Source organism: Lytechinus pictus, chromosome 11, assembly GCF_037042905.1.
Source record: "Lytechinus pictus isolate F3 Inbred chromosome 11, Lp3.0, whole genome shotgun sequence".
Classification (NCBI taxonomy): domain Eukaryota; kingdom Metazoa; phylum Echinodermata; class Echinoidea; order Temnopleuroida; family Toxopneustidae; genus Lytechinus; species Lytechinus pictus.
This window is the reverse complement of record NC_087255.1, coordinates 33,801,536-33,873,624: the sequence shown is the minus strand read 5'-3', so window position 1 is coordinate 33,873,624 and position 72,089 is coordinate 33,801,536. Positions and strand designations below refer to the sequence as shown.

The following is a 72,089-nucleotide window of genomic DNA, read 5'->3' as shown; positions in this document are numbered from 1 at the left end:
TTGTAAAGTATTAAAAATATTATGTCTAGTGATAATATTCAAATCTGCCGGCAACTTTTTTTTCAAAAAATAACTTGTGTTTTCCCTGCCTGATAAATTGACACTGATTTAAACATAAAATATTTTCAAACTATTTTTCTTTGGTAGTGTAAGTAACATAATATATTTTCTTAATAACATAGTATTATTTCTACAAATGTATACATTGGTTTATATTTTTTTTTAATGGAAGTTTTCGGTCGCGGGCTGCGCGTTGAACGCGCAGTGCATGCGCTAGCCCAGCGCTAGCCATTCGTTCAACACGCTCGCAATACGTGATGCATTCGTTGGGAGGTTTTGTATATGCGCTCTGTGTACGGTCAATATGCGCCCAGTATACGCGCAGCGCGTTAGCAATATGTTATGTATTCGATGCAAGTTCGCTAACCTTTCAGAAATTCTGACAGGAGTTGAGCGCACAACGACGCACTGGTCCTATTTTCCAATTTTAAATGCGTGGGTCGTGCGTCGGGCTATATGTGACCGGGCCTTAAACACGGCATCAACACGGCAGCTTCACACGGATCTACACGGACCATGCCGGCAGAGCACGTCGTCAACACGGACCGACACGTCAGCAACACGGACCTACACGTCAGCTACACGGACCAACACGTCAGCAACACGGACCAACACGTCAGCAACACGGACCATTACGTCAGCTACACGGACCAACACGTCAGCAACACGGACCAACACGTCAGCTACAAGGACCAACACGGACCAACGCGTCAGCAACACGGACCATCACGTCAGCTACACGGACCAACACGTCAGCTACACGGACCAACACGTCAGCTCAAGGACCAACACGGCAGCTATATTGACCAGCACGGCAAATGAAAATCTGTTCATAATAATGAGCTGATATTTATTAAATTTTTTATTTATTTATTTATCTATTTATTTATTTTTTTCTCATCCTTGTCGCAACATTATATTATGTTGTTTTTAAAAAATATATCAAAACTCAAAACTTCCTTAACCAGTAAAAACGCTGCTTTTTTATACAACACAGTTTACTGTTTTAAAAGTAGTTGTTAAGTACTTTAAATCTTGAACGACAAATTTAATTTCGATTTGATTTGATATCACTTTATTGAAATCACAATAAAGGAAAGAAATTTACAAAGTCAATAGAAAACATAATAAAAATTAAGATAGGCCCAGGTCATGACGCATAACTGTCGATGCAGGGCAGTAGTATAAACTTAATGTACAATTTCGATGTAACAGGTACATTACATAAATTATATACATATAACATATTTTTTAAAAATAAAATGTGAAATAATAATAACAGACAAAGTTGGGGTAAATATTAGAAAAAAAAGAGAAAAAAAAAAATATTCATACATTTATGCACTAAGTTTACAAATATTAGGTTGGGGCCAATATCCAAAGCGTAAGAAAATATCCTGAATCATTCAATCATCCATTTAATCATAAATAAATTGAGCATGTTTGTGTCAACTGTTTAACAACTACTGAAAAGTTCATAAAGTAAATAGCGTTGTAAAGATTTGATGGGAAAAAAGAACACGGACTGCCAAGGATACTCCAGGCAGCCACACGGACTTACACGGCAGCTACACGGACCTACACGGCAGCCACACGGACCTACACGGCAGCTACACGGACCATCCCGGATGGCTTTGCCAACCCGGCAGTCCACGGATGACGCCGGATGTTTTTGACAGTCAAAAACTGCCGTCTTGGCCCCCCGGACGTTCAAGGACCAACACGGACCACCCCGGACCTCCAAGGATGCCCAAGGCGCCAACACGGATCTCTCCCCGGACCACCCCGGATCAGATCCGGGATGGTCCGGGGTGGTCCGGGGTCTATATGTGACTGGGGCTTAAACGAGTTATGTGTTTTGAAATAACATCGGAGCTATATAAAAGCATGTTTTCTAAACGCAATGACCGGTGATGAACGGTCATTGAGTAAAGTATAGTGAATGATCTAGCTTAAGATAGGGACGCTTTATCGATTAAGAGGGATCCATTATCGCCTCTTAATTTATAAAAAAAACATACAAATATCAGTTATTCTGACATTACAATAATTACCCACACATGTTACATTTGAAATAGTCCAAAAGCCCTCCGCTATGAAACGTCATGCTCCTGCATGTAATTCTTACTAATGCTCTTGAAGGTGTGTAATAATTTTGTACTCTTACCTTTTAAAAAAAATGCAGATTCATATACGCCAATTATATAACACGTCTCGAAACAGGAACATTTGTTGGTTTGACTGGTTTAGAGGATTTGTAAGTATTCACAAGATTTGTTGGGTTACAAATGCACTTGATGAGAGAGAGAGCATAAAGAGGTTGGAATATACTTTACTAAAAACGAATGATTGCAAAGTGTATCAGAAGTTATCTATGAAACATGAAAATTTCATGAATGAAAGACCTGGCGATCCAAAATATGCAGTGGTTTTAAATAAGGAAGGTCCGATAGGCATAAAAACACCTTCCATTTGGTTACGTTTACTCCTAAAACAAATTAGTCAAACTGACTAGATCGGTAGTCAACTGATATGTCAAGTCACATTTATGACATATATTCTATAGTCAGAAATAAATCTGTCCTTGTGAGATACGACAGCAAAATAGTCAAATATGAATAGAATAAAAGTTGCACCCAGCTGACCCGATTAACTAGTCATTTGACCAATTTGTTTTTGGGAGTGTTGCATAAAAGTGTTCCTGTGATCACCTGCCAAATAAACCTGTCTTCCACTATTCATTCTGTTATAAAACCAGGGCCCTCAAGGACAGCAGTTTGTGTAACTTACAGTATGAGGCCACCCTGATTAAATAAAACTGGAAAAAAATATAGTCAAAGCCGACAGATAACAAGATTTCCATTCGAAAAATTTATTTGAAATGCTGACTCCTGTTCTGATCAGAGAATAAATTATATTAATATTCTTATTTTCCAGAAACCTAAGCTTCAACCCCATCGAGGCCATTGAACTAGGAGCATTTGATAACCTTAAAAACCTACAACATTTGTAAGTAAATACCTCCGGTAATATGTGCAATATACATGTATCGCTAAAATAGTTATGTTATATCATAAAATCATATATTGAAATTGATATTTTTTACAATTTCAGACATCTGGTTGATTTAAAGCTATTAAACTTGCAGTATGGAACATTCAACAAGCTTAAGACATTGGAAAAACTGTGAGTATAACAAGTCTAGTTTATCCTTTATGTCCTGCCTGATGTCAGTAAAGCAACATCAATGTTTTATTATAAATTTGTATTACGATTAGATCCTGAACATTATTCCCTTACCAAGATATGGTTGTCTTTGATATTATAATATATAAGTTCATACATAATTATGACCATCACGTAATTACACCTTACTTGACTTGCTCTTTAGTTTATTAGGATTATCAAGAATTTATCCCTAGTATGAAATGTACTATAATCAAGACAGGTTGCGAATGGCATCCTTTCTGGTGACACGACATTTCTTCCTGCGACAATTGCTCCGGGCTTCATTTTGTCTAAGATATAGGGTTAGGGTAGTCCTTTACCAGGACTGTTCTGCTTTTGAGTTGATCAATAACACAATCCTCGACCTCTACGCCCGAAATGATCACTGGGGATGGCGCGCAGGGGAGAATGAAGAAAGGGGAGAGAAATAACAAGTACACCGACGTGCGTGAAAGAGGGGATAGCGCGATCGATCACTGGAGGGATGGCGCGCAGGGGAGAATGTAGTCTAGTTCTAGACGATTTTAAACGAATCTATTTGCACCACGATATAATACGTTCTATTCCGTGCGTACGCCCAGCCGAGTGTTAGAACGTATTATATCGTGGTGCAAATAGATTCGTTTAAAATCGTCTAGAACTAGACTAGGGAGAATGAAGAAAGGGGAGAGAAATAACAAGTATCTAGACTAGGGTTAGGGTTGCAATAGGGTTTTATTTCAGGTTTAGGATTAGGTTTAGGATAGGGTATATTGTTAAATCCAGGGTTGACGTTGGCAATTCCATTAGTGTTTGGAATTCACAGCGGAGCAATTGTCGCCGGAGCAAATGTCATCGAACCTAATTTCTTTGCGGGTAAGCCTGATTGAACAGTAAGTTGGATACGATTACGTGATATTAATGATCTTAGGCGCTTCTAAATAATCAGTTTCATGAATAAGTATTGGTCTCTCTCCCAGGTCTACTGACGATTACAGACTTTGCTGCCTGTTCAAAAACATAACGTCGTGTTCCATCATCAACCCAACTCCGCTTGACTCCTGTTCCCGTCTCATGCCGCACGACGCCCTCAGGTACGCCATGTGGGTCATTGGATTCGGATCATTATTTGGGAACAGCATGGTGATTTTCTTCCGACTTCGGAACTGGAAATTATGGAATAACAACGTTCAGAGACTTTTTATTTCAAACTTAGCCATAGCAGATTATCTGATGGGTATTTATATGCTAGTTATTGCATCCATGGATCTGTATTACGGTGAACTATACTATCTAACAGCATTGACTTGGCGAGAGTCTAACCTCTGTAAACTTATTGGTTTTGTGGCCCTCTTATCAAGCGAGGCTACAGTTTTTCTCCTCGCACTCATCACACTTGATCGGTTTCTTTGCATCACTTTCCCCTTTGGCACCATCAAGTTTCGCAATACATCCGGACGGGTCAGTTTGGTCCTGACTTGGCTATTGGCATTGATTCTTAGTTTTTCACCTATTCTCCTCGGCAACAGTGTCAAGGATTTCTACGGTTTCTCCGATGTCTGTGTGGGCCTACCTTTCAAGCGATATTCGACAAAGAGTGGCTACATCCAATATGATGCAACCGAATCTCTCTACATTTTCATCGAAAGCACAGAGACGGAGCACCGACCATATTGGACGTATTCCATTGCATTGTACCTAGGTGTCAACCTGGCGGTGTTCGTACTCATCTTTCTTTGTTACGTCATCATATTCCTCCAGGTCAGAAAGTCGGCTCAAACTGTAAAGTCGGAACGCCAGCAGCGCGAACGAAAGATGACTATTAAAATGGCGCTGATCGTCGGTACCGATTTTTGTTGTTGGATGCCAGTCATCACCATGGGGATCTTGTCTCAGACAGGAGTGATCGATTTACCGGTATCTCTGTATGCATGGGCAGTGGTTTTTATCTTACCAATTAATTCTACCTTGAACCCATATTTGTACACATTTGCTGCTCTCGGTACTTGCAAGAAGCAAACTAAATCACCACTATCTCGATCCATCGTAGCGATGGGTAACACAGTTGCTAAACGGATGCCATAGTGGCATATGCAGACCTTGATATTGCTCATGATTATCAATAACTGAGGTCATACATGATATTGTGCGATTTTTAACCTGAGGAGATAGTAAATTCAAGGTTTAGCATAAGGGTAAGATTTGCGGCAGGCGTGGGAATGCGGTGAGAGTTTATATTAGCGCGTTTTCGCCCAGCGTCGTACGACGTAGAACGTAAGGGTCGTGTGCAAAAATCGCCAACTTCCATGGAAACAGAGGCCCGAGCGTTCTTGAGCTCAAATCACGGACGGTTCTTCCGCAAATTAGCGGGCGTCCGCATTAGAACGTAGGATTTGTCAACAGCCGTCAACAGCCAATCAGATCGCTTGTAGAGCGAGCAAGCTGAGCCGATGTAAACACATTCGCCCATCGCGTGCATGCACATGTTGTACTCTACTCTGACTACACTGATAGCTGAAAGCTTCAAAACATGGACTCGAATGCGAGTTTTTCGGTGAGTACCATTTCAATTATACTAAAATCAAGCTAAGTATAATTTCAAAATGTTACAGTAGAAGTTTAAACGAGTATGATTATTGAAATATGATTGAAAAGCCGTTGCATGGCTCGGTCGACGACGCGACTGCAAGACACATGGCACTGCCAGTTGTGTGCACATAGTAGGAACATATACAATGCATATGTTGGCGTGTCAACATTACATGCCAGCCATATGCATTGGTCGATCCGGCCGCGTTCAGCGATTTGCGAAACTGCTTACAAGCGAGAGTTGAGCGCGACGGACGCACGAACCAAGAGATCGTTCTACGTCGTAGATAGCGTCGTACGACGCTGATCGAAAACGCGCTATTTTGGTTAAAGGACGGATTCCACTGCATGGGAACAATATAGCATAGGCCTACAATGTATGAATAAAAATCATGTTTTAACTTAATTTGATTTAATAGTCTTCGTACTGCTCCAATGTATTTGTCTTATATTCAATAAACCAACCTCAAACCTTGGATTGTCATTGAAAATTTATTATTCTTCGTATTTTTTTTTAGTATACTTTCTCTTTTCCTTGATTGAAATGCTCTTATCCGAACCAAACATTTATACGTTTAATGAAAATAAACCCTTTAATGATTTAGATGCAGATGAAACTGAGGAAACACCTGAAGTGATCATGATTGTGTATGATATAGGCCCATACATTATATGATCAGAGCCAATATCAGTATGCGAGATAAATCGTTTGAAGTATTCATTTATTTATTTATTTAAAAACGGGGAAGCCCATTCAACAATGTGTTGGTCTCCCATGGGGCCCTGTGACAGTGGACATAGCATAACATAACAGTTATAACAATTCATTTACATAGCAACATTATAACATAGGAGAGGCATAAATAAATTAGTAAATACATGGGAAGGAAATAAGGAAACATACAATTGACAATAAAAGTACAATTATTTAAAAAAGTATGAGGTAATGCTGTTCCAGTTTGAACAACATCAACATCTAAAATACATATTTGTTCACAATATTTTTCAGGCAGTTTTCTTTAAAATTTTGTGTGCTTCTCTTTGTCCTCAAAGGACACTGCAAATTTCCTAAAGAAAACAAATGTGACATTGATGGATTTTAATATACTCGAGGTTGATCGGACCAATCGTAATTCTTTGTAAGACGGGACCCGGAAATCGAATCGGAGCCTGGCATGATGGTGATATTAATATGCGGTATCAGTGGCGGACCGTGACCCGGAGGAGACAAAGCGTTGGAGGGGCACTGTATTGTTTGTGAACAATGCTGTCCCCCTCCAATGCTTTGTCTTCTCCGGGTCACGGTCCGCCACTGTGCGGTAAATCAACACTTCATTCCTCCACCATAATTCAATTCCATTTCAGGTGACCATAGACTTTAATCTTTTCTTGACTCTGTGCCAATCAGGTACGTATCCAGCATCAGATCCTTCGAAGCATTTCATGGACCTATTTGCTAATCGTCTGGGGACAATAGTGACTCTATTGTTCATGGGCCCATACATATCTTTTTCATAATTGATGCTGGATACGCTGGTGCAAATGACTTTGCAATTCACATACCCACTTAAAATGTTGGGCAACATACTGTCCACTGTGTTGGGTAATGTATGTAGGTGTATATATATATATATATATATATATATATTGTGGGCAATTATTGTCCAATTGAGCAAATTCATTACCCAGTTTGGACAGATTTTAACCAATAGTTGTCTGGACAGAATGTTGCCCAGTGATGGTTAAACATTTGACATTTTTTGCCCAACCATTTTAAGAGTATCTAACTAATCTTAGTATACATGAAACAAAAGAAATAGGCCTATATGATTGAGAAGATAGCAGCCACGTGAATACGATTTCATAAGATAACCATTCAACTGATTACGGTCCGATCCATAATGAAGATTGTTTACCTTCTTACGCCTCAGTCACATTTGCTCTACCGCGGCCGTACGGCAAGTCGAAAAACATCCGTTTTAACATATTTTGATTTGATTTTATTTTATTCAGACAGAAAAATAAAATATTTACATGTCTCGGGTTGCAAAACAAGGTTTAGGAAAACCCATACAAGTTGGCATCCCAGATATATAAAACGAAGTACAAAACATATCGATGACATTAACCGAGTAATACAAATACATAGTATAAAGGCATTCAACAAATTAAAAGGCATTATTAATAATTCTTCAAAATACTACGATTGCTTGAAATAAATAACTCAAATGTCTAATTGGAGATTTTTCAACAGGGACGATTTAAATGTACTGAGAGATGGTCTATTAACTACTATTTCAGGGAGTTGATTCCACTCATTGATTGTTTGGGGATAAAATGATTTCATATAATAGTCTGTTCTGGCATATGGAACACTCATCTTAAAAGTATTGTCATTTCTTCCTATTCTATTCGCTTGTGTGCACCTATTTATTTCAACTACATTAACAATCTTATTTGAAATTTTATAGTATAAAACAAGTCTATGGTATTTTCGTCTTTTTTCTAATGAATCCAGTTTAACCTTTTTTAACAATACGCTGTAGCTCGTAGACCAATCTTTGCACATCATCCTTACGTAGCGTTTTTTAATACGTTCAATCATGTCTTTGTGTGTGGCTCGATAAGGATCCCATGCCGTACAACAATACTCTAAACGTGAACGAATTAGTGTTTCAAAAAGACATTTCAAAATAGATTTTGGGCAATTAACAAAATTCCTTCTGATGATTCCCATAATCCTATTACATTTTGTATATAAATCCATGCAATGGTCGTTCCAGTTTAAAGAATCGTTTATTAAAAGACCTAAATATTTTTCACATTTTACATTTGATAATTCCTGTCCATTAATATAATACATATATGTTATATCGTGATGTTTTCGTGACATATTCATAATTTTACACTTAGATACATTAAAATCGAGCATCCACGCTTCAGACCATTTGCTTAAAACTTCTAAATCGTGTTGTAACGTCTTACAATCATTTATGTTAAAGATTGGGCGGTATAATATACAATCGTCCGCATATAATCGAATAGTTGATGAAATATTATTAGGCATATCATTTATAAAGCATAAAAACAATACCGGACCTAAGATTGTTCCTTGAGGAACACCTGATTTAACTTTGGACCATGAGGAACATTCGCCATTTATAACTACTCTTTGATATCGATTCTGTAAAAAATTCATGATCCATTCTAAATTGTGAGAAGTAACACCGTACATTTCAAGTTTTATTCTTAAAAGATCGTGAGGCACGCTGTCAAATGCCTTTGCAAACTCAAGAAAAGCAATATGGACGCTTGAACCAGACTCCATATTATAACTCCAATCATTAATTGCTTCTATAAGTTGTGTTTCACAACTTCTCTTTTGACGGAAACCATGTTGATTGTCACATAATATGTTATTTTCGTTAAAGTGTTCAATAAGATGTTTACAAATGATACGTTCTAAGATTTTGCATGTAACTGATGTAAGGAATATCGGGCGATAATTACTAGGGTCCTGTTTGTTACCCTTTTTATACAGTGGGCATATAGACAAATTCGACTTCACCTCACTGTAACTTATAGCGGCCATAACTGGGGGGCTTCCAAAGAGCAACAAAATCACTTTCAATGGAGTATGCAATGAGCCAGGTGTGTTACCATGTCAGTGAATACATTTTCTTTTGTTAGGCATACTTGAAGCCCCCCCCCCCCAGATAGAAATTACCATAAAAAACAGCACCCAAACCGAATTCGTCTATATTAGCCCTTTGCCAATCATCTGGCAATACACCTGATGACAAATACATGTTAAAGAGCTTGCAGAGAGTAGGTGCCAATTGTTCTGCACCTTCTTTCAACAAGCGTGGTGCTAATTCATCGGGTCCTTGCGCTTTTGATACATCTAAATTCTTTAACAGCTTTAGAACTTCTGCTTCGGTACACTGAACATCATCCATAATAGGAACATTACTCTTTAATTTCGGTTGGGGTTGACTTAAACGATTAATGAATATTTGATTAAATTGTTCATTAAAAACGTCAGCTTTTTGTTGGTCTTCTGTTATAATTGTGCCGTTTACATTTAAACAATCTATCGTACCACGATCACATTTTCTAGATTCAATAAAGTTCCAAAAACGTTTAGGACTATGTTTTAGATTACTACATATATCATTTCGCAAATAATTTACATAATTTACTTTCATTTTCTTCTTTACTTTCTCAAAAGTCTATATTTTTCCCAATGGGTTTTCTTATTTGTCCTTTTGGCTTTCTTGAAGGATATATTTCTTTTTCTCATTAATTTCCTGAAGTCTTTATCTACCCATGGAACATTAGATCTTCTTTTTAAATTACCATGAGGTACATTTGCATCACAGATCTTTTTTACAGTGGATTTGATAAACTGCCAATATTTTTTTACATCTCTGTTTTTCTCAGAAAATAGTATACTTTGCAAATCGTTTCTAAAATTATCAAAATTAGCTTTAGAATAAAAATATGTATGTTTCTTTTCTAATTCACCTTTCCTCATACAACAAATATCAAAAGTTATAGCCTCATGGTCACTTATATAGCCTCATGGTCACTTATACCAGGAATAACATCAACATTAGACACATCTGATGGATGAGAAGTAAATAATAAATCAAGTATGTTACAAGTCTTATCCGTAATCCTTGTCGGTTGGTTCACATGCTGATAAAGAAAATTATTTTCAATTATTGATATAAAACATTTTGTGAACTCAGAGTTTTCGGATGTAACATTATATCCGTTAACCCACTTCAAACTTGGTAAATTAAAGTCTGTTAAAATAACATTGCATATTTTCTTACAATTATGTGTTATTAAAGACATAGATTTATCAAGTTCATGTACAATTTCTATTTTAATGTTTAGGGGTCTATAATAAACTCTGAGAATAATAGATTTTGTATCTTTGAATAATATTTCGCACCAGATAATTTCACAGTTAGTCTCGAGGTCTTCTCTATGGACTATCGACAAGTTATCTTGGTACGCGATGAGAATCCCTCCACCATGTCTATTTCTATCTTTACGTATTACCTTAAAATTTTGGGGAAATATCTCAGAGGATGAAATTTCCGGGCATAAATGAGTTTCAGTGATACAAAAAACATTAGGTTTAACATGTTCAATAATTGTTCTTATTTCATCGATTTTGTTTGAAACACTCCTTGCATTTAACGATATACATTTCAGATTACTTTGATAATTATTATCATCTTGTTTAAAACGTAGAGTACTTGTTAAATAATTTGGTTCGTCAAGGTGCACAGGTGAGTGTCCATCATTGGCACTTTCTTCTTGGCCGACTTTTTAATAAGTGCAATACTTTTCTTTATGTCCCAGCTGATTACATCGGCGACATTGGGGCCGGATTCCGTGTCGACATGTGTCAGCCCTATGATTTGGTTCGCCGCACTATTCGCAACATCTTCCGTACATGGTGGGCGTGCCGCGGACTACTGATGTGTAGGCTCTGTTTCCATGGGAACCGAAACGCGTCACGGGAGGAGTCAATCGTTGTCTTGGTGTGAGGTTGTACGTTGATGGTTGGAATGAAGGGCGGGGTGGGTGGGTGTTCTGGAAAATCGGGGGTGGAAAAGGATGCGATGGCGCGTAGGCGTACTGATGAGGTTGTGGTGGATATGGAGAATTCGTGATCGATGGGCGTATAAAGGGAGGGAAGGCGTACCGGTAGAGCTCTGATGTGGCAGATTGCGAATATACAGGAGCTGGGGGAGTCCGAGGAAAAGATTGAGATTGTAGCCCAGGGGGTTGAGATGATAATGGTCCCTTATGTGGCCTTGGAGGATGAACTGGTAGGTCGGATGTCCCTGGGGGTGACGGCTGTGAATTTGGGTGGGTGTTTGAGGATGGAGGTCGTTGGGATGATGACGTGAGACTGTGAGATGATGGCCCGGATGATGGATGATGAGATGTTGGTGACGATGACTTCTCCTTTGACTGTGGGTTGTCAAGCATAGCGACGATAGCGTGCTTAACCTGCTTCATATCTATTGTCAGTTGCTCGATGCGCTGATTGATGCATTTGCACTTCATACAAATGTGCTCCGTGACGTCACACTTCAAGTTACATAACTTGCAGTTTCGTGAGAGATTACGATCTTCAATTGGAATACTTTCATCATTGTTAATGCTGGTAATAGAACTATTGACGTCATCGTTAGACATTGATGCAGTTGAGTGAGTCGGACGTTCATGTTCGTAAGTGATGACAAAATGGCGACATATTTCAATGTTCAGTTCTGGATAAATTTGTGATAGTTCGCCCTGGTAAAAGTCTGAAGTAAAAAGGATCTTTTTCAAGATAGGGCACGTTACGTACGTAACGTGATAAGGGTGTCAAAAACACAAAAATAATTTTAAAAAAAGGGTGTCTATTTCGCTAGGAAAGTTACGTGCTTTGGGTCAAATTTGTGGGGATGAATAAAACAAAATTCAAATGTTTTATAAAGGATGTCACTTTTGCCCAAACACTACTAGTTTAGAGTCCGATTTGCGCGAGGTGTGGAAGGTGGGGTCGTAAATAACCAAATGATGTGTAAACCGACGACCAAAGGACCCGTGACATGACAATAAAATATGGCTATACTTGTTTAGGGGTTAATTTATGGAATACTTGCCAAGAGTATCGTTTTGCTTCCAGTACTTGTTTAGGGTAGGGTTTTACACGCCAATACTTGTTAAGGGGTGCATTTTCAGTATATGGAAAATACGTGTTTAGGGTGCTTTTCGAGACCCCATGGTCGCGCATGGTATCCACTCGTGAATGGAAGTGCCCCCCCCCCCTCCGGGGGGTTAATCCGCCTGTAATTTCAGTGTATAAAAAGGAACCAATTATTGTGCGTACTCTGATTCCAAATTCAAGTTCTTCGGCTTTCCATGAATCTTCCCTCTTACGTAACTCTATCTTCACCACTCCCACAACTGCTCTGTTGATCAACCTATTTGATTTGATTTGATTTGAATTTATTTTTCTTCTACATAACAATATAATATAACATAAATGTAACAAACATACATTGACAATAAATCAGGTATAAATCATTTAGCATAAAATTAATAGCAGAAGATGGATTGCCATAGTAAGCAAAAAAATGCTTGAAAATTATGACAAACCGAAACATATTTTAACCATATAATCATATTATGAGCAGAATAGACAATAACAAATTATTAAAGTATCAATTAAGTATAATATAAAAAGAGAAGAACAAAATCTAACAAGCCAAAACTTGCTATAATATATATAATCAACGACTCTGACACTTTAACCACCTGTTCCCCATATAGTCCAGTAGGAATTTTTCATACCTGGAAAAGTTGTTAAGTACAAGGTTTTTTTGTTGATTTGTGTAATTCTAGATGGGTATTGAAGTAAATTCAGCTTGGTTGCCACCTAAGCAACCTTGAGCATTTTTTTAAAATTAGCCTAATTAGCATAATCATCTAATTAGCATATAATGATATGTAATATGCTACTTCTCTTAAACCAGAAAGATTGAAAACATAAATAATATCATTTTACTAAGAGGTCCTGTGACGAGGAATCGATTCATATCAATAATTTGAATATTTAAGTTATGCAATTATCGTAATCAGCCTAATTAGCATAATGAGCTAATTAGCATAAGTGTTATCTATACGTATTTGTGGATGTCTATCCAAAAAATGCCCAATACGTAAATAATGCATCCTTAGGGTTTTCTATAGCGAGGAATTCATTTATGACATTATTTTTCAATTTTAACCAATGTAATTAGCATAATAAGCATAATGCACTAATTAACATATAATACATGTGCATATAATAATATATATTCTTTGTCATTTCATATTGAGAAGGTCCGAAAACATGATTTATACAGCTATCCTATGTTTTTCTCTGGCGAGGAATTCATTTATGACATTATATTTCCCTTTTATGAAATTGTCATAATTAGCATAATACGCTAATTACCATACATGTATATGTGCAATATATACATTCCTTTGTAATTTTATATCGAAAATGCCCGAATACATGAATAATACAGCTATCCCATGGTTTTCTATGACGATGAATCAATTTCTGACATTATTTTTCCCCTTTTTGCCAATGTAATTGTCGTAATTAGTATAATTAGCATAATGCGCTAATTAACACATATGTGCAATACATATATTCCTTTGTCATTTTATGTAAAAAATGCCTAAATATACATGAATAATACAGCTATCCCATGGTTTTCTATGCCGAGGAATTAATTTCTGACATTAGACATTATTATTTCCCTTTTTACCAATGTAATTGTTGTAATTAGTATAATTACCATAATGCGCTAATTAACATATATGTACAATATATATATATATATATTCCTTTGCAATTTTGTACTAAGTGAGAATGCCCGAAAACAAATAATACAGCGTTCCTATAGTTTTTCGATGATGAGGAATTCTTTTGTTACATTATCTTTTTCCTTTTAACCAAGGTTATTGTTGTAATTAGCTTAATTAGCATAATGTGCTAATTAACATATTTGCAATAAATAGATTTCTATGTCAAAGTACTGTCTACATCGGCCTGAAAACATAAATAATGCTGCTCTTCCAATGTTTTCTGTGTTGATGAATTCATTTATGACAGTAGTTTTCCATTTTAACCAATGTCAATGCCTTAATAAGAATTACTGGCTCAATGTACTAATTAACTTCTATGTGCAATATATTAAGTATATATTCCTATGTTAGTTTATAATATCGAGACTGCCTGAAAATATGAAAAATGCAGCTATCCTAAGGTTAGTGTTAATTAAAATATAGGTGCAATACATATATTTCGTGGTCACTGTAGTTATTGTCGACTATAGGGCCACTTTTCCAATGGCGTCGGCGACGGCAGCGTCGTCAACACTGAAATCTTATAAACCAAGCAATGCCAATGTCATCATAACTTGGAAAGTATATGAACCTAGGTCATGAAACTGGGACATAAAGGTAATCAAGTATTACTGAACATCTTGCCTTAGTTTCAGGTCACATGACTAAGGTCAAAGGTCATTTAGGGCCAATGAACTAAGATCTTGTTGGGGGAATACATATCGAAATCTTAACCAAGGATAAGTTTTTGAAATGTCGTCATAACCTAGAAAGTGTATGAACCTAGTTTACGAAACTTAAACATAAGGGTAATCAAGTAATACTGAACATCCTGTCTGAGTTTCAGGTCACATGACCTAGGTCAAAGGTCACTTAGCGGCAATGAACTTTGGCCATGTTGGGGGTATTTGTGGAATTGTCATCATAACTTTAAAAGTTTATGGATCCACATGTAGTTCATGACACTTGGACATAAAGTGCAACCATGTACGCCTATCCCTGTATATCTTTTGCGCTTGTCAGGTCAAATGACCAAGATCAAAGGTAATGTAAGGTCAATGAACTTCGGCCATATTAGTGGTATTTTTTAAGTTGGCATCATAACTTAAAAAGTTTATGAATCTAGTTCATGAAACATAAACATATGGGCAATCAAGGATGAAGGAATGTTTTGCACTCGTGTTAGGTCACTTGACCATCGTCAAAGACCATTTTGGATCGATGGAAATCATATGAATTTCTCTTATGTGAATATTTTATGCAATAGCTGTTTTCAAAGTCGAAACTGCTATATCAAATCGTGTAATGCACGCAAGATTGCCAGAGGCGTTCCACTTTGATTAGCTCATTATACTAATTAAGCTAATTACAGCATTAACATAGTGTAACGTGAAATATGATATATTATAAATGAATTCCTCGTCATAGAAAACTATGAAATAGCTGTATTATTCATGTTTTCTGGCATTTTAAAAAATATAGAATGACAAAGGAATATATATTTATATGTTATTATATTGTTAATTATGTTAATTAGCGCAGTATACTGATTACGCTAATTACACAATAACATTTGTTAAATGGGGAAAATAATGTCACAAAAGAATTCTTCATCCTAGAAAACCATAGGATAGCTGTAATTATTTATGTTTTCAGGCTTTCTCAATATAAAATGACAAAGGAATATATATGTATTGCACATATTATGTTAATTAGCGCATTATGCTAATTACGCTAATTAAAACAATAACATTTGTTAAATGGAAAAATAATTTCACAAAATAATTCCTCATAGAATAATATCATAGGATAGCTGTATTATTTATGTTTTCAGGCTGTTGTAGTACTTCATATATATATATACATACATATTAATTAGTGCATTATATTAATTATGATAATTATGCTAATACAGCGACTGCATTGGTTAAAATGGATAGATAATGTCATAAATGAATTCCTCGCCATAGAAAACCATAGGATAGCTGTATTATTCATTTTTTGGGGCATTCTCGATATGAAATGACAAAGAAATATGTATTTTTATATATATGTTAATTAGCGCATTATGCTAATTATGATAATTACAGCAATTACATTGGTTTAAATTGAAAAAAATAATGTCATAAATGAATTCCTCGCTATAGAAAACCATAAATGGGTTGCATTATCTACGTATTGGGCATTTTCTGGATAGACATCCACAAATACATGCATGTATACAGTGTATTACACTTACGCTAATTGGCTCACTATGCTAATTAGGCTGATTGCGACAATTGCATAACTAAAATATTCAAAATATTGTTTTGCATGGATTCATAATCACAGGACCTCTCAGAAAAATGATATTATTTATTTTTTTAGTCTTTCTGGTTTAAGAGAAGTAGCATATTACATATCGTACATATGCTAATTAGATGATTATGCTAATTAGGCTAATTAGGCTAATTTAAAAAAATGCTCAAGGTTGCCAAGGTGGCAACCAAGCTGAATTTACTTCAATACCCATCTAGAACACGAATCAACAAAAAAACCTTGTACTTAACAACTTTTCCAGGTCTTGTACATGGCCTATGAGACCGTCTACTGGACTAATACGGAAAGCAGGGCTGAAGGAGAGCGTAGGCTTACGTCTCCTTATACCTTGGTCACATTTGTTCTACGGCGGCCGTACGGCGAGTCGAAAACAGCCGTTTTAACATTTGTTTGTACAAGCTACATACAGGTGGTTTTTGTAAAAATGAATAAAACGGCTGTTTGCGACTCGCCGTACGGCCGCCGTAGAACAAATGTGACCAAATGTGACAAATGTGACCAAGGTATTAATACTCACCATGAAGATAAAGATGTGTACTCACTGCTGCCACACTTGAAAAGGAAGAGCTATATGGAACAACTCCTTCGACAGCTCCGGGCTATTTGCTTTATTTTACTTCCAACATCACCTTTATCTATATTATATTCCGGATTTTAACAGTTCAAGAACTTTGCCTTGGTATTCTAGTATTCATTGGACCTAGTTTGGAAGGATATTACTTACTCATTTTCTGGCTTTTAGATGACATTAGAGAGTACAACATAAGGTAAAATGCCTCGCGACCTACGCTCGCAATCGAACCCTAAGACCAATGAGCGAAGCAACGCTTCTGGCCCCGGTGCTATTGAGACTTCAGGGTCTCACAACGTACCCGCACGCACAGCTATTGATAGTACATCGAATGCCAATTGGTCGCTTTCACTTTATGGATGTAAACAAAAGCATGGAATCATCGTTCTCAAAGGTTTTCGAAAAGCTGGACTATCTTACCGCTGATATTGCAGCTATCAAAACCAAAGTAAATGACATAGAAGGAGCTGTTGAGTTCAATTCGGGAAAAGTTATGGAGATCGAGAAGGATAGTATACCGAATATTACGGCCAACCTGGAGTCTCAAATAGATGACCTACAAAATCAGCTTACTTCATTGGAGATTTATAACCGCCGTTCCAATTTATTCTTCTACGGGCTACATGAGAATCCTGAGGAGAATATCTTCCAAGTTATCCGCAACTGCATCGTTGACCTCGGCATTGACGCGAACGAAGCAGCCAACATGGCGTTTGTAAACGCCCATCGTCTACCCCGACGCACAACTCATCAAGACGCAAGCTCTACTCAACCCACAGCGCCCAACCCAATAATCGTCAAATTTGTGTATATGACCGACCGAAACAAAGTTCTATCGGCCTTCGAGAATAGAGATCGACGACCACGAGTCAAGGCGCAACCCCTACCTGGTGGTCCTACTCCAAAACGTTTCTCGATCCGCACCGACCTCCCCCCTGCCCTCAAGGCCAGACGCAGTCATCTCGCAAAGGTTGCATGTGATATGAGAAAAAAAAATGGCGTGTCGACCAAGATATTTTTGAAGAACACCAAGGTTTGTCTTCAATGGAAACAAAAGGGAACATCTACTTGAAATGACTTCCAGCATCAAGATGAGTAAGCCATAATCATCTTCACGCCATATAGTTTTATCTTCAAGCCATATAATTTTGGATTTTTTTTTTGTTTGTTTGTTATTCAAGAATCCTCAAAATCTATCGATATTTAAAAAATAGTCTGCATTTGAACAGAAAGTACATATTTACTTAACTGTATATACATGAATACAGTTGAATCCGCCAGACGCTTTGACTATTTCAATCAATTTTAATTCAGCTTTTGTTTTAATACAATGCGGAAAAAAGTGTCTAAATACCAGAATTTTATTCCATACTGTCTCTTTTTATAAATTATTCATTAACATCTACACTATTGAATATATGGTGCTTATATTTCTCAAACCTGTTCGATAGAAATAATTTTATTTTTTTCTAACGATGTGTGTTTTGGATACATCGTTTCTGCGATTATTCATGTCAGTTGAATGATCTTATCATTAACATGTAGATGAATCATCTGACATTAGCAGAGTAAAATTCATTTTGTCATGTATCTTTTAGTAAAACAAATGGCCAAATATGCCTTCTATAAGTAAAGAGAAATTACGAATATAGACATTTTAGCAGAAAATAAATTTGATTTGTTAATACCTACATTCCACTAAAGTACATTATTTAATTGTACAAGACGGCATTTTTTTTCTTTCCATTTTTTAAATTTACCTGCAATTAGTGCTGAAAGATGAACAGTTATAAAACGTCAGGTATCCTACAGAATAATGTTTTGCTTAGCATGTTTACTTCGATTATTTCCTGAAACAAAATCGCTTTTGTCTACTCCAACGAAAGAAAAAAAGAAGAAACATGTACATCTTCTGGAATACTTCAAACTCTTTTTGATTATTCATTGGAGTCTACCTCGTTTATATCATCGAGAAATTGTCATGTTGTATCACTTAAACTCTCTCGATAAACATTTTTTAAAATATAGTTCAAATGCAATTACTGCTGAAATATAAACAGATATACAGTGTATGTCAGATGTAGTATTTTATATCATCGAGATACATGTCTTCTATCACTTAAACTTTCTCGATAAATATATTTTATCTCTTTCTGAACGATAAGTGTGTTAACACATTGTCTCTGCGATAATGACTGTTTACGACAGTCTCTGAAATATATAGAATATTTTATGCACACAAATCATCTGATAGAAGGAGGTGATCCTTTGTCTTCTTTTCCATAATTTTTCATTTTTTTTTCATTTTTAGAAATGCAAATTGCCAAAGATCCATACTTGGCACGTATACTTTGTGAATATAATGTAACAGAAAAATGACTTAAATTTGTTATATATTCAACATTTCAGCTGACTGTATTCTTTTTTTTTCGGTTCAACATTTGGTACTGTTCAAAGATGTAAATATGAATATCAGGTATTTTAAAGATAAAACTAGTATCTGAACCAGTTGGTTATTCCAAATACTCTTGAAAATTACATACTTAACTTTTTTGAACTCAACTGAAAACCCTACAGTATGTGAGAATCCCTTTCATACTTGTTGTTTTGATGTTTCACAGGCGTAAACCTTTTTGTAATATAAAAAAGATTTTTTCATATGCTGGCAAAATCGCTATCATTTTGTCTATACATCTTTGCATGACCATTTGTATATATGATGCAGGCCTATCATGGCTATAGGCCTACTATTTTTGGAGGGTTTTTGGTGATAATCTGACTGGTCCTATGTCAGCTTGGTCAGGCCTGGGGTTGCGAATATCTAATCATTGAACCAAATTTAAAGCCGAAACAGATAGGTATAGGAAACTTTTCTTCTGGACTATTGTGGTCTAGCTCATAACTGAAATTGAATTGTTTTTGTGGAAAAAAAATGCTTGCTCTGGCTTGACCAATATATATATTTTGTTCTAAGATGGGTATATTCTGATTCGCTTACTTTGCGATGTTTCAACAGATGTTATTTTCACGACTTAATAAATACAATTTTTTTGTAGCCAGTTTTAGAAGATTTAAGTTTCCTGTTAATTCCTCATATTTAGAAGTCTTTGCCACAGATGTCTACTATACTTGTTGGAATTTTCATATCTATATAATCTGTTTATTTGACTGTGTTCTGCTTGTATATTCGAATCCATATTGGTGTCTGCCCCTTTGACCAACATTTTTTAATAATCCTTCACAATTTTCACCTAAAGATGATATAGATCTATGGAAAACATAGAGCCAAATTTGAATATGCTTGAAAATTTGATTAATTCTAAAGATTTCAGAATCGTTTCAGTTTTTAAACCGAAATGAAAACCTCATAACATATTCATTTTAATCATATTTTCTGAATGTTTACTGTCTGCGAACACCCTCTTTTACAACCAAATTCCTCAGAATTGCTCAAATTTGGTAGATGTTAAAGAGTAATATTGTCATACTTAGACAGTTTATCTTTATCATTTTATTATAGTCATGAACAAGAGTTTCAACAGACAAGTACGACGGTTTTATATTAAATTAAAAAGCATAATGAAGTATGTCTTAAAATAAGATATAATAATAATAATAATAATAAAGGTTATTTATCTGCGTTATACACAAAAAGTATCACAGCACTTACAATCAGAAATAAAATATAAATGTTAAATAACAAAAACAAAAAAAAGTGTAGAATCATATACATTAAATTGCATCAACCATTATGCAAGCCTCCTTTTGAATACTCAGAAAATATGTAAATAAGAGCATTTTCAGATGTTATTTTGATAACATCTATCCCTTTGCTCTCTAATTGTACAAAGCTGCCTGTATTAATTGCCTGCATACTTAGTACGTTTGCCTTTATCACTCACCTTTTGTCACATTTGCTAAACAGTTGTTAATGACCATACATGTGGTTCCAACTAAAGGGACATTTACAATAGAAAGTCAGGTTACAATTTACAAAGATGTTAAATTGCATTTACTCCATATGCTTTGTTGGTCAGCTGCCTGTCTAGCTTTTCAAATCAAACGTTTATTTTTTTAAATCGCAGTAATTTACAGAACAGGTTAACAACCTGAACATAGATTATGAACCTATCGTGTCTCAAATACCTTTTCAAATGTGATGCTATTATCATCGTTGTTTGCAATTTGACTTTCTATATAGTCCACTTGTCCATAGGTATATTTTATTCTTTGCAGTTACGATCCGTTGCATTTATTGTATGAAACAGGTATGCTAATGTAGATATCCACCGTATTATGTCTGCTTAGATTACATTTTTTTGTTATACAAAATCTATCTACATAGACCTATGATTTCATTCACTTATACCCTTGCTCAATATACAAGGTTTATTAAAATAAATCCCTGGTGACCCCCCACCCCCTTTTTTTCCACTAAAAGCCCGGAGTCTGTTCGTCACATGTACGCGCTCATGACCGGACACACTCTTCCATTATGTACATACACCCTCACTTGCACCTGCACACACCTTTCACTCCAAGCTTTCAACACCGTATTGCAAACCCAAGTTTATACCCTTCATGAACCTGGATGACGTATTGGATAATGCAGTATTTACACCCCAGTGTATATACTATACTACCAACGAGTTTTTAATACAACGCAAATTAACAAACCAATCCACCTTAGCTTTATGCATATAAACATTAGAAGCTTGCAAAAGGACTTTGATACTTTCAGTGAGTTTTTTCTATATTGAATACTTTTCCCTTTTCTGTAATCGCAATGTCAGAAACATGGTTACACTCAACTTCACCAACCATTTTCAACATTGACAATTATACATTTAAACATAGTGATCGTAATCGTCGAACTGGAGGAGGTGTCGCTTTTTATATTCACAATGATCTAAATTTTAAAATAAGACATGATATTCAACTCCAAGGTATAGAATCCTTATTCATAGAAATTTTTGATGAAAAAAAGTAAAAATAAGATAGTCGGCGTAATTTACAGACCACCAAATAATATCGCCAACATATTAATGGATAAATTGGAATCTTGTCTCGAATGTATATCACACGAAAACAAGGAAACTTATCTCATGGGCGATTTCAATATAGATATATCTATGCCTCAAACTCCACTGGGCCAACAGTTTATTAACTTGTTTTCATCATTTTCATTTAAATCTCTCATTAACAGACCAACGCGGATTACAAGTACTACACACACAATCATTGATAATATATTTTCCAATGTAGGTCTATTAAATACTGATAATAACAATGGAATAATTTACTACGACATTTCAGACCATTTACCCATATTCACAATTTGTAAAGACAATAGACATTTACAAAAACAACAAAATTTAGAAAATATTACCCGACGAAAAGAGACTAAACGTAACATAGAAACTTTAACAAGTGGAATGCCTCTGGCCGTCTCACCTGCATCACGCGATTCAATATAGCAGCAGTGCTGATTTTGAAAACTACTATAACTCGCACAAGATGTTCAGTGATACTTGGTTACTCTTATTTCCACGTTTTATGAACTAGACCCATACACTTATAGAGATATGATGGTAATTCAACAAATACCCCCAACGTCGCCAAAGTTCATTGACCTTACATGACCTTTGACCTTGATCATGTGACCTGAAACTCGCACAGGATGTTCAGTGATACTTGATTACTCTTATGTCCAAGTTTCAAGAGTAAGATCCATCAACTTTCCAAGTTATGATGGTAATTCAACAGATACCCCCATTATGGCCAAAGTTCATTGACCTTTGACCTTGGTCATGTGACCTAAAATGCGCACAGGATGTTCAGTGATTCTTGATTACTCTTATGTCCAAGTTTCATGAATCAGATCCATAAACTTTCAAAGTTATGATGGTAATTCAACAGATAACCCCAATTCGGCCAAAGTTCATTGACCCTAAATGACCTTTGACCTTGGTCATGTGACGTGAAACTCATGCAGGATGTTTGGTGATACTTGATTAACCTTATGTATAAGTTTCATGAACTAGGTCTATATATTTTCTAAGTTATGATGACATTTCAAAAACTTAACCTTAGGTTAAGATTTTGATGTTGATTCCCCCAACATGGTCTAAGTTCATTGACCCTAAATGACCTTTGACCTTGGTCATGTGACATGAAACTCAAGCAGGATGTTCAGTAATACTTGATTAACCTTATGGCTAAGTTTCATGAACTAGGTCTATATACTTTCTAAGTTATGCTGTCATTTCAAAAACTTAGCCTCAGGTTAAGATTTGGTGTTGACGCCGCCGCCGCCATCGGAAAAGCGGCGCCTATAGTCTCACTCTGCTATGCAGGTGAGACAAAAACTGATTTGAGTGCAGAGAGTTGGGAAGATGTCTATAGAGAAGACAATGTTAATAAATCATATGATGTATTTTTAAATAAACTTATTCATTACTATGAAAAAAATGTACCCCTGATAAAAATTAAACTAAGTAAAAAGAAGAATAAACAACCATGGATCACTCAAGGCATAAATCAATACTCACTCGTAATAGATTATATAAAATATCACTAATATCACCTACTCAAGAACATAAAAACAAATACAAAAAATATCGGAATAAATTAACGTCAATAATCCGTTTGGCACGCAAATCGTACTTTTCGAACAAAATTGAAAACAAAGATAATAATCAAACATTATGGCACACAGTAAACGAAATGTTAGGTAAGAAAACGGATGATCTTAACAATGTTGATTTCCTTTTAAACGGACACACAACGACAAACCCTTCCGAAATTGATGAAGCATTCAATTCTTTTTTCGCCAATGTTGGTCCTAACCTTGCATCTAGCATTGTGACTTATACCAACAACTTTTCTACATATTTACATAACAATGCCGAACATTCTTTATTTTTTAATCCTACTAATCTTCATGAAATTTTAGAAATTGTCCGATCCTTGAAATCTACTCAATCTTGTGGCCATGATGGTATCAGTGTATATTTACTAAAACAAATTATTCATTTTGTGGCTTCTCCCCTTGTACATATTTTCAATTTATCTCTCTTAAAGGGAATTTTCCCGTATCAACTTAAACTTGCAAAAGTATCCCCATATACAAAAAAGAACACCCTTGCCAAATTGCTAACTACCGCCCTATTTCATTACTACCAAGCATATCCAAAATACTTGAAATTTTTTTTTATAAACGACTATATTCTTTTCTGGACACAAATCAATTATTAATTCCCAACCAATACGGCTTTAGGAAAAATCACTCACTGACTATGCAATCTTACAATTATATGATAAAATAACAGATTCACTTTCCAAAAAAGAGCACACTGTTGGGGTTTTCATGGATCTATCGAAGGCATTCGATACCATGAATCATCATATATTGTTATGTTAATTAAAGACATATGGAATTAGAGATATTGTATATTCTTGGTTTACAGACTATTTAAATAATAGACGTCAATTTGTTAATTTTAAATCCAAGTCATCCCATACATGTTCCGTTAAATGTGGAGTACCTCAGGTTTCATTAATTGGTCCCTTATTATTTTTCATCTATATGAATGATATTGTAAATGCATCACCTTTACTTACATATGATTTATTCGCAGACGACACTAACATATTTTATTCACATTAGAACTTAAACATTCTAAACGCAACTTTAAATCAAGAATTCAAAAAATTATCATTATGGTTTAAATCAAATAGACTATCCCTTAACATAAATAAAATAAATTTCATGTACTTTAAACATATTAATTCTAAACAAGTATTTCGCGATGTCATTTATATCAATGATATGCCCATTAACGAAAAACAGGAAACAAAATTTTTAGGTGTATTGATCGATTCTAACATAACATGGAGTAGTCATGTTTGTAATATTAGCATGATGATTGCAAGGGCCATAGGCATCTTGTACAAATTGAAATTATGAAGGACGCCACTTTCGACAACTTTCATACAGTTAGAGGTATAAATGAAATCAATGAGCGTGGACAGCAGTAGGCAGGACCCTAAAAAGTGGCCTCTTTCATCCAAGTGATATTCATTAGTTCATGCCAAGAGAAGTTTTGCATACTTAATTAGCCTGATGAGGACCAAAACACCTCTTTTCATTCGGTCATTGCTGCTCTAATTTTACATCAAATTTCATGATTTTGGTATCATTGTACAGGAGGAGAATCATTCTTTCAGGTCATGTGTTTGAATTTATTCAAGGATTTTGTAATGTTGGTGACACTTTTGATCCAAACTGTAATTTTTTTGAGGTGGGACTGCATCATCATAGTTTTGTGACGAGTTACGCAGGAATCGAATGATGTTTTCCGCGAATGTGATTTTTTTGTTTTCAATAATATTTTATTTTCTTCTTCTTTCAAATCAATACGTTTACAATCACAATTCATATAAATATTCTTTGCATGTATACAATGAATAAACAATCGAACTAATAAATATATCAATATCAATGAGATTAAAAATATTTTAGAATGATTACAAATGAAGTTAAACTGCCAAATTTATCTTATACCAAAAATATGGGTGGAAGAGCCCCTGTGGCGTACCTAGAATTTTCCACAGGAGGGGCAAACCGTTCGCCCAAAAATGTGACAAGCAAAAAAAAATGTTTTCAATCACAAATAAAGGATTTCGTACCAGAAAAAAATTGACAAGCAAAAAAAAGTCTTCAGGCTCGTCAGGGGGGCAAAAAAGGTCTTTCAAGCTCGTCAGGGGGGGGGGGGGCGGGGGTACGTCGTTTGCATGGGTTGTGGCTCGTCAGGGGGGCAGACTGCCCCCCCCCCCCACCGTAGGTACGATGGTGAGGAGCCCTCTTGCCCAAGTCAGGCGGCTTTCCATGCCTGCTCAGCAGGGCTGAAGGAGAGCGTAGGCTCATACCTTGGTCACATTTGTTCTACAGCGGCCGTACGGCGAGTCGAAAACAGCCGTTTTATTAATTTTTCAAACCACCTATATGTAGCTGGTGCAAAGAAAATGTTAAAACGGCTGTTTTCGACTTGCCGTACGGCCGCCGTAGAGTAAATATGACCAAGGTATTTCTCCTCAATACTCGCCATGAAGATAAAGATGTGTACTCACTGCCGTCACACTTGAAAAAGAAGGTTCCTATTCATTGGTTTGGGACCTTTTATATACAACTGGTTCTGTGTGGAATTTTGATTGCTTTCAATTCCATTGTGTGAATTTCACTGCCTAACACCTGGGAAATGTTATTTTCTGAAGACTTATACGAATAGAATGCATTTATTTTCGTGTATATAATTTTATTCATTTGTCCACTTTGAGTTAAAAAAGGTGTAATTAAAAATTGTGTTTTCCTCTACGGTGAGTCTATAAAAAATTATAAACTTTTGAAATGGCTGCCAAAGAAAAATCAAATCATTTATTTCCACAATATTATAAGAATACAAATATGTACAAAATAGGAAACAAACATAATTGAAAAAGGAAAGTGAACCGAGTTGTTCAAATATAATACAAAGAAATGTACATTACTGTGAGGGAGCCAGAGAACACAAAATAAGTCTTAAAATCAGCCACCCAACATAAAATAAACAGATAAGTGCTATCAAAATAGACATTTCTTAACAATATTATAGCATGTGAATATGGCTCTCATTCATAACTTTCAAAATAATAGTTAACAAAAATCAACACATTCATAAAAACAATCAAATAGCGTTACGTATTGGAAAAGAATTTCGAATGATAACCTAAAGATATATTACTTTGGGGAGAAAGACTTATGTGTATGAAAAGCTAATAAACTAAACTTTTAGGTTAAACACAACAAAGTGGAGAACTTTTCGTGCTTGAGGGAGCACTTCCTAATTAAAGAAAGGGTATGAAAATTGGACTGGGAAGGAATAAGCCTTCCAATTTCTTTCAGATTTTAACACGCAAGTACTTTGAAACTTGCAGAGTTAAGGGGGATGTGATGAATTACTGATTATTCGTGATATTTTAGTTGTTTGAGTGAATTTGATGAATTATGAACTAGTGAATGTTACGGTAGGCGTACCGCAAGGCTCAAATCTCGGGTCACTTTTATTTCTACTTTATATCAATGATCTGCAATATGTTAGTTATATTTTATCAATAATTTTGTTTGCTGATGATACCAGTTTATTTCTATCAGGTAATGATCCGGTGGCATTGAACAATTTATTTAATTTAGAATTTAGAAAAGATACAAACTTGGTTTACTGTCAATAAACTTTATATTAATCAAAATAAAACATGTTGCACGATCTTTAAAAGTAGGAATTGCAGAATACAAGATAGTGAAATAAATATAAAACTTAATATTATTTAAGAAATTGAAAATATTGAATATTTATGATATAAATAAAATACAACTAGCATCTTTTATGTTTTCTTACTCTAAACAATTGCTCCCCAAATATTTTAATGAATACTTTGAATATAGCAACATAAATAAATATTGCACAAGAAATGCCAATAAAATGTATGTACCTTTTTACCATTATAATTTTTCAAGAACAACTGTCAGTTTTAAAGGTCCACAGTCTTGGAATCTCTTGCCAGATGACCTCAAAGAAAGTCAAACTACTCGTTCTTTTAGGAGAAAATATAAATTGTATTTACTTAAGTTTGAATATGAATAATTTAATTTTTAATTTATTGCCTTATATGTTGTTTAATGTTGTTAGCTTTGTGTTTGTAATGTGTTTTTGAAGTGGGGTAAATTCGGGGATTTACCTTGACGGGCCAATGGCCTTTTGTTTATCCCCCACATCCTCCTCACTTCATCTTTACCATTTCTTTAATAATGTTATGTATAATGTATGCTGTATATTGTATTGATGTGTAAACTTGATCTTTTGATGTTTTTAAAGAGATGTGATTAAAATTGAATTGAATTGAAAATTAATTGCAATTTTTAGAGTAGCTTTTTAACTTTATCATATGGATCTCAGCAGTGTTCATGTGAGTCAGGAGAAAATGGGGGGGGGGGTAGTAAAGAGCAGGGACCTGAGAACGATATTTTGTTGATTGGGGTTGCCGATGCCAATTTGGTAAGCAAAAAAAAAGGTTTGACTACACAATAGAAATCATTTTCGTCCCGATAAAATTGACAAGCCCCCCCCCCCCAAAAAAAGGTTTCTGTAAAAAAAAAAGGTGGTAATTTTTGGGAGTTACATTTCTCCATTTTGTCCTACCGTCCAGAATTCATATTCAGCACCCCCGCTTCCCGGGGCCATGGTAAAGAAGGAGGGGTTAAATGTTTCGCTGATCTTTATCCCATCAGCTTACTTACATTTTAAGTCTTACCTTACTCCCTCTTCTCCTGTGCTGAATCACATGAACACAGTGCTAAGATCCACATGATAAAGTTAAAATGCTGCTCTAAAAATTGCAATTCACTCATGCATTTAATTTCAATGTTATGATTCATCAAATTCACTCAACCAAAATCGATAACAATCAATCGTTAATTTATCACAAAAGTTATATATTTCTTTTCTTTTGGCAATCTTTTTAAAAGGTGTACAGCTTTTTTGAGACGCACTGTATATACACCGAACTGGTGTTAAATTAACACCGGTATTTTTTGCAATGTAATTTTGGAATTATGGAAGGATATGTATTATCCATATTCTCAAACTATGTACCATAAAGTCAATAACCTCTCACTTCTGTATATGCCATGAATCATTCAAACAAAACACGATCAGCCTCACATTTACAGGTGCATGTCGATGATAATATTAATAACAATTATATCAAAGAAAATAATAATGTTAACGGGTATAGTTGAAAATAAATAAATTGAATACAACAGCATTATTCAAGCTTACACCTAAAATGATAAGTTGGGAAATGAACGTGGTTAAGATGGTTATGTTACAGGATATAAGAATTTGTCATCTTTCATTAAAAGCGCCATATCCTTGTTGAAAGGTGCGTAAAAGTCGTCCAAAAGTTTTTTGGTTTCTGGAAGAATCTGTTTCCTCCTTCTGTTCACGTTCTTCTTAGGAGCGTAGATGATTTCATTCTCTTCCTTTTCGCTCAGTTGTCCTGTCAAAATAACAATTACATAAAACATAACAAAATCTGTACAATAGATGAAACAGCATTTTATGCCAACGAACCCCTGAAAAAAAAATTCTGGCATATTTCTGCATAATTATTGATGGATAATTTCATTTGGGATTAATATGTTATTTCAATCACTTGTGCAGAAGGGGATAAAGATAAAGTGTTACTAAAATTGGCAAAGGAGGTTAAGTTGAAAAACACACATGTTGTAATGTCGATTTTGTTGATTTCCGATTCTACAGGGTACAAAAAACACATTTTCCGATGTATCCTTGCGGTAGGCCTATAGTGATTTTTAACGGTATTTTAAAAATTCAAATTCCCATTTCTAACGGCTTAGACTTACCCAAGTCGAGAAATTTAATGATTTTTCTATACGTAGAAAGAGGGTGTGACTCCAAATCCTCCAATCGAATGACGAGTACTCCATCACGTGAAAAAGCTTCCATCCAATCACGAGCGAACACCGAGTAGAGTCCACCCCTTAGTCCAGGAAATAAGCTAGGCTAAAAGGACGACGGGAAAATATATATATTAAATAATAATCATAGTCAGTTTTTTTTCCTTATGCTAATTTTATCCCCTGAAGATTAAAAATTTCATAGCTTCATTTCAACTCAACATCAGTTTAGGCCATTACACAATTGAACATGCGAAAACCTCAAATTAAAACAATTATTGTCAAAATTGTGATCAATGAAAACAATGATGGCCATCATTAGATTACACTGACGATTTTATTATAATAATGATTTTGAAGCATTTTGCATGGTTGGAAATTTGTAGATAAATAAATGAATAAATCTATATTTGGTTTCCATTCCGATAACATTAGCAGTAAATCAATGCAATACAAGTTAACAACAAAGCACAAAGGTAAATGCACTACATTATTACGGAACATAGCAAGATCCGTTAGACAAGATGGAAAAGAAACGTGATGACCTACTAAGAAGCTTAGCTTCTAGGTCATTGGCCGTCAGATTGTTATAAACTTACATAGTCATGATAGTCAAGGCAAACAAATATATGAAACTAATTGGAATAAATAACCGAAGTATATAATCATATTTACAAAGGATACACACAAAAAGGCCAACAAATTCTATTTGACCTAAAGTATAAGAATCTGAAATTAAAAAAGAAGAAAGAAAATAGGTTGAAGAGAAAAAAAATAAAGAGTAGTAGAGCTCTAATTTTGCATAATTATGGGAAAATATACCAGCAGGCATTCGTTTATCGATCCAAGTATTTCTTCAGTATATCTGTCTTCAACTTGTTTCGAAAACACTAAGGCTTACTGATTGCTACAACGAAGTAGGAAAGGAGTTCCATAATTTTGGCCCTGTATAAACAAATTGATTTAGCCGAAAACTAGTTTTGACCAACATGACCAATGGCAAGTGAAGAAAAGAAACTTGTCTTGTATAGTAAGGATGGATTTGGTCATTTCTAACACACAACGAAGCAAGGGCAAGTGGAAGTTCTCTTTTTTATTTATTTATTTAATTGGTACAGAATGCAACCGAGGATGAGATCAAATATGCCATGTAAATTAAGGAACTTGTTTTCATAAAACAAGATATTAGTATGAGATCCTGAACCTACTCCTCTTAAGATTACTCCTTTATTAAAGGGGAATCCAACCCAAATAAAACTTGTTTTTATAAGAAAAAGACAAATCAGACAAGCTGATAGGTGAAAGTGTGAACAATATTGGACTAACAACAAGAAAGTTGTGATTTTTTAAAAGTTGTCAATATTGGTAATCACTATACCCATGGAGACTTCAAATTGGCCGCATATGGGATGTCATAGTGATGTAAGGCAAGGACTACTCTTCCATGTACTCCAATACATATTATGACTAATATGTCATTTTTCCCAAAAGTTTTATTTCAAATTATATTTTTCTTTCATGAGGACATAAAACAATATACTACCTGGATTATATCTAGATTATTGCCCCAGGGGAATGGGTATTTAGGAGAAAACCACAAATCGCTGATAATAAAGTACATGGCCTATGGGAAAGTTGTCCTTGCCCTTGTCATAATTTACTTACCCAGTTGCCAATTTGAAATCTACATACTATTAGTGATCTCAACTTTAAAGCAGCTATAATTTTCTTATTGCTTGTCCGATTTCTTTCAAACTTTCACCATTCTGTTTAATTTATTTTTCTCCTTCCCAACACAACATGTTATGGCCAAGGCTGGATTCCCCTTTAAGTAGAGCGTTGTCTCTGGTTTGCAACATTAACATAATGCTAGCATTTTTTCCGCATTGTATACATGGGATGATTGTGATAAGTCCTTGGAACTTCATTTGTTAGTACGTTTTTCCTTGTCCATCTGTTCTGATTATTATCAAAGTAGTGCATGTCAAAAGCTTTAGTATGTTTGTTTTAGAGGGGCAGTTTACCCTGAAGAAAAATTTTAAAATGCTAAAAACAGCAGAAAATGATAAAAAATATTGGTGAAGGTTTGAGGGAAATCCGTTAAATATTAAAAAAAGTATTTGAATTTAAAGTTTTGGATTTGTGACGTCATAATTGAGCAGCTGCCCATTATGTTATGTAACATAAAATGCATGAATGTCATTTTTAATAGTTCCTGATGATTTATTTTTGTTGTATTATCATGATCGGATGTGAAATTATCTGAATATTGATATACAAAAGGTAGAGTAAAGACCATTTTCAATTCTGTGATGAAATGACATTTCATTGATATTTTAATAACCATTCGCTATGTAGGAATGCTGCTCGCATAAGACGTCACAAATCAAATAATTACAACACTAATAACTTTTTAATTCTTTGATGGATTTTTTTTCAAACCGTTGGCAATATTTTTAGATTTTTTTTTTCTGCTACATACAATAAACCTTTCCTCATGGTTAACTTCCCCTTTAAGGCTCTTTTACGTTTTTTTCCGATAGGCCTACCAAAAACTTAATTTATTTAGTCATTATTTGAATATCTTTATTCAATGATAAATTTGAGGTTGTTAGGTTTAAATCCTGGAAATGCACAGCCCTACTTAGGCTAAGGAAATTAAACTTAAAATAGATTTTAATTCGTCATGAGGACGAATCAGGTGATCTGTCTTTGATTTTCATGATCATGAATACAATCACCATGTTTATTGAGATCAATATGATCATCATGATCAGAACTGACATTTTATTACGAAAAGAACATGTTGAATACTCTTAAAAAGAGGGAAATTAGAAGTTTTGTGAAATAGGTGTAGGCGATACAAATGGTACATGTTATATCAAAAGAGATCTTAATCTCTTTTATTATGCAATATATAATATTAACTTAAATACTTTGTAATGGTCATAACGGACCATTTGTGAAAAAATCTCATGTTCCCCCTTGGTCTGGAACCATGGATCCTTGAGACGCAAGTCTGATGCCTTACCAATTGAGCTACACTATTTACCATAGACTTTACATATAAGCAAGTGAAGAGGATCTCAAATCCAACTTTGCAATTGAAATAGAGGCATGATCCCGTCATCTGATCGGAAAATGGAGATCACATTTGCAATAGCTTAGTATCTCAGCTATACCATACTTAAAGCTCAGGGAAAACCGACAAGAAATACTTCAAGTTTAATGTCTTTATTTCTATATCAGTAAAAAATCAAATCATATTTACAACACATAACATTATAAATGCATTTATAGTCATTAAATATTTACATACATAAAGAGAGCAGGAAAAAATGCATTTCATAATTCATGTACAATAGTATAGTAGATGAGGAAAAATAGTGGAGATATGGATCGCGAAATAGAGGAATGTAGTATCCAGTTTTGAGAAAAAGTCATTTCTCCTAGAGCTTGCACCCAAAATGAACAAAAATGACATGCCTCTATAAATTGACATTTTTAAGGATGATTCATTTTTTTTAAATGGGAAGCAAAGCAACACATCATAATGAGTATGTCCTCAGCTACAACATATAAAAAAATGAACGAAGCGATGACGATGACGTCATAAGAATCCAAATGGAAATTTTGAGTTCTGACGCCATTTTGATGATGTCATGATGAAATTCAGGGAATGTGACATGAAATCACAACTCCCATCCATACTCTATTCAAATATGAAACAAAAATCGGGGATCAACGGATTTCCTGAAGAGCTATAATGAATTTTGTATAGGCATGTTTTTGCACATATATTGTCTATGGTTAGCGCGCGTGCTGTAAACTTTGATGGAGGCTAATTCTGTTATTAATTTTTTTAGAAGGTTGATCAAGGTATAAAATTGCTCGGAATAAAAAAGAAAATTCGTACATGTACGAAATTAAGAGTTGATCTGTCGATTGACAGATAACCTAATGAATAAGAATAAAGAAAATTCGTACGAATTTAATGGTTGATCTGTCGATTGACCGATCACCTAATTATATTCGGTTACATTTTTATTTCCTGATTACTTTGAACGTCTTTTGGGAACTAGAAATTTAGCATGAAAAAGGATTTCTTCGAGAACGAACGTCTGAAATGAGGGGCTTATGAACGGGGGAGAATGGTGTTGGTAAATGATATCCTTTGGAACTACTGAAGGCGTGAAAAGGGATCGCATATACCCGTACTGTCATACGTGTGTGCCCCCCGTGGATTTGGAAGCATAACACAGGTAGAGTTAAAGGGACAGTGTATACCAACTAAACATGATATCCATTGGAACTACGTAAGGCGTGAAAAGGGATCGCATTTACCCGTACTGTCATACGTATGTGCCCCCCCCCCGTGGATTTGGAAGCATAACACAAGTAGAGTTGAAGGGACAGTGTATACCAACTAAACATACATCTAGGCAGTCCAAAGAGGGCCGTCTGCACCATCCCGAGTTTTCAAATTAGCGCGCTATTTCTGATCCGGCAAATAATCCCGATCTTAACAATCTCGAAATTATTTGCAATGGAGACGCGATTATCGCGCTAGTTTGTAGGATTAATATCTCGAAATTGCAATTCCAAAGGCGGTGCTGCACCATCCCGAGTTCAATCTCGAGATTTTAGCCCGATCGGCCCTCTTCGCGATTAATCTCGAGATTCAAGAAACCCCGTCTCCAGAGCGATTCCTGCTCGAGCAAGGCAACAGGCCCGATATTCCGAGCATGCGCACTTTCGGATCTTGGAGTTTCAACGGCCCGCGCTTTTGAATAACTTCCCGCGATATGCAGTCAATGTACTCCTTTCACTTGCACTTTCGCCGAATTCGACCGGTGTTATGCAACAATCCTCTCAGCTCAGCCGCGCTCAGCGAGTGAAGAAGTGATGTATTCTTCGTTAAATATGATGGCAGAGAAGGAGGCAACAACAGAGAGATTTATTTTTGTTGTATTATCATGATCGGATGTGAAATTATCTGAATATTGATATACAAAAGGTAGAGTAAAGACCATTTTCAATTCTGTGATGAAATGACATTTCATTGATATTTTAATAACCATTCGCTATGTAGGAATGCTGCTCGCATAAGACGTCACAAATCAAATAATTACAACACTAATAACTTTTTAATTCTTTGATGGATTTTTTTTCAAACCGTTGGCAATATTTTTAGATTTTTTTTTTCTGCTACATACAATAAACCTTTCCTCATGGTTAACTTCCCCTTTAAGGCTCTTTTACGTTTTTTTCCGATAGGCCTACCAAAAACTTAATTTATTTAGTCATTATTTGAATATCTTTATTCAATGATAAATTTGAGGTTGTTAGGTTTAAATCCTGGAAATGCACAGCCCTACTTAGGCTAAGGAAATTAAACTTAAAATAGATTTTAATTCGTCATGAGGACGAATCAGGTGATCTGTCTTTGATTTTCATGATCATGAATACAATCACCATGTTTATTGAGATCAATATGATCATCATGATCAGAACTGACATTTTATTACGAAAAGAACATGTTGAATACTCTTAAAAAGAGGGAAATTAGAAGTTTTGTGAAATAGGTGTAGGCGATACAAATGGTACATGTTATATCAAAAGAGATCTTAATCTCTTTTATTATGCAATATATAATATTAACTTAAATACTTTGTAATGGTCATAACGGACCATTTGTGAAAAAATCTCATGTTCCCCCTTGGTCTGGAACCATGGATCCTTGAGACGCAAGTCTGATGCCTTACCAATTGAGCTACACTATTTACCATAGACTTTACATATAAGCAAGTGAAGAGGATCTCAAATCCAACTTTGCAATTGAAATAGAGGCATGATGAGGCACAGGTAGAGTTAAAGGGACAGTGTATACCAACTAAACATGATATCCATTGGAACTACGTAAGGCGTGAAAAGGGATCGCATTTACCCGTACTGTCATACGTATGTGCCCCCCCCCCGTGGATTTGGAAGCATAACACAAGTAGAGTTGAAGGGACAGTGTATACCAACTAAACATACATCTAGGCAGTCCAAAGAGGGCCGTCTGCACCATCCCGAGTTTTCAAATTAGCGCGCTATTTCTGATCCGGCAAATAATCCCGATCTTAACAATCTCGAAATTATTTGCAATGGAGACGCGATTATCGCGCTAGTTTGTAGGATTAATATCTCGAAATTGCAATTCCAAAGGCGGTGCTGCACCATCCCGAGTTCAATCTCGAGATTTTAGCCCGATCGACCCTCTTCGCGATTAATCTCGAGATTCAAGAAACCCCGTCTCCAGAGCGATTCCTGCTCGAGCAAGGCAACAGGCCCGATATTCCGAGCATGCGCACTTTCGGATCTTGGAGTTTCAACGGCCCGCGCTTTTGAATAACTTCCCGCGATATGCAGTCAATGTACTCCTTTCACTTGCACTTTCGCCGAATTCGACCGGTGTTATGCAACAATCCTCTCAGCTCAGCCGCGCTCAGCGAGTGAAGAAGTGATGTATTCTTCGTTAAATATGATGGCAGAGAAGGAGGCAACAACAGAGAGAGAGAGGAGGAAAGAAATGCTATTTGCTCACATTTTGCGAAGGAATAAGACGACACTGCTGTCAGTGCTGTTATTGACTATGACCATCGTCGATAATAAGCGCCTCCCCCATCGGTCTGGTCTCTCCCAAAATCCATTCACTGGTAGGACACCATCGTTGCTGATTGGGGGGGAATTGAACGCTATTCGCGATATTCGCGTGTATAAAGTTGACTTTCGTACGTGTTCGGTACGATCGCGATGTGTTTATGTTTTAACCAAGGCGAAGTCGAACGCGAATTGCATTATGGACTGACGTCATGAATAAATTACCCCGAGTCCAATCTCGAGTGCGTCTGCACCTACGAATTAGCGGGATAATTCGTAAAATAGCGCGCTATTTTGCAAATAAACCCGAGTTGACTTGGGATTGCAATCTCGAGATTAATCCTACGAACTAGCGCGATAATTGCGTCTCCATTGCAAATATTCTCGAGATTTTTCAGATTGGGATAATTTGCCGGATCAGAAATAGCGCGCTAATTCGAAAACTCGGGATGGTGCAGACGGCCCTCAAGAGAACTTGGGATTATTTGCAAAATAGCACACTATTGTAGAATCACTCGGAATAAACAGATAATAAAAGGGTAGTAGTACGGTTTGTTGTGTGACTTTACTCCGTTTCACTGTGTATGTGTTAGTCTTCAATCAAGTCGTTATAATATTCCCACATCTCCCCCCAAGCTTATCAACAGTCCAGAGTTCCACAAAGTTCCAATTAATTTCAGAGTCCAAAATCTTAGTCCAAAATATTCCAAAGAAAGATCCGGCTATAGAGTTCACTGATAAGTTCCTTGAAAATGTTCTTTCAGTCTGAGTCCAGTTCTGTTTTAATTTCAATATTAACTATCCCAATATTACCGTCCAAAATCTTGTTTAGTTTAAAGAGACAGTCTGTATGGCGGTTTAACAAGTCGTCCGGATCTTGTTCGTGTTTCCGTCATACCTCTTGTTGGTGATGCACCTTGCTGACTCGGGTCAGTCTGCTGGGTAGGCTGCAGGGTATCTGGCTCACCATCAGGATCATCAGGGCTGCATGGTTGGCACGTCACTGGAAGGATCTGGCACTGTAGTCTTTGCCTGGTCCTGGATGGAAATCAGTGCCTTCCGATTGCGACGTATTGTACCATGATCTGTTTGGACATGGTAGGATCTTGGTTGTATTGCTTTCTGGATAACTCTCCCATAGCGAGACTGGTCATGGATCCAAACCAAATCTCCTGGCTGTAGCTCTGGAAGCTCATGTGAGTCATGACGTCTGTTGTAGGTCATCATCTGATCTGACCGGTACTTCTCCTCTTTCTCTCTCACAGATTTCAGGTCCTGCTGTTGTAGTTGTGGCAGGAGCGTGTGTGGTAACACAGGAACCTGAGTCTTCAATCTCCTGCCCATGAGAAGTTCTGATGGAGCTAGCCAATTTTGGAGTGGAGATACTCGATAGCTGAGAAGGGCTAGGTTGATGTCATGGTTCTTTTTAAGCAATGCCTTGACAGTGCGAACTCCTCGTTCTGCCTCACCATTTGCCTGCGGGTACCTTGGAGAACTGGTAGTATGGACAAATCCATACTCTTCAGCAAGCTTTCTGAAGTTCTCATTGGCAAATTGTGGGCCATTGTCTGATACTACAAGGTCTGGAATCCCATGTGTTGCAAAGATCTCTTTCCGGGAAGAAATCACTGCTGCTGATGTATGACCTTGCAGTTCTTTGATTTCAATCCACCTTGAGTAGTAGTCAACGACTATCAGGAATGTCTTTCCTTTGTGTTCGAACAAGTCCATTCCAAGACGTTCCCATGGCCTTGAAGGGAATGACGAGGTCATCAAAGGCTCATTGACTTGTGGTCGATGGATAGCACAGGTTGTACAGTTTGAAATCATTTCCTCCAATGATGTTGATACTAGACCTGGCCACCACACTGATTCTCGGGCTCTTCCTCTGCATTTGGTTATTCCTAGATGTCCTTGATGTAGCCTCTCAATGATATCAAATCTCAGAGCTCTTGGAATCACCAATCTTTCATCATAGACCAGCAAGTCATCTACCACACTCAAGCGCCCTCTCTGCTCAAAGTAGTTCTTCAGGATAGGGTTGTGTGGCATATATTCTGGCCATCCCTTGATACAGTATTCTCTGACTTTTGCACAAACTTCATCTGCTTTTTGTGCTTTTCTGATTTCATCTAGTCTTTTCACTGTTACTGGTAGATTGATGGTTGATGTTGGCGCATAGGATTCAACCTCTTCTATGAAACTGACATCACTCCTTTCTGGCCTCTCTACTGGCGCTCGTGACAAGGTGTCAGCTGAAGTCTGCTGTTTTCCAGGAACATACAGAGTCTTTGCGTCAAATCTCATCATTCTCATTCTGAAGCGTTGGAGACGCGGAGGCATTTTGGCAAGTTCCTTCGAGTTTAGAAGTGTGACCAATGGCTTGTGGTCAGTTTCTACTTCGAAGTGAAGACCCAGGACATACTCAGAGAATCTCTCGCATGCCCAAGTAGCTGCCAGTGCTTCCTTTTCGATCACAGCATACCTCTGCTCAGTCTCTGTTAGTGATCGAGATGCATAGCACACTGGTCTACGTTTTCCATCTCTCTGCACTTGATATAGGATTGCACCAATTCCGGTACAGGATGCATCTGCTGCAATGACTGTTGGTAGTTCAGGATCGTAATGAGCCAAGACTTCTGTTGAGATCAACATCTCTTTGATCTGTTTGAAAGATCTCTGTTGTACTTCTGTCCAGCACCATACATTGTCCTTCTTCAGAAGTTGACGTAGTGGTTCACTGATAGAAGCTAGTGCGGGGAGGAATTTCCCCACCTGGTTCACCATTCCTAGGAATCTTTGTAACTCCTTCACTGTACGTGGAGCTGGAAAATCACGAATGGCTTTTGTCTTGCTTGGATCAACTTTGACACCAGTTCTGTCTATGAAGTGCCCCAGGAACTTCACTCTCTGTTGTGAGAATTCACACTTGTCATGGTTTAGTGTGATTCCTGCTTCCTGCAAACGTTGAAGGACAGCTCGAACTCTGGTATCATGGTCTGCTTGTGTTACACCATGGATTAGCACATCGTCCATGTGGCAAATCACTCCATCAAGTCCTTCCAGGATATTTGACATTGTTCTTTGGAAGACTTCGGGCGCAGACGTTATGCCAAATGGCAGTCGGTCGAAGCAGAATCTCCCAAATGGGGTGACGAAAGTTGTAAGCAGCTTAGACTCATCACTCAGTGGTATCTGCCAAAAACCACTGTTGGCATCTAATTTTGTGAAGATTGTACTCTTTCCCAGTTTTGCAAGGCTTTCATCCACTGAAGACATCGGATGAATCTCTCGTTCAACTGCTTTGTTCAGTGATGTGAGGTCTACACAAATTCTAACTGAACCATTGGGCTTTAGTACTGGAACCATCCCTGAACACCACTTTGTTGGTTCGGTCACTTTTGAGATTACCCCTTGCTTCAACATGGACTCTAGTTCTTTCTTCACCTTGGGTAGAAGTTGGTGCGGAACTTTCCTGGCTGTGTACAGGCACATTGGTTTGACATCTGGAGCCAATGTGATCTGGTATGCTGTCTTCAGTTTTCCCAATCCAGTGAAGAGCTGTGGGAATTCAGCCTCGAAGTTTGCATTTTCTCCATTTTGGTAGTCTACTTCCTCCACCTTGCAGATTAGATTCAAGTCTGAACATGCCTTCCTGCTCAGCAATGAACATCTCTGATTTTCAACCACATAGAGAGTTCCCTTGATCTGTTTATCTCTATGCTGGAGGGTTGCTGTCATCTGTCCAATTACAGTCAGAACTTTTTCTCCCGGACCAAGTAACTTCTTGTTTGTTGGTTGTATTTTATTTCTGTTCAGCCATGGAGTAGAATCAGACAGCACAGTAACTGATGCTCCAGTATCTAGCTTGAAGTGTGTTTCAAGCCCATCTACAAGAATAGCTGCACTCCAGTATGTCTTCTCATTCTCTCTGATTTCGCCAAGAAAGGGGATGTCAATGTCATCGAAAGCATCAGAAGCATCCACTTCGCTCACTCTAGCTTTTCCTTTTGTTTCCTTTTGTTTTCCTTTTCCTGGATTTTTGTTTCTACACATAGACTGGAAGTGACCCATCTTTCCACATTGATGGCATTTTGCATCTTTTGCGGGGCAGTCGGCACGTACATGATTCTGCCTTCCACACCACTTGCAGTTTCCTTGCAGATTTTTAGTATGAGGTGTTTTCTTTGAGAAATTTCCCCTGCTCTTGTGTCTGACATGCTCTATGGATGAGTTTGAACCCTCACTCTCAGAAAAACCTCTCACGACAGGCTTGTTTTGTTTCCTGGCTTCTGCTTGCCTACTCAACTGTACTGCTTTTGTGAGAGTAAGGTCTTCTCTAGACTGCAGTTGATCCGAAAGGGAGTCATCTAGCACTCCAACTACAATTCTGTCTCTTATTAACTCTTCCTCAGCAAGTCTGTACAAATCATTGATAAATGTGTCTACACTCTCTCCTAATCTTTGTACTCTTTTGTTGAATTTTGCTCTTTCAACAATAATGTTTTTTTCCGTACATTGAAGTATTTATTCACGCCGTTATCACTTCATCATACTTCGCTGATTTCTCTTCTACACCGATAGATACGATGATGTGATCCGCACAATCACCCATAGCATACAGCAGTGTACTGACCTGTTCCCCGTCGGGTTTGGCCGCCAGGCCCGATGCCGTGCGATAGCGTTCAAATCGTCGTGCCCATTTTGGCCATTGTTCAGCCTGATTTAGTCCTCCTACTTTGTCAAAACTGTCTGGCAATGGTAAACTTGAACTCTCCATTGTTCATCACGACGCTGCCACCATGTAGAATCACTCGGAATAAACAGATAATACAGGGGTAGTAGTACGGTTTGTTGTGTGACTTTACTCCGTTTCACTGTGTATGTGTTAGTCTTCAATCAAGTCGTTATAATATTCCCACAACTATTTCACGAATTATCACGCTAATTCGCAGGTGCAGACGCACTCGGGATTATTTATTCACGGCGTCAGACCATAATGCATCGATGCCTCGCTCGAGCAGGAATTGCTCTTCTTGCGATGGTGGAGACGGGGTTTTTTCAATCTCGAGATTAATCGCGAAGAGGGCCGATCGGTCTAAAATCTCGAAATTGGGCAAACTCGGGATGGTGCAGCAATGTAATGGCGTCTTGTTGTCAAAGGCCTATACGATCAAATATCGGGAAAGGGCAACATAAGTAAAGTAAGTTTTTTTCGAAATAGGATAAAATTTCTCTTCAGTAAATTATTCATATAATTATCAAAGGTAATCACAAAAAAAATCTTTAAACATCAAATAGAAAAATCCACACTTACACAACCTGCCCCATATGCACAGTAGCGAATATGATGTTTCTGAAGACAGTCTCTTAAACATCCAATTTGTTTGACCGTGAGATCGTGGAAACCTTTCGCATTTCCGCTTCCGTAGCTAAACCAATAATATGAGATTGCCCTGAAATTTAATGGCAGAAAAAAATAATGACAATAAGACATTACGCGTCATAAATGTGACTCATTCCATTCAAATTAACTATTTAAACACGTGTTCACACATTATGTATGTTTAAAGAAAGAATGGGAAATGATCGCCTGCTGAATTATAAAACATTTCTTAAGTACATTTAACCTTTAATTTTTGTTTCAAATGCTTTTAGATTCAGGATTTATTTCATCCGGTCTGCCCTTGGATGACATTTCAGATCATTTTCTTGCATTCAAAATTTCCCCACAAATGTGATTTTTTTTAAATGAGACTTGTGGTTGATCAATGAAAATAATATTGCTACGCTTTGGGAAAGAAAAAAAATTCCTGGTTTTCCTGATTCTTTGGTATGTTATCCCTTTCATTAATATAAAGAATTGGGAAGTTTTCCATAAAATTGTGGACTAAAATCCTTCTTTATTTTGAGTAAAACCCCAAAACGCGCACCGTGGCAAATCCCCTATTCCGGCGTCAAAAACTTGACAAAATAGACCCATTTTCGCTCTTTTAACTCATATCTCAAAAACCGCTCGAGATCTTTCACGGGTTCAAACGGTTTTTTAATCTTAGACTTGTTCTTCATCTCATGATATCTGTCATTTTTCATTCTGATTAAAAAAACAACCGTCTTTTTTTTGACTGAAAATACACAGTTTCTCGTGTTTTTGTGTGAGAGAAGCACTTTTGGCACTGTTTTGGGCTCGATCTTGTCTTACAGCGTCTGACTTTCGTGTCAAAATGTCTGGGTTCAAATACTATCGGATAGACAGGTTGTAACTCTTTCTTGTGATATAAGGTTCAACCTGATTGGTTGAAAAAAACCGCCGTCTTTTTTAGGTCAAACTACAATCCAATGAACTTTTTTTGTACTTATCACGCATCATCTACGTTGATTAGTAGTCTACATTCTAGACGTCGGTTTACTTGTTATTTCTCTCGCCTTGCTTTATTCTCCCCTGCGCGCCATCTCCAGTGATCGCGCTATCCCCTCTTTCACGCCCCTGCACCAACGTCTAGATAGCTCTGCCAGGAGAAGGGTTCAAAAGTTCACCTATAATTATTCTGACGTAATGCCGAAACCAGCCCCTTCGCCGGCAATGCTCATGAATATTCATAAGTAGAGAGTTTGTGTGTGTGTGTGTAACTTTCGATTCACCAACAATGAGGCACCTTCAGCGATCACAGGCCGCCAGGCCTAGCCGACCCGGTTTCGATTCGGTCATGCATAGCGCATGCTGCTTCGCCACTATATACTGGTTGGACGTTTTGGCTATTCAATACCGGAACGGTACCGTACGTACCGTACGCTGCCCAATTCTCGCTCACCCTCAAAAGCGCGATGCGCACGCTGCTTATTACGATTATCATTTTAAATTCGTCCCAAATTCCTTATTGTTTAGTATACTTCCATAATTAAGCACCGAAGAGGAGTGAGAGTCGCAGGTGCGGGAGGTCCTGATATGTCGCCATGACAAATTCTCCAGAATGAATATTTGTTGTGTGAATGAATTAGCGAGGGCATTCCTTGAGATAGCAGCCTGCCCTAACTTCGCTCACCATGATTGTAGTATCAAGATAATCATTGTTAAAGTATAGGGCCTTAACGGATTTGTCATAATTTTTCAAGTAGACTTTTCTTTAGAATCTGATTTTTGTGTCATTTCCTCTATTTTGAGGGTGCTGAACATGAATCTGCTTGTTTCCAGTTCCATAAATGTCTCCTTCCGCCGTTGCCATGGCAACGGATTAATATGTTTAAAAATATAACATAATTGAGCCTATATGGCATATTCCCTTGTCAATTTAGATGGTCCAATCTATCATTCTTAAACATTCCAAATTCAATTTCTAGATATAGGCCTATCAAGTCATCAAAGTAATTGCAAAAGATCCATTGCCATGGTAACGGCTTATCTTGTCATAATTGTCATAATTTTTCCCGCAGAAAAATAAGTTGTCTTGATTGCTAGCTGCAGAGACAGGGCGCCGCTTTTTTCCGACGGCGCCCCGCGGGCGGCGTCGTAAATATTGAAACCTTAAAACAGGATAAGTTTTCGAAATGTAATCATAAGTTTGAAGTAGGCCTCTAGGTTTCTATAGCTATCATGAAACTTAGAAATAAGGGAGTCAGTGAAAATCCTATAGTGAGTTTTAGGTCATGCCACGGTCAAAGGTAATTTAAGGTCAATGAACTTTGGCCTTGTACGTTGTGGGCATTTATTCAAACTAAAATATAAACTCAGCCCTGGTCCCTACCCCCCCCCCCCCCCCCCCCGACCCTCCCTTAGACACCCCCATCCCCTATCCGGTGGAAAACTGGCTCTGGGCTCCAATAAATGGTCTAATATTTAAGTTTTCCCATTTAGAGAAATGGATTGTAAGAGTCCCCCTCTTTGTTGCTAATTTCTTTTCTTCTCTTTGATCCCCCTAATACTATTTGTTTATTTCAATCAATGAAGGAGGTATTTTTTAATTGTCGGTTTTTGTAAATAAGATATTTAACTAAAATCAAGACATGATTAATTAATTGATATTTACCTTTACTTTTCTCCTGCTTCCCGAAAAGAATTTCCTGCCAACTAAATGTATTTATTTCTAAATTTAAACTTCTTGCACACAGATCCCAAAGTGATTTTGAAAATTCACAAGTATAAAATAAATGTTCATACGTTTCTTCTTCCTTTTCACAAAATGAGCATAAATTGGTCGAAATAAGACCAAAACGGAAAAGGTGGTGGTTAGTGTATATAATATTATGCAAGAGTTTATACTGGAACTCCTTTAATCGACTATTCAGTGTGCAATATCTTAGTCTTAAAAATATACTTTCCATTTCCTTATTGGTAAAATCATAATTCGTTCTAATTCTTTCAAAAATAGAAGGTTTAATTTCATTTTTATACATCAGCTGTTCGTATATTTCTTTTGATTTTAAAAACATTAAATTAGTCGTTTTTTACCCAAATTGAAATCGATTCCAGAGTTATGCTTTGCATTTATTTCAATATTGTTCTTCCAACTAACGGGTAAACAGGTATAAATATGCTTAATCTTTTCAACATCCTTTGCATCTAAATTCAAATTAAGAAGATGTGTATCACATTTTAGTTTACCTTTATTATTTCAAAATATCATGCAATCTGTAAACCTCTTTATCGTATAAAATCTTTTCAAATATACAACTCCCTTTATATCGAATAAGCTTACTAAAAATCACCACTTTCCCAAACTCTGTACTTCTAATATGTCTTATATTTACCCACTCTTCTAATAAGTCCATGTAAAATTTGGAAGCTGTTACTTTCAATAAACCTGGTATATAGTCACATGAAAATAACAAATCTCCACCCAAATGTTCAGTGGCAAAATTTAAATACTGTTTCCATTTCATATCTTCATCTTTATTTAAAAGTCTTTTAATCCACATTATTCGCTGTGCCTTTACCTGTACAGGGAAGTTTAACATCTTTAATCCTCCTTGCTTATAGTCTAAAATCTTTGTATTCCTATTAATTTTGTCTTTCTTACCTTTCCATAAGAAATCAAAAGTTAATTCATCCAATGATTCATAAAACCACTTAGGAACAGGAGTAAGAGACGCTCGGAAGAGGACTTTAGGATAGATATGCACCTTCAATAGTTGAATTTTTTCCCATAAGCGTTATATCCCTTAGCTTCCAAAAGTTCAAGAGTGTTTTAATTTTGCTTAAGATTTCTTTGTAATTTAGATCTTCTTTCTTATGTTCATCTAAGGTGAAAAATACTCCTAAAACTTTTTTAAAATCCACGATCTCGCCGAAGGAGAAGTCATAATGCAAATGTTGGCATGAACCTAATTTTAATACTTTAGTTTTGTCATTATTGATTTTTAATCCAGAAAGTTTTTCAAAATCTGCAAATAGAACTTTTAGTCTATCAACTGATTTTACATTACGAGCAAAAACTGTCATGTCATCTGCATAAAGAGCTAATTTAATTTCTTCATCTCCAAATTTAATTCCTTCAATCAGATTATCTTTTCGTAATTTATGAGCCATTACTTCATTACACAAAATAAAAAGGTAAGGACTAAGAGGATCCCCTTGCCTTGCCCCCTTTTTATTTCAAAATAGCCGGTGGAATTTCCTTCATTTAAAACGCAACTTAAAGTATCAGTATACAAAACTTTGACCCATCTCTGAAAGGATGGACCAAAACCAAAAGCCGTCAGAGCCTTTTGAAGAGAATGATGTGATAACGAGTCAACGGCCTTCTCAAAATCTATAGCTAACAAATCCCCAATATCCGGCCAAAAATTATAGTAGAACTCTGAAGAAAGACCGTCATTTCCAGGTGATTTGTTATGTTTCAATTCTTTTAAAATTTCTAGACATTTTTTGTTACTTATTACTCCTTCACAAGTTCTCGAGATGTCTCCGCCAATTCAGTTAATCCTTGAAAAAATTCCTCAAAGAGGTTATCCGAACACACGCACTCTACTTTATCATACAACCTACTGTAAAATTTCATAATTTCTTCACTTATTCTTTTTTCATCACAGCAGATGTTTCCATCTGTGGTTTTAATTTTTTAATTGTGGTTTTTCTTTTATTACTTAGCATCAACTGGTTGAAATAACGCGAGTCTCTTTCACCACATTCATACCAGGAGGCACGAGATCGAACCTTAAGACCTTCATTAACATAACTATAGATTTCCCTTAATTTCTCTTTTGTATTTTCTAGTTTTTCTAAAATATTTGCATCAGTACGATCTTTCAATTGTTCTTCTAAAAACTGTATTTCTCTTTCTAAATCCGTTTTGATTATCCTTCTTGTCTTCTAGGGTATTATCGATCTTACTGCTGTTTTTTATGTGGCCTATTCATATTTTGATGATTACCAATATTATTTACTCTGAGTATGAAATTTAGGGATAATTTAATTGGAATGAAACAAGGATTTTATACACGTCACCTCAAATAGATGTGTAATTAGGCCTATGTGATAACTTATGAGACTAATGATACATATATTATAATACGTTATGTCCTTTATCTGTAGGACTATCTGATTCATTTCATTTCATTTATTTTTCCATTTCCAACAATCATTTACAATAAGTTTTGTTACATTCATCTTGATATAATCAATAAAATAAAGAAACTTATTATATGTAATATTTAAGATAACAGGTCGGAAACGGAGGATTCATATCTATAAATCTAAATAAAATAAAGAATTCAAATGAATAAGAAAAAAATTCCCACTAATATGCCTATATAGGCCTTTTGAACTCGGTCTGCAGTTTCCTGATTGATTTGAATAGATGAAACTTTGTCATGTTTCTGGAGATTTCCTTTTTTTAATTATGTTTTGTTTGAAAACGGAACAGGGTTTACATTGACCAATTTATTTTGAACAAAACGAATTTTCTTGAGTGCCTTTATTATTTCCCCCTCTCCTATCTACATTGAGGGGAGTTCGAATATGAACTTAAACCATCGAGGTGATTAAATATTTATTGTTGTTTTTCAAGATGAGCTTTTTTTTTATATAAAAGTCAGTAATAGGGAATCCCCGCAAAAATATTATCGGAGTTCAGGGTTCAAGGTTTATTCACATCAACATTTCACATTTGCAAAAAATCAACAATTCAATACAAACAATAATATTATACAATACAAGTTTTCATAGACAAGCATAAATAAATATCGTCAAAATATGAAATGTATACATAATATAACAATAGAAAAAATTACTAGAATGTATTCTTGTAATTGGTTCTAAAATAATGACAAAGAAAGAAAATGAGATGTGGATATGAGGGAACTAAAAGTAGAAGCAAAGCTTGTTGGTTGAAGGCTCAAGAATATACAGTGAGAGTCCAATAAAACATCAATACGACAAGAAAAAGTAAGGGAATAAATAAAGAGTAAACGAGAAAGTAAACAAAAAAAGTGGGATACAGGAATACATACTTGTAAATAATGAGTCAAGACAGTGTAAAAGCAACAAATTTGAATTAGAACCTGAAGGAGAATGCAAATAATTATTTCTAGTAGTAAAAAATAATAATGATGGAAATCAATAGTAAATGGCATCATGGGGGCAATGAGCGGGGGGCACTCAAGTTGGATTAGTGGCGGACATAATTCTAACACGTTCCGATAAATTGCAATAAACAGAAAATACGATTGAATAATGATTTTCAGATGATAATATGTCAAAGCGGGGGCGAAGTCGAAAAAAAAAACAAGGCAAATTCCATTCCATTCCTTGTCTTTATTTGGCAATAAGTCATGATTGACTATTTTTGCCACTCACTGTAATAAGAGTAGGGTAACAATTTTATTCATTATTATTTTTTTTTCCTTTTTAAAATTTTTAATCTTTCCAGGGTACAAACGCCTTTAACCTACCTAACATGGAAAATAAAAAGGGGCCCATGTGGGAGGAAACCCTTCCTCCCCCTTGTGACCCTCAGTCAGTCGATGGACACTTGTCTGTATAGAGAAAGAGCCTTCGAACATGAAATCCAGCAAATACAAAAGGGAAGTGTCAATACATTTGGGTGGTTATTTTAATTTTGTTTCTATTAATTTTGATATATGTATATATATTTTTTGTCTTAACTATTAAATTATCCTTTCTTCTCTCCCTTTTTTTTTTCTTTTTTCTTAACTATGTGAAGTTTACTCTGTGTATACGTTATGATTTAATTATTATTATTATTTTTTTTAATTGTATGTGATGTGACTGTTATACATTTTGCTGTTATCACTCATAGGCCTTGTTAGGCCGGCCGTCGTTTGACGGGTGTGATTTTTTTAATAAAGAAATAAAAACAAACAAACAAACAAACTCCCTCTTTCGCAAAGAAAAAAGAAAGAAGGAAACCCCAGCAAGATATGGGGGGATGTCTTCTCTCTTTTTCCTTTCTAGAAGTCTAGGCTTTAACAAAGATAAAAATATTCTATCACATGCATAATATGACAGTTTAGTAAAATATATGGTGTGGGATGCTTTCGACCAATCATCCAAGGTTAGTTGCAAGATATTGTGGGTGGTTAGAGATGAAACAAGTCACAAGTATTCTAACATATATCGTGTGTACATCCGACGTGTGAAATAAGTGAAATTCGTATAACCTCGACCCGAGACGTCAAAAATATTTTGATTAATTCAACTTTCGCTTTATTTTATTTTTGTGACCAATATTACCTTTGTATATTCATATAATAATAATAAAAATTACTAGCTTCATCATTTAAAACATTATTATGCATAAAATGCAAATATGATTAGTTATCAGTTAAATAATAATTCAAACAGAATTTTAAAAAGGCTAACACTTTCAACCCTCCGTCAAAAATGACGTAATGTTCGTAAGTGATTGTCACATTCAACCGTCCAGTGAGCGGAGATCAAGTTAGCTCGGAGGTGTGGTCAATTTCCGGAGTTTTCGGGGGACGGTCGTAAAATTGACAGAGTTGAAAGGACTGTGATGAGGGTAGGAAATCGTGTGGCTGTTTTCATTTCGGGCGTAGAGGTCGAGGATTGTGTTATTTGTGGGAATATTATAACGACTTGATTGAAGACTAACACATGCACAGTGAAACGGAGTAAAGTCACACAACAAACCGTACTTCTACCCTTGTATTATCTGTTTATTCCGAGTGATTCTACATGGTGGCAGCGTCGTGATGAACAATGGAGAGTTCAAGTTTACCATTGCCAGACAGTTTTGACAAAGTAGGAGGACTAAATCAAGCTGAACAATGGCCAAAATGGGCACGACGATTTGAACGCTATCGCACGGCATCGGGCCTGGCGGCCAAACCCGACGGGGAACAGGTCAGTACACTGTTGTATGCTATGGGTGATTGTGCGGATGACATCATCGTATCTCTCGGTGTAGAAGAGAAATCAGCGAAGTATGATGAAGTGATAACGGCGTTGAATAAATACTTCAATGTACGGAAAAACATCATTGTTGAAAGAGCAAAATTTAACAAAAGAGTACAAAGATCAGGAGAGAGTGTAGACACATTTATCAATGACTTGTACAGACTTGCTGAGGACTGTGACTACAAGACGCTTAAGGAAGAGTTAATAAGAGACAGAATTGTAGTTGGAGTGCTAGATGACTCACTTTCGGATCAACTGCAGTCTAGAGAAGACCTTACTCTCACAAAAGCAGTACAGTTGAGTAGGCAAGCAGAAGCCAGGAAACAAAACAAGCCTGTCGTGAGAGGTTTTCCTGAGAGTGAGAGTTCAAACTCATCCGTAGAGCATGTCAGACACAAGAGCAGGGGAAATTTCTCAAAGAAAACACCTCAGACTCAAAATCTGCAAGGAAACTGCAAGTGGTGTGGAAGGCAGAATCATGTACGTTCCGACTGCCCCGCAAAAGATGCAAAATGCCATCAATGTGGAAAGATGGGTCACTTCCAGTCTGTGTGTAGAAACAAAAATCCAGGAAAAGGAAAACAAAAGGAAACAAAAGGAAAAGCTAGAGTGAGCGAAGTGGATGCTTCTGATACTTTCGATGACATTGACATCCCCTTCCTTGGCGAAATCAAAGAGAATGAGAAGACATACTGGAGTGCAGCTATTATTGTAGATGGGCTTGAAACACACTTCAAGCTAGATACTGGAGCATCAGTTACTGTGCTGTCTGATTCTACTCCATGGCTGAACAGAAATAACCTACAACCAACAAATAAGAAGTTACTTGGTCCGGGAGAAAAAGTTTTGACTGTAATTGGACAGATGACAGCAACCCTCCAGCATAGAGATAAATAGATCAAGGAAACTCTCTATGTGGTTGAAAATCAGAGATGTTCATTGCTGAGCAGGAAGGCATGTTGAGACTTGAATCTAATCTGCAAGGTGGAGGAAGTAGACTACCAAAATGGAGAAAATGCAAACTTCGAGGCTGAATTCCCACAGCTCTTCACTGGATTGGGAAAACTGAAGACAGCATACCAGATCACATTGGCTCCAGATGTCAAACCAATGTGCCTGTACACAGCCAGGAAAGTTCCGCACCCACTTCTACCCAAGGTGAAGACAGAACTAGAGTCCATGTTGAAGCAAGGGGTAATCTCAAAAGTGACCGAACCAACAAAGTGGTGTTCAGGGATGGTTCCAGTACTAAAGCCCAATGGTTCAGTTAGAATTTGTGTAGACCTCACATCACTGAACAAAGCAGTTGAACGAGAGATTCATCCGATGTCTTCAGTGGATGAAAGCCTTGCAAAACTGGGAAAGAGTACAATCTTCACAAAATTAGATGCCAACAGTGGTTTTTGGCAGATACCACTGAGTGACGAGTCTAAGCTGCTTACAACTTTCGTCACCCCATTTGGGAGATTCTGCTTCGACCGACTGCCATTTGGCATAACGTCTGCGCCCGAAGTCTTCCAAAGAACAATGTCAAATATCCTGGAAGGACTTGATGGAGTGATTTGCCACATGGACGATGTGCTAATCCATGGTGTAACACAAGCAGACCATGATACCAGAGTTCGAGCTGTCCTTCAACGTTTGCAGGAAGCAGGAATCACACTAAACCATGACAAGTGTGAATTCTCACAACAGAGAGTGAAGTTCCTGGGGCACTTCATAGACAGAACTGGTGTCAAAGTTGATCCAAGCAAGACAAAAGCCATTCGTGATTTTCCAGCTCCACGTACAGTGAAGGAGTTACAAAGATTCCTAGGAATGGTGAACCAGGTGGGGAAATTCCTCCCCGCACTAGCTTCTATCAGTGAACCACTACGTCAACTTCTGAAGAAGGACAATGTATGGTGCTGGACAGAAGTACAACAGAGATCTTTCAAACAGATCAAAGAGATGTTGATCTCAACAGAAGTCTTGGCTCATTACGATCCTGCACTACCAACAGTCATTGCAGCAGATACATCCTGTACCGGAATTAGTGCAATCCTGTATCAAGTGCAGAGAGATGGAAAACGTAGACCAGTGTGCTATGCATCTCGATCACTAACAGAGACTGAGCAGAGGTATGCTGTGATCGAAAAAGAAGCACTGGCAGCTACTTGGGCATGCGAGAGATTCTCTGAGTATGTCCTGGGTCTTCACTTCGAAGTAGAAACTGACCACAAGCCATTGGTCACACTTCTAAACTCGAAGGAACTTGCCAAGATGCCTCCGCGTCTCCAACGCTTCAGAATGAGAATGATGAGATTTGACGCAAAGACTCTGTATGTTCCTGGAAAACAGCAGACTTCAGCTGACACCTTGTCACGAGCGCCAGTAGAGAGGCCAGGAAGGAATGATGTCCGTTTCATAGAGGAGGTTGAATCCTATGCATCAACATCAACCATCAACCTACCAGTAACAGTGAAAAGACTAGATGAAATCAGAAAAGCACAAAAAGCAGATGAAGTATGTGCACAAGTCAGGGACTACTGTATCAAGGGATGGCCAGCATATATGCCACACAACCCTATCCTGAAGAACTACTTTGAGCAGAGAGGACACTTGAGTGTGGTAGATGACTTGCTGGTCTATGATGAAAGATTGATGATTCCAAGAGCTCTGAGACTTGATGTCCTTGAGAGGCTACATCAAGGACATCTAGGAATAACCAAATGCAGAGGAAGAGCCAGAGAATCAGTGTGGTGGCCAGGTCTATCAACATCATTGGAGGAAATGATTTCAAACTGTACAACCTGTGCTATCCATCGACCACAAGTCCAAGAGCCTTTGATGACCTCGTCATTCCCTTCAAGGCCATGGGAACGTCTTGGAATGGACTTGTTCGAACACAAAGGAAAAACATTCCTGATAGTCGTTGACTACTTCTCAAGGTGGATTGAAATCAAACAACTGCAAGGTCAGACAACAGCAGCAGTGATTTCTTCCCTAAAAGAGATCTTTGCAACACATGGGATTCCAGACCTTGTAGTATCAGACAATGGCCCACAATTTGCCAATGAGAACTTCAGAAAGCTTGCTGAAGAGTATGGATTTGTCCATACTACCAGTTCTCCCAGGTACCCGCAGGCAAATGGTGAGGCAGAACGAGGAGTTCGCACTGTCAAGGCATTGCTGAAAAAGAACCATGACATCAACCTAGCCCTTCTCAGCTACCGAGTATCTCCACTCCAAAATGGGCTAGCTCCATCAGAACTTTTCATGGGCAGGAGATTGAAGACTCAGGTTCCTGTGTTACCACACACGCTCCTGCCACAACTACAACAGCAGGACCTGAAATCTGTGAGAGAGAAAGAGGAGAAGTACCGGTCAGATCAGATGATGACCTACAACAGACGTCATGACTCACGTGAGCTTCCAGAGCTACAGCCAGGAGATTTGGTTTGGATCCGTGATCAGTCTCGCTATGGGAGAGTTATCCAGAAAGCAATACAACCAAGATCCTACCATGTCCAGACAGAGCATGGTACAATACGTCGCAATCGGAAGGCACTGATTTCCATCCAGGACCAGGCAAAGACGACAGTGCCAGATCCTTCCAGTGACGTGCCAACCATGCAGCCCTGATGATCCTGATGGTGAGCCAGATACCCTGCAGCCTACCCAGCAGACTGGCCCGAGTCAGCAAGGTGCATCACCAACAAGAGGTATGACGGAAACACGAACAAGATCCGGACGACTTGTAAAACCACCCAACAGACTGTCTCTTTAAACTGAACACGATTTTGGACAGTAATATTGGGATAGTTAATATTGAAATTAAAACAGAACTGGACTCAGACTGAAAGAACATTTTCAAGGAACTTATCAGTGAACTCTATAGCCGGATCTTTCTTTGGAATATTTTGGACTAAGATTTTGAACTCTGGAATTAATTGGAACTTCGTGGAACTCTGGACTGTTAATAAGCTTGGGGGGAGATGTGGGAATATTATAACGACTTGATTGAAGACTAACACATGCACAGTGAAATGGAGTAAAGTCACACAACAAACCGTACTACTATCCTTGTATTATCTGTTTATTCCGAGTGATTCTACATTATTGATCAACTGAAAAGTAGAACAGTCCTGGCAAAGGACTAGTTGATTAGTTGCACTGTGCACGATTGTCTTTTAGTATTTTTATAGGCAACTTTTTACTCTTTCCTCTCCTATCAAACATTGAAAGGGGGTACAATATCATCGTCCTAGATATTATAAGAAGAAGAGAACATTTCCTTGTCATTACATGTAAAATCATGCCCATTCTTGAAGAAAAAAAACATTCGTCACTTTTAGGTTAAACTTTACAATGCAATTAACTTTTTTGTTCTTATCATGCACAATATCCATTAATTGGTCGCTCTGTGCTTGATTGGATTTTGGTATACGATTTTCAACCTGGCAGCAGCGCGTTTTGCGTTATATTTGGAAATCCTCGTTCCCAGACAGTGATATGTAACATGTAAGCTTTTCATACATATAAAATACATATTGATTAATTAATATTTAGCTCCGTCAATTTTCACGTTAAATCATGCTTGTCTCATTTTAAGAAGCCAAATCCAGGGATAAATAATGTGTGCATACCGGTGCATATACGTATACGTGCAGCGCATGAACGGTGTATATTATACATCCCACATAATACGCCGATTACATCTCTATGCAATAATCACGTACACACACAATGCGCGCAGTAGTAAACAAAACGTCGCTAAGACAACTGAACCTGAACTCGGGAGTATATCGAGGGAAGGAGCACAGAATCAGACTGTCACTTTTTGGTCAGAAAAAACATTTCCTTATATGTCTATATCTTAACATAAACAGAAGCTCCCTTGTTATCCTTCTGTCGTACCACAGTCAATATCATAAACAAATTACAGTGATTTCTATTATATCGAATTAATAAACTTAATTAGGGCGATTTATGCACCCCCAAGAACTAGTGTTTACGGCCCGGCCTATCTCTACCACACAGACCACACAGAGGCTGTTCACACCGCAAGGAGGGACCGTGGGCGGACCGTGGATCGCGCTATCGTAGCGCGATCCACGGTCCGCCAATTGGCATTCGCCGGATTCACACCGCAGTGAGATAGCGCGGTCTATCGTAGCACCCCATTTTTTGAGAGGTCCTGTTGCCATGACGCGTGACGTCATGAGGTCAGAGCGGTCAAAGATTTCGCGCGCTATTACGAACCCGTACTAGTTAGTTGAGAGCTCGATATCGCTGTGCCTATTATGCTAGCCGGCCTACGTTTATTAAAATAGAATGAGTATAAAATTCCCCGCGTGTAGAACGATGACTTCCGGCGTGCTATCGTAGCTCGGGTTCACACCGACAGAGATAGCGCGATCTAGCGCGCGCTAGACCGCGCTATCTCTCGTGGACCACCCCAAGAGGTGCTCCAGTGGCACGCCGTTTTGGCTCGCCGTGGCTCGCTGTTGGGCGGACCGAAACGACGTTGTACCTTCCACACCGCAGAGATAGCGTGATCTAGCGCGCGCTAGATCGCGCTATCTCTGCCGGTCTGAACAGGCTCACAGACTTCGCACAGTTCGGTCAAGGCGGTAAGCGTATCGTTAAGCTGAATAAAGCCTTCAAATTAGGTGAACAAAATAGGGGGTAACAAATTCATATGAATTAAAGCGAAGATCACAATATTGGCCACTAAAAAAGTAATTTTAAAAAATTGACATAATACAAAGCTTATCATACACACATAGTATAATTTTGAACAAAGTATAGGCCTACAGGCCGTTTCAAACAAAAGGCAAACGATCCCTAGAGTGGCCATGTCCTACTCCCATCCGTCCCGCCGCCGACACATGCAACATCAAACACACATGAGCACCGAACAAGGCCCCTCCAACAATAATTGATCCAAAAAAAAACTTACCTTACTGTTGGATCTCTAACCATAAGGATGATTTTTGCATTAGGTTGCACTGCTCGGAGAAGTTGTGCATTGGTATACAGCGGCTCCGAAGCGTTTGGGAAAATCTTAGTCCAATCCAACCCAATGGTGTAGCTAGTAGATATCGAGGCATCACCTAAAAATATATAGGAAAGGTAGAAAAACAAAAACAAAAAATAACAACGAAATTTTTTGTTACAAGAAAGAAAAATTTAAACAGGAAAAATTAAAATCAGAACACATGATAGGTATTCGACTTTCTAAATTGCATATATAGATTTCAAAAGATCCTGATCGATTGCGGTTAAGGCGCTATTGAATACTTAATTGTTTTTTAATCCTTATTCTGACGTTTTATTAATAAAGCTTGGGTGATTTAAATCCATGTAATTTAGACAGAAGGTGAAACGGGAGATTATTACTTATCGCAAAAAAAAAGAACGTGACGTTCATATTTCTTTCTCTCTCTAAAAATGAAGAAATGCACTGCCAAGGTTTCTTTAACACTCATCGGGAATACTTCCAAATTCTGACCAATGGTTGCGTCACAGGCTTGTTGTTGTTCTTGTTATTTTGAATAGGCAAACTTCTGTTTCTGTTTGTTTGTTTGTGGTAACTCCCGTAGGAACTCGGCAGAACAGCATTTTGCTGGTAAACGCCAAGCTGGTATATAACCAATTACCTATGAAACGTTTTACGTCTAGGTTAATCAGTCATAATGGCTGACGTTATAGACGACAGATATCACTCTCGGGTCTTTTTATCAAAGTGGAGACAATGGCAGAGTTGGGATTCGAACTCACAACCTTGCGATTATGAGTCCAATGCTCTAACCACTGGACCACATAGTCAGTTTTGACTGTTGTTGCCTTGTAAATTTGTTTTCCTTTTTTCAAAACAGAATAATTTCCTTGTTGAATCTATATCAGTTAGGAAAATAAAGGAAAGAGAGGAAAGAAAAGTTATTAGGAAATGGTGCACGACCACCTCTCCTGCCCTGTACAGCACGTTATCCTGACAAGCCCGCTCGAGGTGCATTTCGATTGGGCCTTTATATTCGCCGTCTTGTCTCCCAACCGGAAACAAATATACTGATTTTACACGGACTTTACTTACCACTTACCAAAAACTTTATGATAGTAAGTAATTCTCTTTGCTGCTGTGACATTATTGCTTATTATTTCCGGAACTCCTGAAGATTTGTATAGATTAAGATACCATTCAAAAGAGCTGTCATCCTCTCCTCCTGTGAGCTTTCGTATGGCCAATACTGCAAAAGAAATTAAATAACTGATAAATATAATATTAGCTAGAATAGCGTTCATGATTGGGTATGTTGAGTGAAACCATTGTTGCTGCAAACCATCGAATATAAAGGTTTACAGACTATTATGTCCATAAATGGGGGCTCCATTGTTCAAGTTATATAATCGGGTTTTTTTTTTTCATATCCAACTAAAAATGAAATCTGTTTTTTCAAGTCTTTTTTTTTTCAATTTCCTTTGCATGAATTAAAAAGTGAAACATAAAAAAGAATAGGTTAATATCTTACCAAACTTGTGGATCTGTTATAGAGTGTGGAGCCCACCAAATAAAAAAAACAATCATGTAAACATAGATTGTGTTTTGCAAATATTATGATTCACAACATTAAAGGGGCTCAAGGGGTGACCAATGCATATGGAAGTCACGTGTTAATGTTTTAATTCTACGCAACTTGAAGTTCCGACCATGCATTTTTGAAACTGAAACGCGAATGAATACCCTTTCGATCAAAGGGAAATCTCGCAGCCATTTTGTTTTTACAAGGAGTACTGGCTACACTTGTAATATCTATGTGATCCAATGAATCTTGGAGGGGCCCTAACAAACGCCCACAACAAATTCATACTGCCAATTCGTTTTATAAAACAAATAATGTTTGAATTTGTAGTGTTAATGGCTTTAAATGCGTTTGGGTATAAAGCAAGAGCACAAGGCATAACTCACTCGCTTGCACTAAAATACATCGCCACGAGATCACTCATTTTATTTTACCGCGGATTTGAAATTCAATGAATTAATCAAAGAGATAAGAAAGCGCATGTACAGTTTACTGTACATTAGCAAACGTTATAATAATGCAAAGTGGAGTATGTTCATTAAGATTTGATCATGCTACTTGAATTCAAAAGGAACATTCTACCCACCCTCTTTCCCATGACATGGTGTTCCAGTGAAACCAAGGCGACGGGGTCCCCACCAATGTGGTTCTTTTGGGACATCAATAACATCAGGATGTGACAAGATCTTCGCCCAGATATCTGTCGTACCGCACTTACTTGTCCCTATCACGTAGAAGTAGGGAAGACAGTTTAGTTCCGTCTTGTTCCGTAACCAGCATGGATTTTTGAAGTTTCCAAGGAAGTGCAGGGGAACTTTCTCAAATATCTGTTTTGATATCACATTGAAAAGTGCATTAGAATTAGAATTATTTTATACTCTTCCCATAACACTAGTATATGTAAAATATTTATATCATAAACAGTGTTTTGGACGAAGGAGAGGATAAGATTAATCAAAAAAGGAGTGTCACCCACCCGTATAAAAACCAAATGGACCATTCTTTCATATTGGTGGTCTAGACTGTTTCAGACAGTATACAGCTAGTGTATGAAGTGAAAGTGCGCTTTGGATTGGTTGGAAATCGAGTTATGTTTGATTTTTTTAAAGTTGCATTTGATTGAGAAACTTTCTGCAACGGGCCAAAGGCCTCCTAGGACAAGAACTCAGTTCTGTATACGGAATGATCTCATTAAAATATCAAGACTACAGATACTGAATAACGTTTGAATTGTTGGGAGTATTGTTACATGGGTTGAAGTCCAATACAAGGATGTGCGTTTGACTGACCTTTTTTATATTTCACTGATCGTACTTCAGACTGTTTTTATCATAATACAGCAAAAAGTCAGAGATGAGATTCACACACGCCGAAAATAGTGTGCCCCAATGGTCTGTAAGCGGACCTTTAGTATTCACCACGTATATACGCCTTCTTAATGTAATTTATGCCATACTTTATGTCAAATTATCCTAAAGGGTTTACACATCAGACATGTCAGGAATCCGCAATTTAATAATAGATCAGAAATTCAATGAATTGTCAGTTTTCTTCACAAATGAAAGAAAAAATGGATTGTTCAGTTAATAGATTTGGCATGCATAAAGTTTAAATTACTATGAGACGTTGAAGAAAAGGGGTTATGATGATCAGCTTACCTCAGGAGCCCACTTGACAAGTTCTCTAGTGGCACCAGGCATTGTAGACCATTTACAGGAAAGTCCTTGACACTCTCCCCCATCCGAGTAGAGATAAAGAGATGAATGGTTTAAATGTTCAGCCTTTCTATATCGAATAGTGTAATTCACCTCCAGTCTTTGGGTCGTGGAATTGATGTAACTTGATTTAGGAAGCGGTATGATTGCTATCCTAGAATTCGTATTAAAGAATGTAGCCAGCAAATATGCCCTAGCATCTAGTATAATCAATCCGCATATGATTGCAACTATCGCCCATTTCAGTATCTGGAAATTAAAAGCACGTGATGGTGATAATGATAGTAGTATTAAATGATCATAATAATAGATTACGCACGTATTGATATGATCTCTGTACACATATGGCTCAGTATTATAACCAAAAGATCGAAAACATAAACGCGAATCGTATGTATGTATGTATGTATGTATGTATATATAATAAACAAAAAGAAATATATATATATATATATATATATATATATATATATATATATATATATATGTGTGTGTGTGTATATAAAATTCACTTCCTCTCTATATCAACATTCGTCTATGATTTATTGCATGGTAGGTTACCACACTCTCAAAGTGAGTACTGTCAGATTATAGACCATAAATATGCTACAAGGAGTAAAGATGCTGATCAACTATACCTCCCAATATGCAGAACCACACAGGGCCAGTTTTCAATTACTTTCATGGGATCAAAAATGTGGAACTGTATACCAAATTATATAAAGGAAATGAGATCAAGGAACACTTTCAGAAAGGATTTATTTGCTTACCTAAATACAACCAACCCTCTAATTTAATTCTGACAAGAGAATAGGAAATATTTCAATAGAATAAAGAGTATTCTATATAAATCTCTAATTCTAATTATATGTTTTATATAATGTGGTGATTTTTCAAACAACATTTATAGCATTATTCACTGTTCACACGTATTTCTTTTATGTAAAAATATCAAAGATTTGAAGGAATCAGTTTCGACTAGCACTTGTGCTACCTTCTGGTTCCTTCTTAACAACAACATTAAACCATATACGTATCTTTTTGTTCAATCATCAATATTGGAAACTGTGACTAGGATCTTAAAAATTGTTAAAACATTTGTTTTAGGTTTATACATGCATGTCACATTTTATGTATTCAGATTTATCATTTGTATTCTCATTTTATCCTTTATAATGTTAGCAATTACATCTGTATACTAGAATAGTTACGTTTGTGCTGTGATGTTAACACATTGTTATCGTTATTGATATTGTTGTTAAGTAAATAAATAAACTCAAACTCAAACTCATATATATGTGTGTGTGTGTGTGTGAGGGTGTGTGTGTGTGTAGATTATTATTATTAGTAGTGGTATCATATACATCAAAATAAAGGATAATTATCGGGCTTTAAACGGATTTTATTTTGACGATAAAAATCGTTTCATAAAGTATTCATGCGTGTCAAAAAAAACCCCTCTTTCTCTCAACCTGTCAATTTTAGTCAAATAAAGATTTTTGTGTTTTTAGAGTTGCCTTTGTGCTTTTCATAATATTTTATTGGTTTTAGTGAAGAATCTTTCAATATAAATTGATCAGTAAACAACAAATATTACTTCTGCAGCAAATTAGTGGTGAAATAATTGAGCATTTTCATATTTTCAAAACCTACCGGTCAAGGATTAATATCTCGTTTGTTTCATTTGTCTTCTTAGGCCTAATACTTGCCCTTTATTGTACGCATGAAATCACGCTTTAATAAGCTTTATGCTTTATTACGCTTTGATGCGATTATGACGCTTTTAAATAAATCAGGTTCTGCCTTCTGCAAGCTTTCTTCACAGAATTGTGTGTTTGTATTTCTCGAATTCAACAGGTCTAGGATATTTAAAAAAACAAATCTTTAAAAACAAATGGTGTATGCCAACGATAAACACGTACTCTTCGTTAATATTGTTCATGCAATTTGGGCTAGCTATGAACAGTCAGACCGCAGGTCCCTATGCAAATGAGCAAAAAGGCCAGATTCATCCTAATCACCGACCGGCCGCGAATATTTTTTCCGTACATGGGAACGCTATGGTGCATGAATTATTCATAAGTTGAGCTAAAAAAATGAAGTGCACAGGCGCATGGACTCATGCGATAGTTCTCAAGCTTCATTAATTTGTACATGAACGAATGGACGCGCACTGCCCTATGACCATGACCCTTTCTCAAGTTTCGATTTCTCTCTTCCCCTCTCACTTGCAATCTCCCTTCCCCTCTCTGTAATAGCTCGCCTCTATGCTCTGTCTTAGCACACGCTCTCTGTTTCTTTATGAATCATGAATGTATTGACTCGTCCTCGTCACCCCCATCTGCGAATATCAGTGTTTCTTTCTCTATGATGGCCAAGTTCCTTTTCTCTTTGCCCACCCCCCCCCCTCCCCTGGGATACTATGGCTGCGTTTATGCGACCTCAAGCCAGAATCATGATTTGAATCATGATTTGAATCATGATTCAAAACACAAACATGAATCACGATATCACAGAATCAGCGTTTAGACGACCTACATTCCAATGCTGTTTCTCCTCAGATTCGGGCATATCCAGTGCGCATCACTAGTGCGCAGTTTGACAGAGGACGTTTTTCGCACGTGTTTCGGCTCTCGAAAAATCTTTTGCTTCCAGAATTCAGTCTATACCCAATTTTGTTTACTTCTATCATATAGGGTCCATATGCTTCTATTCATCATGTTAGTTTAACCAAAATGGTGTTCGGAAGTGAATTTCAGCGTAGATCCAATTTAATATTGACACTCTATACTCAACAACAACTGAGATCATTGTCTGTCCAGTTAATTCATTTACTAGAACTTGAAGTTGAAGACATGACCAAAGAATGAAAAGTAGTGGACGATGCGATGACCAACACAGAACTTGAACATGACAAGAAATGCATGCAGAGTAATCATGTACATACATTGAGCATATAGAGAGCCTTATTGAGCTTGGCAAGAGTCAAGCCGAAAGTAGCCCGACACAGTGAGGTCATATAATCATGATTCAAATCACGATATCGTTTATTCGAACATTTTCATACGTGATTCTGCAGAAACGTCTTTCCAAACGCCCCTTTTTTCGTGTTTCATGTTTGTGATTCTAATCATGATTATATTCAATTTCGACTAAACGCAATCGTGATTCTGCAGAATCATGATTTGAATCATGATTCAGATCATGATTCTAGGGTGAAAAAGTGGCGGATAAACGCACCCTATATCTCTCCCCCTACCCAGCCTCTCTCGCACTCCATCTCTGTTTCTTTATGAAACATGAATGAATGGACTCGAATATTGCCCTATCCACCCCCTCTCCTCCATCTCAATCTCTGTTCCTTTGGCTATAATGGCCAAGTTCTTTGCCCCCCCCCCCTTTAGCAAACAATATCTCTCCCCAATGTCTGCCCCCCTGACGAGCCAAAAGCCATACAAAAAACATATCCCTGCCCCCCCCTGACGAGCTTGAATACCTTTATTTTTATTTTTATTTTATTTTTATTTTTGCTTTGGAGGCCGATTTTGCCCCCCCCCCCTGTGGAAAATCCTAGGTACGCCACTGTCTCTCCCCCACCAAGCCCCTCTCGCACCATCTCTCTGTTTCTTTATGAAACAAGATTCGAGTCCATTCATTCATGTTTCATAAAGAAACAGAGATGATGGAGTGCGAGAGAGGCTGGGTAGGGGGAGAGATATAGTATCCCAGGGGGGGTGGTCAAAGAGAAAAGGAACTTGGCCATCATAGAGAAAGAAACACTGATATTCGCAAATGGGGGTGACGAGGACATTACGGCGAGTCAATTCATTCATGGTTCATAAAGAAACAGAGAGCGTGTGCTAAGACCAAGGAGCTTCCAACACACAGAGCATAAAGGCGAGCTATTACGGACAGAGAGGGGAAGGGAGATTGCAAGTGAGAGGGGAAGAGAGAAATCGAAACTTGAGAAAGGGTCATAGGGCAGTGCTCGTCCATTCGTTCATGTACAAATTGATGAAGCTTGAGAACTACCGCAGAGTCCATGCGCCTGCGCACTTCAGTTTTTTAGCTCAACTTATGAATAATTCACGTCCATAGCGTTCCCATGTACGGAAAAAAATATTCGCTCACCGGCCAAATCATCTCGTGGCTGAATCCTTCTCCTTGCAAAACCTCGCGATTCGTGATATTTTCTTTCTCTTACAGTTTATCTAATTTAACCTCACGTCAAATGAAATATTATTGCACCATCAGATAGAGTAATTGTTACTCTTTCATGTTGGTAATTTATTTTGTATACAATATTTTGATAAATAAGTGAATTTCTGTCCTGAAAATGTGCATCAAAACTGAATTTTCTTCCTTTGTTTTCTTTTGCAAATTATGCAAAACTTTTTAATGTGAGCCTCAATGATATATGCTGTATATCACCATAAAGCTGAACTTCTGTAATTTCTCAAAGGTCAGGTCCACCCCTGAAACCTGTTAATTGAAATAATTAGAGGAATTATCAAACTGGCATAACGCTGAAATTTTCATCAAAATCGGATATAAAATAAGAAAATTATGGCATTTTTAACTTTCGCTCACTTTTCACAAAGCAGTGATAAATGAGTCAGTCGATGATGTCCATCACTATTTTTGTTTTATTGTTTGAATAATACAATAATTCATATTTTACAGATTTTACAATAAAGATCAACTTGACTGAACAATATAGTATTAAACAAAATGCACATTCTACATGTTCAGGGAGGAATTAATCGTTGTTTCGCTTGACATGAGAAAGTAAGAATATTTCATATAATAAAATACAAAAAAGTGAGTGGATAACGTCATCAGTCTCCTCATTTGCATTACGATGAGGATGTGCATATAACTGCTTTGTTAAATTGAACAAACTTTAAAATGTCAACTTTCTTATATTTTGCATCAAATTTTGATGAAATTTTATGTGTTTTCCATGTTGGATTTTTCTCTTTTTATAAATTTTATCAATTATTTGTTGGGGTGGACTAATCCTTTAATGTTGACGCTGACCAAGATACATTTGGTTGCTTCGCATGCTAAGACTGATGTCTGTATTTGGCAAAAGGAATGAAAACGTAACTCTTAGCATAAAGGTTTGCAACCAATTTCGAAATTGAAACAAAAACTTTTCTTTATTACTTGTCAGAACTTTTGAACAAAATGAGTTTGCACTATCATTTTCATTAGTCATAGAAATGAAAAATAGAAAATTTCATTAAAAGCGAAAATTTATTTATGACACAGTCTTTAACATATCGCATTATGATTGTATTCACAGTCATGGGCGGAAATCCCAGGGGGACAGGGAGAACTTGTAGGGGGAGACACAATATCAAATGTTCCCCCTATTATTTTTGGTCTTTTATGATGGAGAAAAATACATCACTTCACAACCAAAATAGTAATTTTGTATTTTGGACTAAATGACCATTTTAGGTGAAAACTCTTTTCTTTTCTTTCTTTTTTTTTGCTAGTCAAAATTTGTTTGGGTTAAAATGACCTTACATTTTGGGTGATAACCTTTTTTTTTTGCTTGTCAAATTTTCCAGGCCCTGGTCCACCCACCTTTGGGAACAGATTTCCGCCCATGTTCACAGTTAACTTCTTTAAAAACGGCAATCGATGGTTGCAACAGTATGCCTGTACGTCTCGCCTGAACCAACTAGTAGACATCCCCTACCTGTCTACTATTCAAACAACAACATTATAGAATCCTCTCCTACTAACACAGCGCAAGATTAAAGGTGGAACGTCAGACGATCAAAGTAAGGGATGGGTAACAAAGCATAGTAAACACAACACATTTGACATGTTACATGTAATCCAACAGCCGTAAAGAATTACTGATGCCTAAAATAAAATCAAACCAGTATGAGTAATAAACTTAACAAATTGATCTATTGCATGCGACCTTAACACATGTTGGAAACTGCATATGAGTAATAAACTTGACCGTGACCTATATCCTAAGTGGACTGGACTATTTCGAAGCCTAGGAGACGAGATCGAAAGATCAAATGGGGGCTGAATCAGCCCCCTATTTGATCTCGGCCGTCGATCGCACGATCGCGATGAAAATTAGCACGCGCATTACACATGGCATAATCTACAAAACCATAAGATCAAATTTTGCGAAAAATCTCATTGCTAATTAATTAGGCTAATTTATGCTTTAAAAAAAAAAATGTTTTGATTAACTAAATAATGACCTTGTAATTTGAACTTAGAAGTTTTTGTTATCATAATAAAGATGCGTATCTAAATAAAGAATCGCGCCAGCGCAAAAAAATCGCGATTTTCTAACCAGAAATGTATTGTTTTACTTCAAAAAGGGTATTATATTTTGAAAAGGGGCACATATCATTTTGAAAAGGGCATTTTTTTCCTACTGGGTATTATTTTTTTTTTTTGGGGGGGGGGTGCCCCCAGCCCTTGCGTTCAAGGTAGAATACAAAGCATCGTATTAACACAACATATTATGACATGTATGTAACGCCAAAGAGCGTGATACTACATATACGAATGACTCATTAAAAGAAGAAGAGGAAGAAGAAGAAGAAGGAGGAGAAGAAGAAGAAGACGAAGAAGAAGAAGAAGAAGAAGAAGAAGAAGGAGAAGAAGAAGAAGAAGAAGAAGAAGAAGAAGAAGAAGAAGAAGAAGAAGAAGAAGAAGAAGAAGAAGAAGTGGTCTTTTGGGGGTATTCAGTGCCGTTCACCAGCCATTCCTTACAATATAAAGAGAAATTATTCCATTATTTCAAGATGTGAAGACAGTAATCACCGTATAAGTGTATCTAGCATGTAAAATTTGTACTTCAAAGTTTCAATTCCTTTTCACATAATCATAATTTCCTTATTATTTTGTGAACATTTTCTTACAAAAGCAAACTTCACAACGGTTGTCATATACGAGAAAATGTAGCTCCACTGTTTAGATTTGGAATATATTTCCTATAATTACAATCATGCACATTACGATGTAAACACAATACAAATTAAATTAACTTACATTAAACTTGCAGTTCTTCTCCATCTTATGTATCTTAATTGCATGACGATTATCATAAATATAGTAATGAAAGCTAAGTCATTCCTTCCTGTCCAAGTGTATAAAGAGTAAAAAGCAAATGAAAGTTTCTTGAAGGAATTATTTTCTTGGTTGTGGCTGGTGCAAATAATAAATGACAAATACTAAGTGAGCGCTGAAACGCGGCAATTCCTACACGTAAAGAGCTTGATTCCAAAAGGGGCTATCCAGTTTTGACCAATAATACTGAATGCTACATTTTACAAACATGATTTAATTAATCTGAGATGATGGTACTATCATTATGCTGTATTTCACAATGAAACAGCTGTAGATAAGGACATGTGGTGAATTTAAAAACCTTGATTTGCAGAAAAACACAAAAAATGGACTTAGCTCCTTTCGGAATAAAACTTTTCGTGTATAAAAGGGACTTCCTGTTTACTCACTCATATGAGGCTTTTCATATACAAAAGGGAGTACCGACTCGAAGAAAGTAGTGCATTGCTCTTCCGTCGATTGACGTATATTGTTATTGTTGCTTTCTGTCATTTATCACAATGCGCAGTTGACTATATCCATACAGAAATTGCTCAATATTAATTTACAATTATCAGATATTACTAATATCATTATATTTATTATTAGTATCCATTATTTATTATTATTAAATTATTATTATCATCATCATCGTTCTATTCTCGTTAAAGTGAATAGACTGCATCGGTCAACATGTGCGCATTCTGGAGGGGCGGGGCTCCGATTAGGCAAAAAGGGAGGGGGCGCCCTAAGAGGAAGGAAGGGGGAAAGGGAAAAGGGGGAGAAAAGAGGAGGGAAAGAAGAAAAATATATTTTAAAAAAAGTGGGAAGAGATAAGGGAAAAAGGAGAGGAAAGCGGAGGGCCGAAGTGATGTTCGACCGGGGGGCGCCGAATTTATTCGATCTAAGAGCGAAGAGGTGATGTTCAACCTGGTTGGTGGGGGCTGCCGAATGTAAGTTTTTCCTCGGGGAGCCGAATCGATGTTCGACCTAGGGGGGGGGGGGTCATCCAGTTTTCATGTCGCAAAATAAAAAAAGAAAACTGCTAGTGCTCCGCTCAAGCATCACATTGTCTACTAATATACCCATCCTGTTCAAGGTTACATTGCATCGAATATCTTGGGGTTTTTTCAAAATCTATACAAAAAAAATCAGCTCGGGCTCCTCGCTCTAAAACTTGTCTTTCTTAAACATATATTTAAACTGTATTTAGAGAGGAATCACAATTTATTTCAACTCGCGCTTCGCGCTCGCATCAATTGATCAATTATATACACACCATGTTCACATGGGTGGAAATCCCAGGGGGGAGAGGGGGACGTGTCCCCCCTACTATTTTGGAAAGGGGGGACTTAATATCAAATGTCCCCCCTACTATTTGTGGTCTTTTATTATGGAAAAAAATACATAAGTCAAAATCGAAATTATACACATGTATCCTCGAATTTCGAAATAAATATAAACATATATTTTTTGTTAAGAACTTGGATGGGAAAAGAAACGGCATACCGGTCCGACTATTCTCGAACTCGCATCTAGCCCTATAAGCCAGCCAAAGAGTGATGACATTGATGACATCGATGCCCATTTTCAATTTTATAACTAATAAAAATGACGAAAAAATAAAATCGCCCCTGGATACTTGTAAGTACATTGAGTGTATAGATGGTAGACGAGAATGGTCCATACCTCGTAAAAACATACCTTTGTTCAACCAATTCGTGTCCCTTTTATTCCGAATTTACTTGGAATGTAAGAATATTTTCAGTGTTCGCGTACCTCAGTAAAAAGAATAGTTTTCATGAGTTATGATTAATCCTTCGCAGTGAATTTATACGTGTTGTTGTTTTTTTTATTTGTTTTTAAATACTCTATTAACAAGACTGTTATATTCCATTTTTACACAAAATTCCTGCCGTACGTGGGAGGGATCATCATAGGTAGATCAAGGGGGCGAAGCGGCGGCCCGCCTGCTTTTGGCGGCGCATATTAGGAAGGTGAGGAGAATAAAAATAAGAAGAAAGATAGGACGAGGAAGAAAATTAAATGATGGAAGGGGAGGGAAATAATTAAAAAAGAAAACTTTCAGGTCATTGTATAAACATTTTAAAAAAATCACTCGCGCTTTGCACTAATACATAGCCATCTCTTTATTTCAAAACGTGCTTAATTTTTTTCTTTCATTCTTTTCAAGGTGCTATGAATGTCAAGTTCTTAGGTTGGAAAATAAAAAACTTCAGGCTCGTGCTTCGCGCTCGCATTAATTGTTTAGATTCCTATTTCGTTCATTATTAAGTGCTAAGAATGTCCAGGTTTTAGGTTAGAAAATTAATAAACTTTCAGCTCGCGCTTCACGCTCGCATGAATTGTTTAGATTCCTATCCTGTTTATATTCTTTTTAAAGTGCTATGAATGTCCAGTATTTAGGTTGGAAAATATAAAACTTTCAGCTCGCGCTCGCATCTATTATTTAGTTAAATTCCTAATTAAAACGCTATCCTGTTCATGATGTTTATAAAACTGTAAAGAATGTCCAGTTTTTAGGATGAAAACTTTCAGCTCGCGCTTCGCGCTCGCATTATCTATTGAGGCCTTTCATCTTTAGTTAGGGATACCTCCCCTCTTCGAAATATGTATATAAAGAAATATATATATATATATATATATGTGTGTGTATGTGTGTGTGTGTGTGTGTCTGAGGGTGTTTGTGGGAGGGTGTGTGTGAGGGTGTGTTGGTGTGTGTGTGTGTTTGAGTAAGTAACTCTGAAGAACATAAAAACGGAAAAATTATGCAATTGTGTCCCCCTACCTTTAAGGAGAGATTTCCGTCCATGCATGTTCATGATTACAAAAAATCATAATGTCCACTTTTAAATTTTGTGCTCACATAAATTGTTTGATTACATACCCATTTTGTTCAAGATTGCATTAAGGGCTTAGAATATCCAGTTTCTTATAACGGAAAACATATAAGTTCGCGCTCGCATTATTAGATTGGTGAGAAATGTATTCTATTCATATGACATTCATTTTGTTCTATGAGTCACTGCAATATATTAAAAGTTTCGGATAGCGCTACGCGCCCGCATGAATTATTTAGGTAGATACGCATATTATTCATTTTTACAATGGCCTAATGTCCAGTTTTCAGATCGAAAAATTAGAATTTTTACGTCGATTATTAAGTTATTGCCTATCATGTTCATGATTGCAAAATATTCTTAAAATGTCAAGTTTTCATGTCTAAAAATCCACAGATTCCAGCTTGTGCATCGCACTCTCATCAATTGTTTAGACATATTTTAGTCATCCTGTCCATGGAAACATATCTTTTAATGTCCTTTTTAGGTCTAAATCTAAGTTTCAAAATCAGCTCACGCCGATACCTGCTGTTACCTACTCCTGAAACCATATGATTACTTTCCCAACGTATTTAAACGTAGACACATTTAGACGCCATTTTAGAAGCCATCTTGGATTTTTGGGCAAAATGGACCGTTGCATATATCATGGTTACCATGTAGTCCCAAAAGTTTATTTGACCTTTGAAAACATAGTGTAGACAGCACTGTCATATATCCCAGCTGGATTTTTAGTAAACTTTAAAGGTCAATTTGTTAGTAACTGCAGTCAATTTAGACTATATTTTGATCTGTAGACATACTGGACCACTGACTGTCCTCGTAACTTGTACCAATGTTTTATTTGACTCTTTAAACCATGGTTTAGACATGTTAGACACCAAAGTCATATCTCACAGGCAGATATACTGAACGATGCATGGTCATTTGTAAGTCATAGCAGCAATTTAGACTCCACACGATTTCAAGGTTTCATAAAATAATCGGGTAATTGACAGAAAAGATTCAGTGAAATATTTGGGAATTAATTTAACAAGTAACCTATCATGGACGGGTTTGGTAGACTCAATCGTCAAAAAGGCAAATTCACGCTTGAAATTTTTGTATAGATATCAAACCTGTTTGAATATGAAGTCTAGACGTATTTTATGCTTTGCTTTAATACAATGTCCATTCGACTATGCTAATGCGGCTTGGTACGGTAGTCTGGGTGTTACGGATAAGAAAAAGCTAAGAATAATTCAAAATAAAATTGTGAGATACATAAATGTTTTAGGACCAAGAGCACATGTCGGATGTAAAGAACTTGAAAATGCAGGATTACTTCATGTAGATCACAGATCACAACAATTAGTATTACACCACGTGCATAAAATATTCTATTCGGATATAGTAGATCATTATATAGCAAATAATTTCACCCGTGTATCAAATATCCATAGGTACGGTACTCGAAATAGTAATTTTAATTTTGTATTACCAAAACGTGAAGGACATATAGGGAACACTTTTTATTTTAATGGCATCCAATCTTGGAATGCTCTTCCAAATGAAGTAAAAGCAGTTAAAATATTTTCTCAATTTAAGAGTGCATTAAAGAAGCACCTAAAACTGGAAGCTACCCGAGAGCAATATAATCAGTAAAAATTACACATTTTGTACAGTTTGTTTCTAGTATTGTAGATAATGTAGGGTATGTTGAAATATAATCTTGTTTCATATATTAGGAGGATTGTTGTTCGCTTCAGATGTTTGCATATTATTTGACTGATGGATATGTATGTATGTATTTTATTATTATTAGTTTATACTTTTTGTTACAATATGTTAATGTTTTATACTAACTATATGACCCCATTGGAAATAAGCCTTTCGGCTTTCATGGGCTATCCTGTCAAGGTATTCTTCAATTGTATTGTAATCTCCTGTGATATTCTTGACGAATAAAATCAATCAATCAATCAATCAATCAATTGGATCCCATCTCAGATTTTTAGACTCCATTTTTGGAAGTCATCTTGGGTTCCTGAACATACTGGAACACTAAAAAACTGTCCTTGTAACTTGTCCCAATGTACTACTTGACCCTAAAACCATTGAATATAAACAAAATTAAAGACACCAAAGTAAGTTATAGATCAATTAATTGTGGATTTTTAGGTTTTAGAAGCCATTCTAGACACGGTCTTGGATTTCCAGGTACCCTGGGTTTCGAAACGCAAAGGTTAGCGATTGATCGTACGCTAGATTTTGACGATAAAATACGATAGATAAGATTGATTTTATTAATACACTGTTAAAAAAGCCCACACTCTTAAACAATTAAGTAAAATTCTACCCAATGTTGGGTAGAGAGGGAACATGCATGTTTGCTGGGTATTTTTTTACCCCATATTGGGCTATTTCAACGCAACATTGCGTAACATTTGCAAAATATTGGGTATCTTTTTACCCAACCAACATTTTTTTTTTGAAACGTTTTTATTTATTATAACCATCTCATACACATATTACAAAACAAGTTTAATAACAATATAAAATAACAAAGTACAGTATGGATAGGTTACATTTTGAAAAAAAACATACAAAAACAACAAAGGGAAAAGAAAAGAAACATAGAGAAGCAATACAGGTCTGTTCGTCTACAAAATCTAATAGATTCCATTTTTTTAAAAATCTATACATAGTAGAGTCCCTATAAGCAATACACTTTTCTGTTTGGTACACTTGTTTTAATTTACTGGTAAACAAGTCAAAACAAGGAAGGATATTAATATATCTACACATATATAAAGTTTTCTTTGCTACAATAAGGCAATGATTCAATAACACATCTTGCTTGTTTTTAATTCTGAATAAAATATCTTCATCCTTTACTTGGATAATTTCTTTTTTTAATTTAGTATGCCACCATCTTAGAAATTCATTCCAAAAATCTCGAGTATGCGAACATTCTACCAACAGGTGTTCAATTGTTTCCTGTTCTTGTTTACAAAAAGAACACATCTCATTATCTACAATTTTCATTTTCTTTAACTTTGCATTTACTAGTAGGCATCTTGTATTTATTTTATATTGAAATATTCTTGTTCTTGTATCTGGAATAACTTTAAGAGGCAACTCGTAAATAAAACTAAAATCATCTTCACTTATAT

The 72,089-nt window shown here is 36.7% G+C and overlaps 4 protein-coding genes across 4 annotated transcripts; 2 read left to right on the top strand and 2 right to left on the bottom strand.

Annotated features, from left to right (window-relative positions):
• The first annotated feature begins 4,368 nt into the window (after positions 1–4,368).
• LOC129272172 (G-protein coupled receptor GRL101-like) lies at positions 4,369–5,352 on the top strand. Its single transcript, XM_054909401.2, has one exon. It carries the CDS (start codon positions 4,369–4,371, stop codon positions 5,350–5,352), a length of 984 nt encoding a protein of 327 aa, XP_054765376.2.
• A 31,949-nt stretch (positions 5,353–37,301) lies between these two features.
• Positions 37,302–41,103, bottom strand: LOC129272167 (uncharacterized protein K02A2.6-like). Its single transcript, XM_054909396.2, has 2 exons — positions 40,880–41,103; positions 37,302–40,743 (listed from the first exon to the last, which is right to left on the bottom strand). Exons 1-2 carry the CDS (start codon positions 41,101–41,103, stop codon positions 37,302–37,304), a joined length of 3,666 nt encoding a protein of 1,221 aa, XP_054765371.2.
• Positions 41,104–50,808: 9,705 nt separating this feature from the next.
• LOC129255630 (uncharacterized protein K02A2.6-like) lies at positions 50,809–53,322 on the top strand. The gene has a single exon (XM_064107096.1). The coding sequence runs from the start codon at positions 50,809–50,811 to the stop codon at positions 53,320–53,322; it is 2,514 nt and encodes an 837-aa protein (XP_063963166.1).
• A 589-nt stretch (positions 53,323–53,911) lies between these two features.
• LOC129272164 (carbohydrate sulfotransferase 15-like) lies at positions 53,912–66,101 on the bottom strand. Its single transcript, XM_064107095.1, has 6 exons — positions 66,017–66,101; positions 58,922–59,227; positions 57,850–58,090; positions 56,784–56,930; positions 55,648–55,796; positions 53,912–53,944 (listed from the first exon to the last, which is right to left on the bottom strand). Exons 1-6 carry the CDS (start codon positions 66,038–66,040, stop codon positions 53,912–53,914), a joined length of 900 nt encoding a protein of 299 aa, XP_063963165.1. The 5' UTR covers positions 66,041–66,101.
• Positions 66,102–72,089: the final 5,988 nt, after the last annotated feature.

Bases quoted from the DNA above. Each gene is read 5' to 3' on its own strand.
- LOC129255630 (XM_064107096.1), top strand. From the start codon at position 50,809: ATGTGCCTGTACACAGCCAGGAAAGTTCCGCACCCACTTCTACCCAAG.
- LOC129272164 (XM_064107095.1), bottom strand. From the start codon at position 66,040: ATGGAGAAGAACTGCAAGTTTAAT. The intron at 56,931-57,849 runs GTGGGTAGAATG...TTTCTTTTGCAG, and splicing joins ACCATGTCATGGGAAAGAGG to TATTGGCCATACGAAAGCTC. The intron at 55,797-56,783 runs GTAAGTGGTAAG...ATATATTTTTAG, and splicing joins TTACTATCATAAAGTTTTTG to GTGATGCCTCGATATCTACT.
- LOC129272172 (XM_054909401.2), top strand. From the start codon at position 4,369: ATGTGGGTCATTGGATTCGGATCATTATTTGGGAACAGCATGGTGATT.
- LOC129272167 (XM_054909396.2), bottom strand. From the start codon at position 41,103: ATGGAGAGTTCAAGTTTACCATTGCCAGACAGTTTTGACAAAGTAGGA. The intron at 40,744-40,879 runs GTATGATGAAGT...TGATTTGTACAG, and splicing joins GTAGAAGAGAAATCAGCGAA to ACTTGCTGAGGAAGAGTTAA.